Below are 72,089 nucleotides of genomic sequence, written 5' to 3' on the forward strand. Positions count from 1 at the left end.
GTGATCTCCGCCACAGTCTCAGTAGTCTGCGTCAAATCCTGAAACTCTCGTGCCAGCTGCTGCACCTCAATCATTGGCGAAAATTCTGCCCTGAACCTGGCCGAGAAATCGCTCCAAGTCATCGCGTCCAATGCGGCATCATCCCCCAAAGCATGACCAATCTCCTCCCACCAATCCCTCGCTCTGTCCTTTAGAAGACAGGAAGCGAGTCTGACCTTGTCCCCCTCGGAACACTTGCTCGAACGAAAAGCATTGGCTACATCTACTTCTAGCAATGGGGTCCCTAGCCCCATGATAATCTGGTGCCCCGCAGGCTCTGAACTCTCGGAATGTCAAGGTACGCGCTCCCATCAATGCAATCATCTCAGCACGGAAGGCTCCCAGCCTCTCATCCAAAATCTCCAGTATACCCTCCTTGACCGTGCCAAAGATCACAGGAGTCTGAGCTAGAATACTGCGCGTAACCTCGGCTGATATCAACTCTCTCATCCGCTCCTCGAGTTGCTCGGTCCCTGAACCCGAGCCTGATCCCTTTCCGGCGCCTGATCCGCCTGCTGGTCTCTCTCGTAATGTCATCATGCTGAAAATATACCACAACCACTATCAGAATACTCATCACTGATGCGAGACCAAACAGGCCCTACCAGGTTCCCGGTCTTGTCTCGGCCTTTCCCGAATCGAGTACGGATCCTCTGCTTTCAGTAGTACGGGCCCATACTACCTTCCACATCTATCCATACTTTCCTTAGGAATTGCTTTGAATCCACCAGGTTCCTTATCCACTAATACTGCTCCCAACACTATCTCATCCTAGGCTTACCCTAGGGAAACCTCTGACTCAACTCAAACCAGTCCTCAGCTGCTGAAGGTCTCCTTGTGATGCCAATTAGCCATCACCTGGATACCATCACATGCGACGAGGCTTAGATAATCCTTCAAGTAAAAGACTCGTCCCTACAACGGTTGGACTCAAACAAGAGCTGCGCAATTGGACCAAATCCAGCACTCTGAGATTATTCAACCCTGATCGCATGTGACGTGTCGTATCCACCTAATGGCTAACTCCCATCACGCAGAATCCCACAATGCACAAAGCAAGCAACATTCGAACAAGGGAAAAATCTAACCAAAACATACTCAAGCAATCATATCCACATAGCAAGAATCTGAACTAGCATGCAACACAAACCCACAACTCAGGCATAACCTAAACATGCTATCCTACTACTGTCTACTCAGCACTACTATACAGCTCAAAAGCATAAATAACAGGCACATAAGGCATCATCCCTAGATCCTTAGTCCTATTCTAGCATGCTGTTCTATCAACTGATAATCATAACATAAACTTGTATGGGTATTTTGGGGTACTTACTTGAGCTCGGTTGATTGCATGCACCACACCTCTTTTCTCTTTTCAAAGTTCTTTTCTTTCTGAATTCTTTTTGCTTTTCTAAAACTGTTTTCTTTCTCAAAACTCTCTTTTTACAAAACTATCTTTCCATTTTGAAAACTTTTATACCAATTCCTCAGTTTGAGTTCAGACACACCTGAGAGCATGTCTGAATCCCTCAAACCAAGGCTCTGATACCAACTTGTAACATCCCAAAATTTAAGACCAAAAATTTCTTTTTAATAAAACATTACTTTAAGCAAAGACATCATTCCAAAACATAATCTGAGTATAAGTTTTCAAACACATGTTTATTATCAGAGTAAACATTCCCAGGCTGACAAATCTAAGGTGTGTGCGATGCGATCACCCCGAGCTCCTCCCTCCGCTACCGGAAGTACCTGAAAACAAAACTGAAAACCGTAAGCACGAAGCTTAGTGAGTTCCCCACCTTACCACATACCATGCAAAACCACATACTACACATACTGGGCCACGCCCGCTATCCTAGGCCTCGCCCCCTACCTCGGGCCTCTCCCGATACAACGGCCCCGCCGCTCCAGGCCCCGCCTGGCTTCGAGCCCCGCTCGGATATAGATCTGTTTCACATAGGCCTCGCCTGTCATAGGGCCTTGCCCACTAACATATAATAGCACATAAACATATCACATAAGCTAAACATATACTAACAGCTCTTGCTCTAAGGCCTCGCCTATCTCTGGGCCCCGCCCGTGTCCTACTACTGATGAGTCATGGAACCTCGTCCATACTCCTGCTGATAATGAGATACGGGCCCAGCCTATCCTCACTCCTTTCCTAACTTGAGCCTCGCCCCTGGACTGCTGCTACTGAGATGTGGAACACCATCCACTCTCTACTATTGGTGAGATACGGGACCTCGCCCACCCTCACCTCCCTACCAGGCACATACAAGTATCACACAGACAACAAGTATAAACTATCGCATAAACCATTCCTTGGGCACCCGCCCTCTATCATTGGACCTCGTCCGAATATCATACTAGCATACTGTGCCTAGGGCTAACCCCCGGGTCTTCTACTCATAACTACATGGGCCGACATTGTGGCCGTAGACCCATTCATACAAAGGGAAACTCACCTGCACTGGCTGAACGTGCTGATGATTCCACTAGCTGTTGCCCGACCACTCACTGAACTCCTGCTCTACTGGCTCCCCGAGCTATCAATAACAATACAATACTTAGTCTAACTGACCCCCGACAGCTAACCAAGTCAACTCTGGTCCAAGTCAAAGTCCTGGTCAAAGTCAACCTTCCAGGTCAACCCTACTCGCCGAGTCCACCTACTGACTTGCCGAGTTCTTATGCTCAAAGTCCTTCTAATCGCGACTTGACTCGCCGAGTCAGCCCCTGACTCGCCGAGTCTACTGATTCCCGAATCCTGACCTGATCAACTCACTGAGTCCTGGCTCGACTCGCTGACTCGAGACTTAACTCGAAGGGTATGGGACCACGCGACCTGACTCGTCGAGTCCAATAACAGACTCGTCGAGCACAAGGCAATCTCCAACCAACTCGCCGATTTGTTCATCCAACTCGCCGAGTTCATGCCCGTCTTCATCCGACTCGACGAGCTGTTCATCCCACTCGTCGAGTTCCTCCTCATCTTCAAGCTACTCGCCGAGTCCACTCGAAGGACTCGCCGAGTCCATTCGGATCTACTTACATGCAGAGGAATTTCGAGTCATGCATGGACTCCAAACTGTAGATCTACCCTTCCCAAGCCTATTCCCCACGTAAAGTTGCAAACTTTACGTGTAAAGATGGAGATCTAAGCAAAATACACCATGAACTAGGTTTTAAGACCAAGAGGCTCCAAAATCCACCCAATGGCTGATACTTTACGGGATTCTAAACCAAAACAAGCATGGATCTGAGGTAGCAACCTCAGATCTGGACCTCAAGCTCGAAATTGATCTTAGACATGGCTTAAAAGCCCCAAAACTCATAACCAAAGAAGATCTAAAGGAGGGAAACGAATTAATACCTTCAAATGCTCTTAAATGTTCCCCAAACTTCAGATCCAAGGCCACTCCTTGATGCTTCAAAGATTCTCACTTCTTCTTCTTCTTCTTCTTCTTCTTCTAAATCACTCAAAAATGGCTAAGAGCTTGAATGAGCACAATGGAGGCTTAGGGTGCGGCGTTCTGGGTGTGAGAGACATCAAAGGAGCCCTAGGAAGAAGAATGAGGCGATTAAATAGGCTCCAAGCCCCGGATTTAGGGTTTTCCTCGCACAGACCAGACTCGCCGAGTCACCTTGGCCGACTCGCCGAGTCGGTCACTTACTCCTCGACTCGGATCCCGCTCGGACTCGCCGAGTTCCTCCTTGGACTCGTCGAGTCCCCCTTATATCTAGGGTTTCCTGTACTCTCTGGACTTTCAAGACTTTGGGTGTTACACTTCATCTTGAGCAGTTAGGCTTTTCTTTAGAGTTTGGCTTTGAACGCACGTCGGGTGAGGACGCTTGACGTACTGATTCTTGAAAGATAGCGCTTTCAACTTGAGAATCTTTAGAGAGAACATCAGAGAGAACAAATCTTCTGGATCACTTCAGCAGGTTTAAGATAGCAGCAGACTGATTGAGGAGGCTTCAATGCAATCCGTCACATAATCTTCAATTGCAGCTTCACCTTGCTTCTGGGGTTGAAAGATTAAATGTCGAAAGAATAATCTTCATTTCTTGCTCCTTCGAATGTGAATTCTTCGATGCTCACAGATGAAGTCTTGACTCAGAAATCTTCGATACAAACTTCATGAGTCTTATCTATACCTGAAATCACTTTTCAAGACAAAACAAAACTAAAAAAAACTTAGCACAGAAACAAAAATATTTTTGGATTTTTGATTTTCTTGAACAAGAAATAAAACATAAATAACACTATTTTTGGATTTTTTTTAATTTTCTGATTTTTTGTTTTTTTTTTAATTTTTAATTCTCCCCTAATATTTAAATTAGAAGAAACTATGACAAATTTAACAAAAATAAAAATGATATCTAACTTTAAGAGTGATTTGGGATCAAAGTTTTTAGATAGCCTTAATCCACTTGTCGGTACCTTCTATCTTTACGTCTTTTTCTGGTCGATCGCCGATATTGTTGTCCACTTAAACATGAAAAATTGTGAAAAAATTAGGACATACTATTAGTTATAAAACAAGGTGAACTTAAGTTCCTAGATATTATATCTGATCCTAAGTTCCTAGATACTATATCTTAAGGACCATTCAGCTGACGCCGACCAGGGATATTGTTGTCCACCTAAATTGAGCAGCGATATCTATAGACAATCTTTGAGTGTTCAATTTTAATTATACTGGAACATGTTTCCCGCTTCCTGATATGCCCCAACCATCAAGAACTTCCAGAGTACTCCTTATACTGGGTGAGGAGACAATCATTCAGAGAGAGAACGGATTCAGATTGCTATTACTTATTGTTTTAGAGGGGTTGAGAAGTAGAAGGTTGCATATGCTGTGTACCAGGTCGGATTGGAAGTCACGCAAAGGAGACAGCATATGGTTAACAGATAAGAGGAATTTCATATATATATATATATATATATATATATATATATATATATATATATATATATATATATATATATATATATATAACATGCAGAGAAATAGAGTTGCATATGTTGTGTACCAGGTCGGATTGGAAGTCACGCAAAGGAGACAACATATGACTAACAGACAGAAAGAAAGAAAACGATTTTCTACAGACCTAATTTATCGGAATTTACCAGTCGCCCCATCCAACCGGAATTAAGGATAGAATCCACATATCGAGGAAAAGTTAAACCACGGTTCCAAGTACGTGTTCATTTAATGTGACGAGTGGATTCCCATATATATCTCCCTGCTCAACCTATCCGAGCGTCGTATTGTCAGGCTGAACGAATCTAACTAGGTCAAGATTTGTTAAGACTAAGAATTTCTTAAGTTCAACTCTGCCTAGTCAAGTCCATTTAGAATCTTTCGTGCCTACCGACGCATCAAACCAAAGCATAGAACTTTCAACTTTGGGTACGTTACGCAGACTCAGGTTGCCTATTATCACTTGATAATATCACTTCCCAAAACATCTCCCTCAAGAACATTTCATAACCAATATACATATTTTTTTTTTAATTTTCTAATGTTTTTGGATTTTTTTAAAATTTTTTAATATTTTGTTTTGTTTTTATTTCTCCCCCTTAATTTGTGCATAGGAGAGAAACGAAAGTAAATGCGCAAATTTAAACTATCCTAAAACAAAAATTTGTCTTTAAAGCGAATCAGCTTAAGAAAAACTCAGGAGTATAGAGAAGAAAACTCAAACCGTAAGTCACCGATTGAATTTGCATCCAGAAGGACTGAGAACAACACGCGTAAACTCAGAACAGATCCGAAAATTCTTCATGTTATTAAGCACAAACCCCGTGAGCGATCACTTCTTTTCTTCCCTTCCCACAAAGGACACATTCTCCCAAACAATGTTCTGAGTGTTGTACAGTTGAGAGATGCCTCCTATCATGTGCCTGGAACAACCACTACCAACAAACTGAAGTTTGATGATATGCCTCCATAGCTGCTCCGACACAGAGCGGAATTAGTTGGTCTTTGGAACCCAGTCCATTTGAAAACTGGGTCGACCTTTGTCATCCTTGCATGGTACTCTCTCCCATGACATATCCTGTTTATCACAAACAGAAGATGTAGAAACGTTAGAAGCATTAGGAGATTTGGGAGAGTGAGCCTTTGGAACCCATTTGTAGTTGGGTTTAACCCATTTATTTTTTGATCTGATGGGTGGCTCGGTACTTGCTTTTGATCTTGATGTCGGTCGTTGAGATGACTTTGATTTTGGCTTAACAGGAGCATCTCTTGGATTTGGCTTCTTGGCCGACATTCCCTTCTTGCCCTTGTGATTTTGATTCTTGGCCTTGTGGGTTTGATTCTTGGCCGTCTGCGCGTTCCAGTCATCATGGTTTGAACGTGACCTTGAGGGGTTTCTTTTGGAGTATCTCCCTCTTGGCGCGTTTTGCCAGCCTTGTGCATAGTAAGGAACATATGCACGATTTGGACAATTTCGGGCAATATGACCAGGTGTTCCACAGTGAAAACAAGTCTTTTTCTTCACTGAGAAGTTATTTCTTCCTGCCCCTGGTGGCGTATCCTTGCCTTGTCTCTGATTTTTCCCACATGCACACTTGCAACAAGAACTCTGTTGCGTTGGAATTGGTGGCCTGTATTTCTCAACGGCAGGTTGATCAGAAGCAGTTGAGTTCGAAGCAACAGATTCAGATTTCAAGGATATGTTGGTTTGTTCAATGGTGTTCTCCTTGTTCTCATCCTCTGCTACTTTACCTGCACATAAAATAGAAGCATTAGTATTTTCAACTTGAATGCCTCCTGACATAAATCCAACTGGTTTGCCATATCGAAGATGTCCCTCCCTGTCAATTTCTTCCTGTGTCATAGGGATGGATGTGTAGTTATGATTGAAAGGTGGAGGAACACTATCATACCCTAGACCCTTGTTTTGATTATCTTTGAATTTTAATTGGGTTTCAAATAAGGACTCGACTGTTTGACTTGACGCAGTATAATTTTTGAAACTAACATATGCTTTTCCACACTTAATTTTTAAGGCGTCAAGTTCTTCAGTTATAGCAGCAAGTTGTCTCTTAATATAGTTATAATTTTCACACTTGTTGCTATACTCTTCCTGAAGTTTCCTAAAGTCCTTGGTTTTTGCTTCTAATTCAGCCTTCAGGGGTTTCTGTCCTTTCCTGAGTTGATATCCTTCATATCTCAGGTCCTCAACTTCTCTTTTAAATAAATCAATTTGTTCCTGAAGAAATTTAATCGTAGCTTCACAAGCTGGAGTACATGTAACTCCAGTGACCAGAATGTTTTCAGAACTCATTGTTTTCCTACACTTCAAAGCATCAAGTTCTACAATTACATCAGCAAGACTAAGATGATTGAGATATTTTGTCTTCTTGATGATAGCCATATTCATATCCCACGATTTCGGAAGTGAATTCAATAGCTTTTTGTTTATCTCAGATTTGGTCAAGAAGATCCCAGCTATATTCATCTCAGTAGTGAGTGTGGTAAATCGCTGCAACTGAGCTTCCAGGGTTTCTCCAGGGATATAATCAAACATGTTGAAATTTTGTCTTAACATCTCCTGACAACTCTCTTTCATGTTTTCAATTCCCTCGTAAACTTTAAAAACTATTAAAAGCACAACTAGAAGTCAAACTTAAATTTAAAAATGCCCTTTAACTATAAACCTCAAAAGTCAACCTTAAAAGTCAAATTTAAAAAGTCAAACTTGAAAAGTCAAACTTAAAAGTCAAATCAAAAATCTAAATTTGTAAATTTAAAAGTCAAAGTTTAAAGTCAAAGGTCAAATTTTAAAAGTTAAAATCAAAATTTTAAATAAAAGTCAAAAATAAAAATTTAAAATTTAAAAACTAAAATTTTGGTTGAAAATGGAGCTTAAAAATAAAAGAAATTGATTTTTGGGCAAAAAGTGTAAAATTTGCGAAACTGGTGCGACAGGGAGAGGTTAAGTTTAATATTTCGGGGGATTGAAACAAACGATCAGTTGGTCCAGTTGGCTAAGCGCGCTGTGTCAATTACCTAGAGGTCGCGGGTTCGATCCCTGCCACCCCCAACTTCGCGTCCCTTTTTTTTATTTGAAGCTGCTGAACGAACAAGAGATCCTGCTGAGCCGAGCCGTTCTTCAAGCCGATCACTGAGCTGTACCAAGCCGCAATCCGCCGACCACCAAGCCGAGGCCGCAAACTCCGGCGACACGTTTCCGGCCGTAAACTCGTTTATGGCTGTAAACTCCGGACCATAAACCCTTCAAAGACCTTAAACTCTCCAGAAATCGCTATTCTTGACGAAAAACAATATTTTTTCACCCTTTTTGCTCCAAAACTCGATCAAAAACTTGTTTTTAGGAAAAATGCGAAGAACAAACCCCCCTTATTTTTGCGAGATCTATCCAAAAACGCAAAAATCTCTTCAAAATAAGATCAAATCGGCTCCAGATCTGACAAAAATGAGTGATACAAACCAAGCTCTGATACCAATTGTAAGTCCCCAAAAATGCCTGTGTATCAATCAGATCCGTTTGATGGTGCGGAATCCCAATCAAACGGATGATGCCAGATCACAATAAGAAGGGAAGGAGAAGAAGAAGATGATGATGATGAATCTATGTATAATATGATTAGAATAAAGATCCGGATACAAAGATTCACACACACAAAACTTCTCTCTAGAACACCTTCAAGTGCACACACTTAAGCTCCTTTTTTGTTCATCATTCTTTTTCTCACACCCCTCACCCCTATATATACTGGACTGGGCCGCAAACTGAGTTTACGGCCGTAAACGTGTTTACGGCCGTAAACTTTGTTTACGGTCGTAAACTCACTTCCTGACCGTAAACACATATACAATATTAAATAACAAATCAATTTCCTAGAAAAGCAAAGTATAAACAAAAATATTGACCCAACAGATATTGAGATGAAAGAACATTACAAGAGGTCTTGATGATGATAACTTGGGATAAAGGAAAGAGGGATGAGAACTGGGTGAAGGGTAATTCTGGTTTATCAGAGTTTGTATGTGTGTATTTGTTGAGAGAGAGAGAGATAGATAGAGAGAGAGAGAGAGAGAGAGAAAGAAAGATGTCTGCTTGTATGTGTGTTGAATCTGCATCAGATTTTCCCAGTACTTCATTGATGAAGTTCATTTGTGTATGTATGTGAATTAAATCAGTAAGGGAGGTGGGTGTTATATGTGTATGTTGTGGTAAATATTTTCCTTTTGTTTTTATTTTTCAGTTTTTGGACTAACAGTGCAAGTTGAAAAGTTTTTGGACTCCATCCATATTTTTTTACAAACCACAGGGACCAATTTTGCAGTTTACTGTTTCAAAAAAAGCACACCATCTACATCTAAAACTGCACCACTGCTTGATCCGGTTTAAAACCAAAACCGAGCCATTGGAAAACTATACCTATCGGTTTTTTATTTTATTTTATTTATTTATTTTACCACAAACCGCACCGTACACACATCTATAATGAAAACCAATCCAATTGAAGAACACATTTTAATTTATTTCATACTATTTTGATCTAATTTTGAAAGCCAAAATCAAAATAGATTCACTTATTAGATTGAACTGATCCATTCAAACGAAGTCCTTAATTTTTTTTGATGTATTTCGATAGTTCTTATATTTATGTGTGAATATTCTTAGATATTGCATTAATTTTTTTATTACAACAAATGCCAATCCCTAAATATGGTTAGTTCAATAAAAGAAAAAAAAGTTAGTGTCATCCGCTTTCCATGAAAAAAGTTTATCCGATTTAAATATGTGAGCAAGGATTCATATTGTATGAATCAGTTACAAATCTGAAGACATTAATACCATAATAAGATATGTTATTGGATATGATAATTAAAGGGTAAACTTTATACCCATTAGACAAAGTTTATCAAACTTTAATGTACATGTTGATAGATAACCATTCTCTGAACGTATTATAATTTAATAATATAGTTAGTTAACCGAATAGGATATATCAACACATGGGCATTTTGATGTTAATGTGAAAGAATGAGAGAAGTTTTGTTTTGAATTGATTCAGAAACTTGTATTCAATAACAATGAAGAATACATATATATACAGAGGAGAAGAACAAACAGACTATCTAACTCATAAAATAAGAATACGAAAATACCCTTCTATCTAACTACCATCTAAAACTGTTTATAACAACTTTTCTAACTGTGAAAACTAACACCCCCCGTCAAGCTGGAGGGTAGGGAACTACATGCAGCTTGGAAATAGCTTCTCGATGTTGTGAAGATGATAGATTCTTGGTAAAAACATCAGCACATTGAGAGGTAGTTGGAACATGTGATAAAGAGATGAGTCCTTCTTGAAGTTTTTGTCTAACAAAATGCAATCAAGCTCGATGTGCTTAGTTCTTTCATGAAAAACAGGGTTTGTAGCAATGTATATGGCAGCCATATTATCACATTTCAGGGGTATTGGAGTTATATTAGGCACTTGAAATTCATGTAAAAGTCTAGACAACCAAGCCAACTCAGCACATATTCTCCTCATTGAACGATATTCAGCTTCGGCTGAAGAAAGAGATACTGTAACTTGCTTTTTAGACTTCCAAGAGATCGGACTTCCTCCAAATAGAATGAAATAACCACTGACTGATCTTCGTGTGATTGGGCATGCTGCCCAGTCTGAATCACAATAAGCCTCAATGTTAAAGTTGGAAAGTTTGTTAAAAAATAAACCTTGATTAACAGTGCCTTTAATGTATTTCAATACGTGTAAAGCAGCATCATAGTGTTGTTGACAAGGAGTTTTGTTAAACTGACTCAAGTGTTATACAGTAAAGGCGATGTCTGGTCTAGTGTGAACTAGAAAGTTCAATTTACCAATTAGTTGTCTGTACAATGTAGGATCATTGAGGGGATTTTCCATAAGTGGTAAAAGCTTAAGATTGTGAGGCAATGGAGTAGAAACTGGAATAGCATCTTCCATAGAATATAGATTAAGTAGTTCTTGAGCAAACTTGTGCTGATGAACAACTAATCCGTCAGCCACCTTGTCAAATTGAAGTCCAAGAAAGTAATTGACTTCCCCCAAGTCTTTTAATGCGAAATTGACTATCAAGAGTCATTTTTAAAGAAGAAATTTCATCTTGATCATCACCTGTTAGTAAAATATCATCCACATACACTGCTAATATAACAATTGAAGTAGCAGTCTTTTTAATGAAAAGAGAATAATCATTGAGAGAAGGAATATATCCTTTTTGATGCAAAAAATTGGATAATTTTGCATACCACTGCCTTGAAGCTTGTTTTAGACCATAGAGGGACTTTTTAAGTTTGCAAACAATATGATCTGAAGTAGTAGAATAGCCTGGTGGTAATTTCATATAAACATCTTCATGAAGATCACCATGAAGGAAGGCATTATTGATGTCAAGTTGTTGAATTTGCCAATCTTTTTTAACAACCAAAGAAACCAAACATCGAATAGTGTTGAATTTGACTACCGGAGAGAAAGTTTCATGATAGTCAATGCCCTCTTTTTGAGTGAATCCTTTGGCTACTAACCATGCCTTGTATCGATCAATGGACCTATCAGCCTTATATTTTAGTTTATATACCCATCGACATGAGATCGGATTTTTGCCCTTGGGTAAAGAAACAATATCCCAAGTGTGATTTGTTTGTAAGGCTTCAAGTTCCTGTTGCATAGCAAGTTCCCAATGAGGATTCCCTTTAGCTTGATGATAAAAATCAGGCTCGACTTCATGTTTAGAAACATTGAAAGCAAACGTAGAAATAGGATAAGAAACAGAAACTTGAGGGTCAAGATTGCACATGTTTGTAATAGTATGACAACAAATGTGTGAAGAATCAACAACATTGTTGCATATGTAATCTCGTAAGTGCACAGGTGGATTATGAGTTCTAGAAGATGTCCTTCTAGGAATATGAGGAGGTTGAGTCTGAGAAGAAGAAATATTTTTAGCAGGAACATAAAGTGAAGGTGATGAAGGTATAATGGGTGTATCATTGGAGTTTGTAGGGAGAAAAGAATGTGGGTTATGTGAGATAGTAGAAGATATGGCATGTAAGGGAAAGATGTTCTCAAAAAACTTGATATCTCTTGCAATGTGAATAGTTTTGGTAGTAAGATTGAGAACTTTAAAAGCTTTTTGTCCAATAGGATAGCCAATTAAGACACAAGGATGAGCCCTGGACATAAACTTGTCACAACCCACAGTAGAAGTAGTGATGAAGCATAAGCATCCGTAGGCTTTTAACTGTGTTAAATCTGGTTGCTTTTGATAAAGAAGTTCAAAAGGAGTTTTGAACTTAAGAGAAGCTGAAGGCATCCGATTAATGAGATGAACAGCTGTCCGGACACATTCAGACCAATAAGAAAAACCAAGACCAGCTTGATATAATAAGGCTCATGCAACTTCAAGTATATGCCGATGTTTTCGTTCAACTATTCCATTTTGTTGAGGGGTAAATGGAGTAGATTTTTGATGTAGAATCCCATATTTGCTATAGAATTCTATGCCTTCATGACTACATCCAAGCACATAAGCATTATCAGTGCGAACAACTTTAATAGTTTTGTTAAACTGAGTTTGAATAAAAACAACAAATTGTTTGCTAATTCCCATTGCATACCCTTTATGTGTAATCATATGCACCCAAGTGTGTTTACTATAGTCATCAACTATAGTAACAAAAAATTTGAATCCATCATGAGATATGTACTTGTATGGGCCCCAAACGTCCACATGTATAAGATCAAAAACAGCTTGAGATTGAGATAAGCTAGTTGGAAAGGGCAATTTATGATGTTTTTCTTTGAAACAAATCATACATGGATCAACATCATCATCATGAGATTTACAACCAGGAATAGAAAGATGATTCAATTTGCTAATAGAAATGTGTCCCAATCGTTTATGCCATAACAAAGTAGTAGAAGGTTTTGTAACTACAGTTACAGAATTACAAAGAAAATTGAATACATAAAAACTAAAAGACAAGGAATTACAAATAGTTCTGTGATCAAAAACATAAAGATCATTGACCTTATTACCAAAGAGACTAAGAGAGAGTTTATTCCTTGACGAAGGGTCCTGCAATAAGCAATGTTGATCAATGAAAATGACAAAGGTTTGAAGTTGTGAAGTCAATTTTGGAATTGAAACAAGATTGTATTTGAAATTGGAAACATACAAGACTCCTTGAATAATCAAAGAATCATGTAATTTTACATTTCCAGCAAAAGAAACACATCCATTAGTACCATTAGGTAATCCAATGAAATGAGGATGAGGCAATTTGAACAAGGAAAGAAACAAGGTTTTATTAGAACACATGTGATCTGTTGCCCCGGTATCAACAATCCATGAATAAAGTGGTTGTAAAAGAGATGATGATTTGTACACATTAGTAGCAAACTTCTTGAAAGAAAAAGTACCTTCAGATTCCATGGATCCATCCATAAGAGAAGTTTGAGCAGAAAAACTAGAAGAAGATGGATTAATATTGTTGTTTTGAAGAAGAATCATCAATTGCTGATATTATTCTTGTGAAATATTAGAATTGGAATCAACAAATGCATTCTGAACAGTGGATTTTGGTTCTTCACGTTTGGATTTGGTGAATTTGAAATTTGCAGGGAATCCATGGAGACGATAACACTGTGATTTGGTATGACCAGGCTTTTTGCAATGATTGCAAACTAACGATTTCTTGGACATAGCACTGTTTTCAACAGATGCATTCATGGCAATAATGTCGGTATTAATTGGAGTAGAAGTATTAATACCTCGTTGTCGTTCCTCTTGAAGAATTAAGGAGTATGCAGTGGAGACAGTAGGAAGAGGCTTAGTCATGAGAATTTGACCACGTACAACTTTATAAGAATCATCAAGGCCTATAAGAAGTTGAATGAGGCGTTGTTCTTCAAAAAAATTGTTAATCTTGGATGCAGCTGCACAGGAACATGGAGGAAATGCTTGAACAAGACGCAATTCTTCCCAAATTCGAGTTAATTTGGTGAAATAGGTGGTAAAATCATCTGAACCTTGAGAATTCGAATACAACTGTTGCTGAATTTGGTAAATCAAGGCGCCATCTGGTTGTTCGAACCTTTGATTCAATTGAAGCCATATTTCTCGAGCAGTAGTCAAGAATAACACGCTATCAGCAATGTTTTTGGATAAAGAATTCAAAATCCAACTTATCACCATAGAATTGGCTCGAAACTAGGCGGAATACGAAGAAGAGGTAATTGCTGGTTCAGAAATTGTTCCATCAATAAAACCTAATTTGTTCTTGGCAGCTAACGATATGATCATTGATCGTTTCCAAGAAGCAAAGCCAATTCCATTAAAAGGATTGGTAATGAGAATAGAACTCGGATTATCAGAAGGAGCAATGAAAAAAGGATTAGATGAATCGATAGTAGAAGAAATTGAATCAGCCATGGAGAATCGAGACCTAATCTGATACCATGTAAATGTGAAAGAATGAGAGAAGTTTTGTTTTGAATTGATTCAGAAACTTGTATTCAATAACAATGAAGAATACATATATATACAGAGGAGAAGAACAAACAGACTATCTAACTCATAAAATAAGAATGACGAAAATACCCTTCTATCTAACTACCATCTAAAACTATTTATAACAACTTTTCTAACTGTGAAAACTAACATTTGATGGGGCTCATTAATCAACATCCTTCTTAACAACGACCATTTAGAAGTGGTCATCATCTCCTTTCCATTTTTCTTGGTGTTATCTATGTATTTTTCTTTATTTGTGAATACTATCGGTATGCTCTTTTCTTCTTCTTTTGTACCTGTTTACCCGAGTTCCTTACTAGCCGGGGTTCATTTTAATGAAAATTTTCCGTTTCTAAAAAAATGGATATCATATTATCTTTTTCTTTTCTTTAATAACGTTACAAGTTATTCCCCTCATGTTGACATCATAATTAGCTTATTAGGGTGTTAAATGGTAATTCATTTAAATTTGATGTTTCATTACATATGAGATTTAGGGTTGCATATACCTTTATCAAACTTATCATTGTTGTATCTTTTTTATATACGTAAGTTTTAGGTTTAATTTTTATAGGGTTTGTTTTGTTATTATTAGATTCTTGTTTTATATAGTTTTGTGTAGGAGGGACGTAAGTTGACTGTTGACTAAAGGAATATAAAGGTGGTTACGGCTCACATTAGAAGTTTAGCAGAAGAAAACACGCGGATCTTAACCATGGTGGGTTTTATCCAAAATCTCCTCCATATTTGACCCGGTTGTGATCCGATATATATCTTTATCTTTACTATATTATTAAATATATTATTTCTTTCTTTAAATATTAAGAGGTACAAATATATAAACACAATGTACAACTAGCTAAAACATACTCTTTTTAAAACAACAATTCTATCAAATTAATGTCAGCCACTCTGCTAATTTTCCTCACGTTTAGGGTTCACATACTTATACATATATGTTCTTCACCAAAAAGCCTAAATCCCTCATCCACGACTATTTTTGTAAAATTCAAAACATCTAAATCCATTTAACACTTCTACCGCCATGCTCCACCATTTGTATTGCCTCATTATTGATATATTGTAACCACTCATATATTTCTTCGTCTATCTCTCTATTTCTAAACAGATTTCATCACAAGTGATGGCGATTAGATCTCGAGTTCAAACCTTCTCTCACCATAGATATCTCTCGGTATGTGTATCCTCCTATTTTTTTTTCTTTTCATTTTCCGTTATGATGTTTGTTGGTTGTCGCTTCTTTGTGTTTTGTTTCAAACAAAAGAGGGAAATAGGTAATCAACTATTTTAAGCGCATGATCGCTTTCTACAGTTTTTACGATCCCGTGACCAACTACGATTTCATCTCTCTGCTCTATGTTGGGGTAATTCCTGGTTAAAAGTATTTCACTTCTCTATTTGTGATATCTTAACCATATAATTTCCTTTTGAAAGTGCATCTACAACCCTCTATTGGTATTTTACTTCTCTGGCTAAAAGTATTTCACCACTAAAGCCACATGCTTCCAGTAAAAATTGCAAAATAAATGATATTAGGGCTTTTCAATGAACACGAACGATATTGGGGTTTCCTATTTTTAGGGCTTTTCAATCATTAATCTTGTCCCTAATTACCTAGATATGAAATCTAACAAAGACCTACTTTAAAGTAAGATTTGACATCGATTCTCTCCATTTTGATTTTATTTTTCGGGCATTTAATCCTTTTTATAAAACTCAATCTTTTACGTTTTGAATGTTGTTCAAGAAACAGGGATGGAGGTGAGTCAAAGGAAGGAGAAGGGGTTTCGTCATTTGGAGCTATTGTTGCTGGAAATCATCCCAACTATGTTCCAGAATAAAAAAAAACGATTCACCTTTTGGTGTTGGGATGAAAGATTTCGTGTTAATGGGAGTTTTGGTTGTTGTCTATTGACTATTGAGTATAGTACGGTCAAGAAACTTATTTACTAGCTTCTTTTTCATCTGTCTCTATCCTTTTTTTACCCCTTTAAGTTTTTCCCCAATGTAAATCCAAAACTTTCCAATTAAGGTTCATCGGCTACCGGTTTTTTTATAAGGTATCATCAAAATTTTCTTCCTTAATATCCTATTTCATAAACCTCTATCAATATATGTTCATATGGACATGTTCAGTTAAGCATATAAGAATTTTTATTCAAACTGCAGAAGCATTGATTTTGTTAACTTCCGTCAAATTGTAATATTGATGTTTTTGGGATTGCTTCATCCGTATTTGTTGATCTAATACATATCACATACATATACATGCATGCATCTCATAGTTCTTCTTACTTAATAGATTTTACCCTTTTCATGAAGCAGACACAACCTTTAAGTACTTAAAATGTCCCATTCTTGACTACCCATTCGTGTCTCATTTTGAGACTGATCAGGTATAAAATGAGCATATCTTGAGAATTTTCTTATGGATAGAGAAACCATTTGATCTATCTATAATGAGTGTAATGCCTTTTTTTAAATTAATTCTATATGTGTTTAACTTCATAAAGGTGACATGTATGAAACAATGACCAAAAGTTGATTTGAATTTTTGCAAATCTTATATATGTTTTCTTATTCTTCTCTATTTTTTAGACAAAGATGAGATTTTTTTTTTGGTTTTGCAGCCGGTGAGTGATGTTTGTACCTTAGTGATATAATATTAAAAAAAGAAATTAAAATTAGAGTTCCATGTAGGAGTGTTACAGGTAATAATGATGACAGGTAGTCTTCATTAAATTTATTATGACATCGTGGTTCATATGATAGTCTTGAATGACGATGCATAATATGGGAATCATAATATCAACTTCTTAAATTAGTTTTAAAATTTTAGTTAATAACTAGAGTTTTTAGCCCTTTTTTGGGATGACATGTATTTCTTCTTTTCTTTGCAATTTTGATTTGTCTCAAATACAATCTTATTGAATGTGTAGTTATGCATGTTTGTTGTTCAATTTCTAACACATCTAATTATTTGTTTTCTGATATTTTATGTGTTTTTATTTCATGTTTGCGATTTGGGGGTTTTTTTTCTTGAAAATGGCAATAATGGTGATATATTCCTATACTTATGGAGATGATATGGTGGAATGCAATGTCATATGACTTTGTGATTAAAAGGATGTACTAATATTTTTAATCTTCTTAGGCTAAAAAAGGAGTTGTTGTAGCAGTAACTCAATTTGCAGTAAAGTTGTTGCTACAAACTGCTAAATGGAAGGCTAAGGGGGGTTAGCGATGCGCTGCACTAAACTCATTTAAAGGGGGAGGGAGGATTCTGATAATTACCCTTGGTAGTCAATGTTTTGTAGTCATTTTTACCTTCATATGATGTAATAAGTTGTTGGTTAGTGTTTGTTGTAATTACAATATGTTTTTCACTTAGATATGGAAGTTTCTATAGTTTATACTTTCAAATTTTCTTTAAATCCTTATAATTTGTATTGTTATTGTAACCGAGGATCGTTGATAGAAGGAAAATTATGAAACTTGCGGGAAAGAATTGAGCTTCCTTTTATTTTATAGAGTAAAGAAGCGATCACTCTTCTTAACACCAAGAGTTGTGGGACGTACATCATCTTTATAGATGAGATAAATCATCAGCGTTATGTATATATTATGTATATCCAACAATGTGGGATGGCCATTATAAACAAATGAATTTTGTTAATCATTTGTAGGTATTTGTTATATATTTATAATATTGTTATATATTTATAATATGTCTTTTTATATATTTATATGTATAACCGATCACATATCTTTTAAACTAATTCTTTGCCTCAAATCAAATTTGCAATTACATGTCTCTAAATTGAAATAACTTTTATATATACAAACTGGTTTGGACGGGTACCCATCATGCAACGGTTCCAAAAAATATGAGAACCGATACTGGAACCACTAAAGGCGGTTCCAAAACTTTAGGAACCGAAACTGGCGTTCCAATGCTTAGGTTTGATCTAAAACAACTTTAAAATCTTTTTCCTAAATAAATAACACTAAATACTTTTATTTTTAATGGAAAACAATATATTTATAAAGGAAAACAACTTTAAAATCTTTTTCCTATTGCTTGTTCTTGTCTAATGAAGGCCATATGGTAGAGACATTTATTTGAAATGACTGAACAACACAAAGTGTGATAAATAGAAATGACTGAGATAGCCCAAAAATACACATAGAAAATAGGGATGAGATTTAAAATCGAAAACCAGACCATAACCGGAACTGTTAGAACCGGAATATATAGAACCGGTTCTAGTTTTAGAACCGGAATATATGTAGTTTAAAGTTTTTACAAGATTTTAGACTATAAATTGTCATTTATACTTTTATATTCAATGACTTACAATCCCCAAAAATCAAGATATCAAAGCTAGAAGTTTTAAGTTTTTAAGCTTTTTTGCATTATGTGAAAATTTTAAAACATGTGTATCTAATTCGTTTGAAGTCGGATTGACATGGGTTTTTTTCCAACTTGTAGTTTAGAGTTTGTACATGAATTTAGACTATAATTTTGTTATTTTTGGTTTAATATCCAATGAATTACAATCCCCCGAAGTCGAGATATCAAAGTTGGAAAATTTCAACGTTTCAGCTATTTGTTTGTATACTTTGTATTCTGTGAAAATGTTAACGCATGCATATCTCATTCGTTTAAAGTTGAATTGACATACGGTTTTTTCCGGAGTGTATTTTAGAGTTTTTACATGATTTTAGACTATAATTTTGTCAATTTTGATTTATAATCAATGACTTATAGTTCGCCAAAGTCGAGATATTAAAGTTGTAAGTCTTTAGGGTTTTTTTTTTTTTTTTTTTTTTTTTTTTTTTTTTGTATTCTTTAAAAATTTTAAAACATACATATCTAATTCGTTTGAAGTCGGATTGACTTGGAAACGAACCCATTTATTTTCAGCCTTTTTTTAGGTGTTTTAGGTTGACATAATGAACTAAGTATTAAATATTCAAAAGGAATTTTGATCCCAAATGAAAATATGAATATTCAAATAAAAACAATAAAATTTATTTTCATAATTTTTTTGATTGAGACAACATTGTATTTTTATTTTAAACCCAAAATAATCTATCCAAATGGGTTCGTTTCCAAGTCAAACGTTACCATCTTCCAAAGCAAATTAGATTTTATGCTTAGGGTTTATCTTGTCATTATATGTGTGTTAAAGTTGGGCACCGAATCATACATGTTTTTAATAGAAATAATTGTTAAAAAAAACTATTTGCACCCGGCGCTTGGCGCGGGTAAGCAACTAGTGTATATATATATATATATATATATATATATATATATATATATATATATATATATATATATATATATATATTCTATTAGGGATGAAAGTGAGTTTAAACTCAACCCCCGGATGGACCCGGACTTGGAAAACCCAAGACTGATTAACAAGATTTTATAGGACCAGAAACCAAACCAGTATGTAGGAACCGGTTTTGGGTACGGTATCGGGTAAAGGGGGTCTAGAACCGGAACACCCAGAAACATCAAAGTGGGTACGGTGGAAACGGGTAAATGTGGGTTTAGAACCAGAAAACCCAAAAAAACAAAATTTTTTTGGTAATTATTTGCTAGGGATGAGCAAAAGGACCGAACCGGCCGGAACCAGACCCGACCCGGGAACCGACTTCGGCCAAAATCAAGAACCAAACCGGCCCGACGGTTCTACCGGTTCTTGTCGTATCTTTAAATGTTGGAACCGGTCCTTGAAAAATAAAATCATACGGTTCCGGTTTTTACCGGTTCTGGTTCATACCGGTTCCCGGTTCCAAAAATCTACAAAAATAACGTCTCGGTCCCGGCCCGACCAGCTCCATCGGGTTCCGGTTCCGGTACCGGTTCCGGCCGGTTCCCCGGTCCGTATGCTTATCACTATTATTTGCTACTTAGTGGATTGAGCTTTGAAATTTTTCATATTGATATCCCGACTTCGAGGGACTATAAGTCATTGAATATGAACCAAAAGTTGACAAAATTATAGTTTAAAATCATGTAAAAACTCTAAACTACACGTTGAAAAAAACTTTATGTCAATCTGACTTTGAACGAATAAGATACGCATGTTTTAACATTTTCACAAAATACAAAGTACAAAAATAAATAGCAGAAAAGTTGAAAATTTTCAACTTTGATATCCTGACTTCGAAGGATTGTAATTCATTTTATATTAAACCAAAAATAACAAAAATATAGTCTAAACGCATGTACAAACTCTAAACTACAGGTTGGGAAAAATCGTATGTCAATCCGACTTCAAACGAATTAGATATGCATGTTTTAAAATTTTCACAGAATATAAAAAAAAACCTGGAAAACTAAAAACTTACAACTTTAATATCTCGACTTTGGCGGACTGTAAGTCATTGAATATAAATCAAAATTGACAAAATTATAGTCTAAAATCATGTAAAAACTCTAAAATACACTCCGGAAAAAACCGTATGTCAATTCAACTTTAAACGAATGAGATATGCATGTGTTAACATTTTCATAGAATACAAAGTACACAACCAAATAGCTAAAACGTTGAAAATTTCCAACTTTGATATCCCGACTTCGGGGGACTGTAATTCATTGGATATTAAACCAAAAATAACAAAATTATAGTTTAAATTCATGCACATGCTCTAAACTACAAGTTGGAAAAAAACTTCATGTCAATCCGACTTCAAACGAATTAGATACACATGTTTTAAAATTTTCACATAATGCAAAACGCTTAAAAACTAAAAACTTCTAGCTTTGATATCTTGATTTTTGGGGATTGTAAGTCATTGAATATAAAAGTATAAATGACAAATTTATAGTCTAAAATCATGTAAAAACTCTAAACTACAAATATTCCGGTTCTAAAACTAGAACCGGTTCTAACAGTTCCGGTTCTGGTCTGGTTTTTTGGTTTTAAATCGCATCCTTATTTTCTATGTGTATTTTTGGGCTATCTCAGTCATTTCTATCGATCACACTTTGTGTTGTTCTCGTCTTCGCTCTGTATAAATTAGGGTTTTATATCTTTGTTATTCTATACATTCATTGTTCTTCAGTTATTCATTTTGTAGACTAGTGTGAGTAGTTTAGATAAAGTGATTGAGTGAATCGTTGTATTAAAGTAAATGAGTGAACTATAGAGAGATTTCCTTGTAACTACTTGAAAAACCAACTAGTTCTTTATGAATAAAAACGATTGATATTGTGATAATTGTGTCTCTCTTTAGATTGAGTTTTTTAGAGCAATTTTATTAAATGATATCAGTTATTTAGAGACTACAAAACATGTAACGTCCCAAAATTTAAGACTAAAAATTTCTTTTAATAAAACATTACTTAAAGTAAAATCATCAATTCCAAACATAATCAAAGTATTAATTTCCAAAATACATATCCGTTATCAGAGTAAAACATTCCCAGGCTGTCTAGTCTATGGTGTGTGCCATGCGATCACCCCGAGCTCTTCCCTCCGCTACCGGAAGTACCTGAAACCAAAACTAAAAACCATAAGCACGAATCTTAGTGAGTTCCCCACCCTACCACATACCATGTATAACCACATACTACACATACTGGGCCACGCCTGCTATCCTGGGCCTCGCCCCTACCTCGGGCCTCGCCTGCTACAACGGCCCCGCCGCTCCAGGCCTCGCCTGTCACAGGGCCTCGCCCGCTAACATATAATAGCACATAAACATATCACAACACATAAGCTAAACACATACTAACGGATCATGTCCAAAGGCCTCGCCTATCTTGGGCCTCGCCCTTATCCTGCTACTGATGAGTCATGGAACCCCGTTCATGCTCCTACTGATAGTGAGATACGGGCCCAGCCCACACTCACTCTTTCCCTAACTTAGGCCTCGCCCCTGATCTGTTGCTAATGAGATGTGGAACACCATCCACACTCTGCTATTGGTGAGATACCGGACCTCGCCCACACTCACCTCCCCACCAGGCACATACAAGTATCACACAGACAACAAGTATAAACTATCAAATAGACCATTCCTTGGGCACCCGCCCGCTATCATTGGACCTTGTCCCGAATATCATACTAGCATACTGTGCCTAGGGCTAACCCCCGGGTCTTCTTACTCATAACTACATGGGCCGACATTATGGCCGTAGACCCATTCACACAAAAGGGAAACTCACCTGCACTGGCTGAACTCGCTGATGATCCCACTAGCTGCTGTCCGACAACTCTTTGAACTCCTGCTCCATTAGCTCCCTGAGCTACCAATATCAATGCAACACTTAGTCTAACTTACCCCCAAAAGACAACCAAGTCAACTCTGGTCAAAGTCAACCTCCCAGGTCAACCCTACTCACTGAGTCAACCTACTGACTCGCCGAGTTCATAAGTTCAGAGTCCTTCCATTCGCGACTCGACTCGTCGAGTTAGTCCATGACTCGCCGAGTCTACCGATTTCCGAGTCCTGACCTGTCCGACTCACCGAGTCTCCACTTGACTCACTGATTCGAGTCTCAACTCGAAGGGTTTGGGGTTTCGCGACCTGACTTGCCGATTCCAAGAACAGACTCGTCGAGTCCAAGACAACCTTCAACACACTCGCCGAGTTGTTCTTCAAACTCGCCGAGTTCCTGCCCAACTTCATCCGACTCGACGAGTTGTTCATCCCACTCGTCGAGTTCCTCCTAATCTTCATGCTACTCGCCGAGTCCACTCAAAGGACTCGCCGAGTCCATTCAGATCTTCATACATGCAGAGGACTTTTGAGTCATGCATGGACTCCAAACTGTAGATCTACCCTTCCCAAGCCTATTCCTCACGTAAAGTTGCAAACTTTACGTGTGGAGAAGGAGATCTAGGATAAATACACCATAAACTAGGGTTTAAGGCAAAGAGGCTCCATAATCAACTCAAGGGAAGATACTTTATGCTTCACAAGACCAAAATATGCTTAGATCCGAAGTAGCAACTTCAGATCTGGCTTCTAACTCAAATGGATACTAATCATGGCTAAAAAGCCCCAAAACTCACACATAGACTAGGTGCAAAGGAGTCCAAGAACTAGTTTATTACCTCCAAATGTTCAGAAATATCTTCCCAATCTCAGATCTATAGCCCCTTCTTGCACCTCCAAGATCCTTCTTCCTTCTCCAAGCTTTAATGCACTCTTCAAGGCATTAATTGGCTCAACAATGGATATGGCGGCTAGGGCTTGGTGTTTTGGGTTAGAGAGGCAGTAAAGGAACCCTAAGGAAGAGAATGAGGTGCTTAAATACGCTCCAAGTCCCGAATTTAGGGTTTTCCTTGTACAGACCAGACTAGCCAAGTCTCCTTGGCCGACTCGCCGAGTCGGTCACTTACTCCTCGACCCGGATCCCGCTCGGACTCGCCGAGTTCCTCCTTGGACTCGCCGATTCGTCCCTTAAGCTTAGGGTTTCCTTTCCTTTCTAGGCCTTTCTGACTCCGGGTGTTACAAAACATGTATATTCTCTTGACCCATATGGATGAAGCACATTATATGGACTTTACGTATAGGGCCGACCCAAGGGTTGGGCGAGGTAGGCCACAGCTCAAGGCAGCAACATATCATGAGGCATCATGTTTTATCCAACTCTTATATGTATACCTCTTATTTGGGCCAATAACGTGATCCACAAAAATAGGTCAGTTGGTAAGGAAAAGGATGAAGCACAAGGGCGCGATTAAAAGACTGAAAGTGAAAGAAGCGATAGATGCAATTTTCGATCCGCTAAAAAAACCGCATGCATTACTGATTATTGAAGAAGGCGAGGAGTGTTAGGTGCATTTTGTGCACCTTTTTGCACACCTTTTAGTCCTATTTCATGCATCTATTTAGCATAATTGTCCTTCATTTGTCTTGCATTTCATCATATTTCATGTTAGTCTCTAGAACAACCTTATTTGCACATTTTCATGTCTTTTTCAGGTAAACCGGAGGTTGGAATGTGCTTTGGGAAGTGTCGGGAAGCATTGGTGAAAATTTCGGGATGATTGGGCGAAGAACGAAAAAGTTGGAAAAATCAAATTTGGATTCGGAGTCAGAGGGGTACACGGGCCGTGTTGGATTTACACTGCAAAACCAACACGATCCGTGTTGACCAAAAAGAGGAGCTGTTGACCATGCTGAACACGGGCCGTGTCAGATTTACTCTATGTTCGACACGGGCCGTGTTCGACCCAAAAACCAACTTTTGGTTGTTTTTCCTATCTTTCATATTACGGGTTAAGGGCCATTTTTTCACACACACAAGATATCAGAGCACATTTTGAGAGGGGATTTTCGAAGGTTTTTGCAAGGATTTGATCATTTATCATTTGGAAACATTATCTCTGTTATTTGTAAGTTGTAATTGAATATTATTTCCATCTTTTATTCTTGTGATCTTGTTCTAGCCATGTGTGGCTAGAACCCTAGTTTCTCCAATTTCATGTTTTGACTTCTTGGTAGTGACTTCAATCATATGACATGATGTTTGTTCTTAATTTCTATCTAATAAGTTTGATTTTGCTTCAATCGAATGTTTGATTCTAATTGTGATTCTTATTGGCCATTTGAATTAGGGTTAGGTCATTCAAGTTATCTCTTTTACAAAATCCGTAATTGTTTTGTGAAATTGAACAAGTAACAAGCATTAAATTGATCTCTATTGAATGAATTTAGTGTAAATCTTATTCATACACCTTTACACTCCCGAGCTTATGAGGAGTATTGAGTGTTGTTGGAAACATTCACATAAAGCTTCATGCAATCTTATAATCTAATTCTAAGAGCTTGTTTAGATTAGGTTAATAAGGTTAGGGTTAATCAAAGAGCTTGTTTTGGTTAATTAATGTGGTGAATGAGAAGTGTTAGAGCTTATTAGCACTTTCAAGTACCAACTTAGATAGAATTGAACAAATATTGTGTCATCTTTGAGTCACATTGCTAAGTTGTCATACATGAAGTTGGAGTCCTTACAAAATCTAAATCTAATTCACTCTTTTAGTTGATTACTTGTGTTTTTAAGTGTTTGGTTTAATTATTTTATTCTAACCCCCCCCCCCCCCCCCCCCCCCCCTTTACTGTTGGTGACCATAGTACCTTGCGCAAAGAGGTATAGACTAATTATCTCGTGTCTCTGTGGATCGACCCTGCTTGCCTTGTACTACCTTTTTAGTGCAATATAATGGATTCATTTGGAGTATATTGTACCCATTTATTTGTTGGGTTTGACACGCCTAACAAGGAGACTGGGATTCGGGAGAACTACGAGACGACCTTTGAGATTTTTTGGATTTATATGGTCGTCTGATTCTTTCTTTCTACATCTTGATTTTTTTCTTAGTTTCTTTAATGCAAAGGGCAATTGGGTTCATTGAACTCATAGGAACTGGGAAGAAATTGTTTTCCAACCTACTATGAAGGATGTAAAAGGGATACTGGACGTAAACATCAAAATCGCCCTCCCAAACTTTCCATAAACCTGAAAAGCTGCTGATGGAAGCTTTCTAATATAGTGATATGCCCATATATAGGTAACTAGATTGGTTTGTAGAAATAAATCAGAAATCGCCCTAAATCTATGTTCTGAAACCTTGGGTAGTCTTTGATTGTTGAGGTAATTTTTTATTTGATATCTGATTGTTTATTTATGTACTTAATATTTTTATGACATTTCTTGAATTTGAATGTGATTAGTTCTTATTTATTAGTTTGTCAAGTTTATGATTTTTGCTATTTGATTTTTCATCGACAGTTCAATTTGTGAATTTGCATGTTGATTTTGATTCTTTTATGATCTTTATTTTTTAATTGTTTACATGTTATTAATATTATAAATTCAGATTGGTTTTGATTTTGAACATATAATTATTGATTTGAATTGCATTTAGTGTGTTTCATAAGTAATAAGTATTTGCCAAAGGAGTTAATAATGAAAATTAGTTTTCATTGTCTTGAGTTGGTACTACGTGCTACTTATGTTGTATTGAATTGGTCTTGCATACTGTGTATTTTTCAATAAAAATTTCTGATTGGTTTTAATTTTTTGGACATCATAATAATCATTAAAATTTTGTTTTGAATCGCTTGATTTGTTTAAAATATAAGAGCCACCAAAAAGTCAAAATTTATAAGTTCATATATTTGTTTGGATTATTATTTTGATAACTTTTTGTTATGTGTTTTGATAATTTGGGATTTTTGAAAATCACATCATCTCGATGATCCATGATTTGAAATATCTGCAGGAAATCACCACAATAAAGAGCGTAGTAGTTTTCTTATAAATGGGAAAAAAAATTAGTGTGCAATTAGTGATGTAATTTATTTTAAATATCTATCAATTTCCGTAGTAATTCTATCTACTTATGACATGTGAAACCTATTTAGTAACTTTGTTGTGATATTTTCAATTTTGAGTAATGAGGGCAATGTTGTTGAAATTTCAAGCATTAAAATTCTTGATGGTTTTGCTTTAGAAAATTGTATGGTACTTGAGTTTTTCTGGTTGTACTCGACTAAAATGACTTCTTTTATGCTACAATGATGGGGCATAAATTAGTCTTGCTGTTCAGGGTATAGAAAACCTTTAGACTGGCCTGCTTACTAATTAATCGAGCCAAAAAGATTCAAGATGACGAAATCCCCTGGAGCATAGTAAACTACGATGCATTTTTTTTTTGTAAGTAAATATAGCTTCTTTTAACTTGTTGACGAGTTTGGTCTATTGTTAGAACACAAAAACGTTCAAGGCAAATAAAATGATGCGGAATAAAATAAACACAAACCAGCTAACTTTTCAATGCATGGTTTATTCAATCAAGCTCAAATGTTCATGAAGAACATACCAAGGTTTACAATGCAAAGAAATGATTTTAGGTGCACACATAATCCTAAGGTCTTATCCACGTATATATACAGTTACAAAAGGTGATATGTGAGACAATCAACCAATTATGGAATGACACGTGGATCATACTACAACATCACCAAATCTCAACAAAAAAAATACTCCTGGAGATATGGCGTGATACGTGCATGCATGCTACAACACGTGTGAGTTTTGAAGGAGCATTCATAAAACAAAGTTCAGTTACTTCGAATCCATAATACAAAAGAATAAATGAAATCATATTTAGGTAGCTAGTACAAGAAACTCGAAGCAGCAAGACTTGAATTACAAGTTTCGAAACTAAGACAAATACAATTTTTGATCTTCAACATTGATACGAGTATGAGATTAAAGAAAGAGTTTTGAGTTTGACCGGAAGATTTATGATAATCATCATAATCGATAATCTCAAATGCAAATGCAAGTAGATATGCAAACTCTTTTCCGTTTTTATCCAAATTTGAGATCCAAAAATCTCAAGTTTAAACTTCTATGATTTAAGTTATAGTTATGAAAGTTACCAACATTATTCATACAAAGTCACAAATTAATAAGTTATAGTTATTAAAATCACTAACATTTTTTCATGCAAATTCTTACAAAAAATAATTTACATTATTCAACACAAGTAATCACCTACATCTCTAATATAACTAATTTTACAACACTAGCGACATCTCATCTACACTAAATGTGGGTGTTGATCTACCCTTAACGTGGGTGTTGGCAAAGTTCAAACGATCAAATAAGAGTTAGTCGCGTCCAATATCCAAAATCCTCCATCCCACCAACCATTCAAACGTCAATATTCCTCAATACCCACTTTGCGTTTAGACTTTAGCCTATTATATATATACATTATCCTTCTGAACTTAATTAAACCCATCGCACCATATAAGATGGACCTTCTAATTCTCTTCATCTCCGCATGCATTACTATCGTAGTAGTCCATGCATTGCTTAACATGTGCACCCGCCGTCGTAACCGCCTCCCGCCGGGCCCAACCCCCTGGCCTATAGTAGGAAACCTACCACACCTTGGTAAAACTCCACACCACTCGCTAGCGGCTTTAGTGACACAGTATGGACCGTTGATTCACCTTCGACTTGGCTTCGTTGATGTGGTGGTGGCGGGGTCAGCTTCGGTTGCCGCTCAATGTTTAAAGACTCATGACGTGAATTTCGCCAGTAGACCACCAAACTCCGGAGCTAAGCATATCGGGTATAATTATCAGGATATGGTCTTCGCTCCGTACGGTCCACGTTGGCGAAGGCTTCGGAAGCTTTGTTTGGTGCACCTGTTATCTACCAAGGCGCTTAATGATTTCCGTCACATTCGGCAGGTTTTGCACTTTCCTTTTTTGTAAAATTCCATAGATTTACATATTTTCATCATTTTATCGGTTTGACCGGTTTGTGTTTCCTATCCTAATTAAAATTTTGACTGTTAGAAAACTTTTTTCCTAAAAGAAAATCGGTATATGTATTATAAATTATAAAATGAAAAGAAAACTCTAACCAAAACTTGTTGTTTATATCCTACTTTCACCATACCCACCATATGATGGTTAAGGTTAATGTCTCGTTTATTTCCCCATATCATTTTCATCTTTGCATGTTCACTGTGGATTAGTGGATACATCAGTACAATTTTGCCTAAACATAAAATACCCATACCAACATATTTCTATCATGTAGCTTTGACAAATTAACAAATAACTAGGTCATGGCTGCTGTAATCACATTCATTGTTGGCTACGTTTCTTTTATTAAGAGCAACAATATCCTAAAATTTCATGAACCACACCCTGTATATGTGAATGAGAAGAGAATTTCAAAAATGAAAATTTTTTTTTCTTTAAGGAACACCATATCGTTACCATGGCAACTAACAAATATTAGGATGCTCTAATATCGTAGATTTTGCAGTTTCACTTATACGATATCCTCTTTTTTTTTTTTTTAATTTCCAAACCTAATTTCCGATGGAGAATCTGTTATGAACAGGAGGAGGTAGCTATACTCACACGCACTTTGGCGAGCGCCGGAGAATCAACAGTGCAATTAGATAAGCTACTTAACCTCTGCATCTCAAACGCATTATCACGAGTTATGTTAGGTAGGAGAGTATTCACCAATGGAGGTGGCGCCGGCGGCGATCCTAAGGCAGATGAATTCAAGGAAATGGCGACTGAATTGCAGGTCTTAGCCGGAGAATTCAACATCGGTGACTTCATCCCGGCGCTTGACTGGTTGGACCTCCAAGGCATCACCAAAAAGATGAAAAATCTCCATGATCGACTCGATGCCTTCCTTAACGTGATCCTTCAAGAACATAAAACAACTGCCGCCAACGGCGGCGCATCAGGTCATGATGTCGACTTCTTGTGCATGTTGCTTTCGCTCAGAGATGAGGCCGATGGAGATGAAGCGAAGCTTTCAGACGTTGAAATCAAGGCTTTACTTTTGGTATGTTTTCCTCATCATTTGTTCGTATTTAATTTGGCCAAGTAATAATACATAATAAAAACAGAAATCGTTCATAATTTTAAATTATAAAAGAACAGTTTATAACCATGTAACTATAGTTACAAAATCAATTAAATTTTCATAATAAAAATTCTTAATTTCTAATCATTTATTTTATATAAGTTATTGATCAAGAGATATAACAAAGTTAAAATCAATTAAATTTTCATAATAAAAATTCTTAATTTCTAATCATTTATTTTATATAAGTTATTGATCAAGAGATATAACAAAGTTTTAAAGTTATTTATCTTACACAAATTAAATGTTTCTATAAAAGTTCTAAACCTTTTATTTAAAATCATAAGGTCACTAATTGGTCAATAATTGTGATTGTAATTTTACTAATATGTAATATTAATAACGAGTTGTATTAGGGTAATACATAATAAAAAAAAATTAAAATTATTTTTTTATTAATATAGGGATTTAATATGAATAAAATCCGTCTCTTTATAATATTATAGGAAACTAACGTGACAAGTTTAAATCCTAAATCCACTATGTTTAGTAAATTGTTAGGATTGAATGATTGATCAACAATAGCGGCGGAAATCTGAAATTTTAATGAAGGCATGCCGTATGCACTACTAAAACTTTCTTTTTTCAAGATATATGTATTATAAACATAATTTTGGTAGCTTTTATATACTTATAAGACACTTTCGAGATATCACCTTCGGATGTTCTTAATAAATACGAAACATCTATGTTATAAAGGTTATATATTGGTCGATATTAACCGTCTAGCATGAACCAACAATACTTTTTATGCGATTGGGGAAAACATGTCTTCGTCATCTAAGTTCGAGTTTCATCTGGTCATCCAATGATTAGAAGAAATATAAAATGTTGTTAGGTTTATGTGAAATGTGTTCTTGTTAATTAAGATTATATATCGATGATCACTTGGAAATTAAACAGTTTGAAAGTAGCTGTCGAAGTGAGAACGGCTTCAACTTTTGGGTGATATACGATTTAAAAATATAAAGTGTGCTTTTTGATATTATTTTTGTTAAAAGAAAAGTTATAATAATTAAATTCACTATTTATTCTAACACTCTAACCAAATTAAAATTCTGAATAGGTAATATCAATTCGTGATAGAAGGAAAGTTATCTAATTCATAATGATGAATTGTTTTGCATGATTTATTAGAGGTCCCAAAATAAAGATGGCCTTGTACTTGTGCCAAAAATAGCAAAAGGACTCGTACTGGTATAGCTTTTGTACTGTGATTGTGTGTCTTCTTTTAACAACAAATTAAGATGTAAAAACAAAAGAAAAAATCGAAATTTGAAATTTTGATAAACAACTAATATATTATATACTATATTACACAAATTATATTAATGATGTAATAGCTTAATCCTTTTAGATAAAACTGGTGTTTGATAAAACCAAATCATTTGGTGTGTGAATCATTACAACTTCTTAGCTGTTTAGAAAATATGTGTTTTTTTTAACCGATACTTAAAGTTGTATTAAATGTATTGAATGATTTGACTAATTTAGAGGTGATATGAATAAATTTATTTATAGGTTATCAACAATTCTTACCTTACTATTTTTTACCGATTCAATCTAAATATGATATCTCATTGTATCAATATCGCCTAGACAATCTAATATAATTAAAACGTCTGATTAATCGTTATTAATTTTTCAGAACTTGTTCGTTGCTGGAACGGACACATCATTTAACACAGTGGAGTGGGCAATAGCTGAACTCATTCGCCATCCACAAATATTGAAACAAGCCCAAAAAGAAATGGACATTATAGTTGGTCGAGATCGGCTTGTAAATGAATTAGACATAAGTCAACTAACATTCCTTCAAGCGATTGTGAAAGAAACCTTTAGGCTCCATCCGGCAACCCCACTCTCATTGCCAAGGATTGCAACAGAGAATTGTGAGGTCAACGGGTATAACATTCCAAAGGGATCCACCCTCCTTGTTCATGTGTGGGCCATTGCCAGAGACCCAAAAATATGGATCGACCCACTTAAATTTAAGCCTGGTCGGTTCTTGCCTGGAGGTGAAAAGTTCAATGTTGATGTAAAGGGAAATGATTTTGACCTCATACCATTTGGAGCTGGACGAAGGATTTGTGCGGGCATGAGCCTAGGGGTAAGAACGGTCCAATTGCTCACTGCAACACTTGTTCAAGCCTTTGATTGGGAATTGACTAATGGGTTAGATCCAAAAAATCTGAACATGGAAGAAGCCTATGGGTTGGCCCTTCGAAGGGTTGCACCCTTAATGGTGCATCCAAGGCCGAGGTTAGCTCCTAATGTGTACATTAGTGGCTAAAGTCAAGCTTAGCTACGTTCTAATGATAATAAAAGATTAAAAGATTATCTATTTGATATTCTCTATAAAATATGCAAAAAGTAATGTTGAGATTAGATATATGTGACTTGACAAAAAAATTAGAAACTTTTAATTTTTATCTTGCTTTGTAATGCTTTTACATTTGAATATGGAAATATAATTTTATAATTTTAATCGTGTAGTTATGTGTTATGAAATACCTTTTGATTTTTATAATATTTAAAATGGTAGGTTTTAATGAAAACACATTGGCAATAAGCTAAAGTTTAAAGTGAGAAGTATTACAAGTCGATATCACAAGATAGGAGATATGACTACCATATTAGTCAATCCAAACTATGTTTTCTATATTTATTGGAAATTAAATGAATACAAAACTATATAATCAAATAAAAACGTCTATTCAACTTCTCAACTTTAGAAAGGGCAATATTTCTGGACCGCCAAAGAATCCATATGAGATAAGACTGTGGAAATGCCAATTGAACTAGATAAGAGGAATTTACTGGTATCAAACTAAATAATATTAAATATAAGGTAAAACATGATACCAAATAACACATATAACTATAAACCTTTAATATATGATGTTTACGCGTCATAAGATTACATATGCGATTCCACATGTTTGTATCTTTATGCATGACCCGTGTGTACCCCATTTTCTTAGCCCTCAAGTGCATCCTATAGTACGTTAAGGGTACCTAATTGCAAGGTCGTCATCTTTGCAGATTTTAACTTCTTGGTTTCATTCTCTAACTCTGATTGGGTTGGTTGTCATTCAACGCATCAGTCAACTAATGGGTTTTGTGTTTATCTTGGTGATAATCCCATCCCCTAATCCTCTATCACACCCCAAAACCGGAACGGCGGAAACGTTTGGGGGCGGAGGACGTCATGTACAGTATCACAACAAAGCATAATAGTAAACAAGCAACTACATCATCCATTGCATTAATAATATAGTTTAATACAAGTGTGTTCTGTGAAGTTTATAAGACACAAAAAATGTAAATCAAAATAAGAGATGAGTCTTGAACGAGCTCCATCTTCTCAAAACCTGGCATCGGTACCTGTCTACTGATGACCTGAGAATACAAGTTATTTTGAAAGAGATGATCAGCTTTAAAGCTGGCGAGTTCATAAGCATTTTAGTGTCATTGTTTGTAAGAAAATATTTGTAAGTGTTTGATGTATAAGTTTGTAAATGTTTGTAGTGAATGTTTGTATCTCCTAAAAAATCCTATATTTTCTACTAAACGTAGCCTTCTACCAAGACATCAAATGTTCTGTATGTTTGTTTCTTGTAAAAGTGTGTATTTTCCCAAGTGTGACTATCATTAACCAAAAATATAGTTTTTACATTACCGTTTATGTGAGAAGATCACCATATGAATTCAATGGGAAAATAATAAAGTATTGTAGTGTTGTATTATGGTAACTATTGTTGTACCAACTACCTTAAACCGGTTGTTAATTAAGGTATAATGTGATATGTGTGACAACCCGAAGTTCGTACCATTATTTGTAATCCTTTTCATAATCCTTTTCGTAAATCCATTTGTCGTTTCCAAATTTGTTTCCGTTTACGTTATTAAATTAAGTTATTAAATTGAGATTGCTATTATGACTTAATGGGTGTCCCAGAGTGTTTAGAACTCATATTAACACCCCATTCTATAATCGGAAGATTTTTAGAATTGACCATATCGGGTTACGGCAACTTGATCGGGTGTGACCAAAAGCCACGACTAACGTCGGTATCGGGTAGAATTCCAATGTGTCCAAATCTTAGACCATATTTAAAGAGGATTAAGCTTCCATTCGAAGCTTTTGCTCTCTCTCACTACTCTCTCTCTAACCTCTCTCCTCAAACCAAAGAATTAGGTCCAAAAACATCAATTTAAGGCTCAAATTCATCGAGGTAACTTCCCTAACTCATAGTATAGCACCATTAGCCTTCAAATTCGTGTTTAATTTTTGGAAAAGGACCATATCCATGAGTTTACGGCCCTGGAGCATGCTTGGGCCGTAAACACATATAAAGAGGGTTTTTTAGCCTTAGAACCCCTCCAAACCAACTTTGGGGCTTAGATATGACTTAATGGCTTATCAATTCGGACTTAGAACACCTTGAACATCATTTTTGAGGAGTAAACATGAGTTTACTGCCCAAGAACATGCTTGGGCCGTAAACTCATCTTCATGAGGAGTAAACTCAAATCCAAGTGTTTAAATGCCACTTAAACACACCAATAGCCTTGGATTAAATTCTAGAACCAACCACAATCGATTTAGGGGCCTTAAACATGATGAAAACCACTCCTTTGAGTGTTCACGGCCGTAAACCCCTCCAAGAATGGGTTCCTGGGCCGTGAACTCACATACATATGTCATATGATGCCTTAAACTCATTCTAAGGCTTGGATAATTCGTTTGAATCACTTGTGATTGAATTAGGACCACCAAAACACTTTGTGAATGGAAACACAAGAGCTTACGACCGTAAACACATAGTTTACTGCCGTAAACTCCTCTAATGGTCCTTAAAATGTTCAAAATACTTTCCAATGCCTTAAAGCCAAACCTAGATTTAACCCCCAAGTGTTTCAAGGCCATTTAGCATCCGAAAACACCACTCATGAGTTCACGGATGTGAACTCATGTGGGTGTTGTGTTTAGGGCCGAAAACTCTTCTAAGAGTTTACTTTTGAAGAGTAAACTCCATTCCTAAGCCATATATGTCCGTAGATGTCACCCCGGGTCACTCCAAACACTTGATTTGAAGTGTTTTTGCGTATTGGAGTGTATAATCATATCTAATTAGTGGTTTGAAGTCTAATTAGATACATTTGTATGTCATTTCATATTACATAGGAACCTCGCGTGTTATCAAGCCCCGAACCGACACTTAGCATTCAAACCATCGCGTTTTCTCGTCTGGTGAGTTCATACCCCTACCATTTTTCAATGTTTTTCACTGTTTTCAGGGGGGAATACAAGCAAAGTACAAGGAATACTTGTACTCAAAACTTGTTTTTACATGTGTTATGTTTCATAATACATATGCTTTTAACACTGATAATCATAACAGATAACCGTTTGAATCATGCAGAACATGTAAACATATTATTTGTGAAATAAGTTATAAACTGTTATGTTTTATATTTCACAAAGGTTTTTCCCACATTATATCAGTTAAAAGCATAAAATTTGAACTTTGAACATGAAACTTAGTACACTGTTTTGTCCTCGGTAACACTCCACAGAGATACGCGAGTGGAGAATCATTGTTGTAACAGTATCTTTCTGTATTATTACTAGTAAATTTGTTATTCCTATAAATTGGAGACACGTCCTCGGAGAACACTCCACAGAGATACGCGAGTGGAGGACCGCACCCGTAACCAGAATCTCTTAGATAGGGAGCGTGACTTGAGTGTATAGATCTATACGGGGCTGACTACCCCACACCTGGCTGCTAGCTACAGTCGAACCGAAAGGTTCAAGGGTGACGAAAGTCATAAGGTGACGTGGACTACTTATTGCCATATCTAGTCTATCGTATGGTTATGGAACTTAGAATTTGGATAACAGAGATTTACTTGTTAGTAATAATGGATTTAGTAACTAGTTTACTTTGTACATGTTAGTTTTATATACGTGTTAAAACTAATACATTTCACAAGGACAACCAGGTTTTCAGTATACATCTTTCACATTTCGGATTGGTAACCAACTTTCTAGAAAATATGGGATTTTCCTGGGGAACATTGTACATAACCAGATTTGTGTAACAAACCAGATAACTAAACTTTACAATTCACAAGAGTAACCATGTTTTCAGTGTACATCTTTTACATTACATTTCGGATTAGTAACCAACTTTTAAGAAAATATGGGATTTTCTTGGTGTGTAACTTTTCAGAAACAGAAAGGGAACAAATACATTTTCAGAAAACAAAAGCGCTTATGAACTCACCAGCTTTATGCTGATTTTCAAACTGCTTGTATTCTCAGGTCCGCAATAGACAGGTACCCGATGTTTCCTTTTGGCGAAGACGGAGTGCGTAGAAGACACGTCTTACTTTTGTTCATATATACTATGTATCACATTTTTACAACTTTACTTTTAAACAAATGTAAACTTTTATATGTAATGTAATGGTTGTTTACTTTACTTACTATGTGCATTGGATTTGATACTCAACGTGGAGTCTGCCCCGGAAACGTTTCCGCCTTCGGTTTCGGGGTGTGACAATATGATTGTACCATACTATAGACTAAAAACACGACGATGAAAGACGTCGGAAGAAATGACATTTGGTACCCCTAGACTTGCAAGTCCCACTATAGCGAACAACAAGGTGTAGGATAGTCAATCCAGTATAGATCTATACACAAATTCACGCTCTCCCTCTAGGAGACTCTGGATACAAAACGAACCATGGCAGGTAATGCCATGCCCCGAAACCGTGGCTCACATTTATGTTATAGTATTCTTGTATATGTATTGTATGTACTAGTGTAATGTATGTTCTCTTGTATAGTGTATAGTATGTATTGTTTCTCATAATAGTATGTTCTCTTAGTTTCTCATAATAGTATGTTCTCTTAGTTTCTCGTAATAGTATGTTTTCTTAGTTTCTCGTAATAGTATGTATTAACTCATGTATCAACTGACTCCTTGTATGTTTCATTGTACTAGAAATAGTGAATAGTGCCTTCCTAAACTATACCTATTATAATTTACTAGCAAAGTTGTTTGTATAACTGAGTGTATTGAACTGAGAAAAAAGCTTTTATGTCTTATACATATATAAATAATAGATAACTAAGGATCAAACGACACATGGACAAACAACAGGGTACTCTAAATCCACAACCAAACAAGGAACATGAAATAAAGTGAGTTATCAGTCCTAAGTCCTTCCAACCGTACTTGTATAACTATATATGCATTAGACATGGTTTTGACAATATATAAGTTTAAAAGAGTTTAAATAAAAGGTTTAGCATGTAAGAACAAGTTTGAATAAGATTTTAACATGTAAAAGAGTTTGATAAACATTTTGAAGTAGTTTGTTTGATAAAACAGCTAAAAGTATAGTAAATCCATTTGTTTCATAGTTATTAATCACATATGATTGATATAATAACTATAATGTTTAAACTTGTATTCCCCCCCCCCCCTATAGAAGCATTTAAAATCATTTAAAAGGTAGATTAAGGGGTATGAACTCACCTGTAGTGAGTGGTACGGAAGTATGTTTGGAAAAAGGATGTAGAGTGTCAGGTGAAACCTTGAGCACACAAAGATCCTAATAAATATATAATGACATGTATGCATATTTGATTAGTGTATAAACAACTAATTATAAGGGATAACACCCTAATAGACTAGGAAAACACTTTGATTCAAGTGCTAGAAGTACAAAGGGTTGCATTTAAGGGTTGTAGGGCCTCACATAGGAGTTTACGGCCCAAATGGTAATCCCCCATGAGTTTACAGCCCATGGGTTTACGCCCAATGAGTTTACGGCCGTAAACTCGTGGTAACTTGTACCATTTTGTGTGTTAAGGTCCTACGGTCTTCCTTGAAGTGTTCTAGACTTAGTTCCAAGGCTTAGGAAGGAGTTGTGGCAACATTGTACCACTAATTAGGGTTTACGGACCAAGGAGATTTCCTTAGCCATAAACACCTTTTGTTCTTGAGTTCTTGATGTTTTCAAGTCCTTGATTCAACATCCTAACTAACTAAAAAGTATATGAGGTAGGTACTTACAATTTGAAGGCAAAAGGAGGATGTTTTCGGCCCAAAACACCTAAGTGTTCTTGGTGTTCTTGAAGAATGAAGAACACTTGAAGATATATCCAAATGAAGAGATTTCATGGATGAAACCATGTACAGTCACTAGATATAGAAGGTTACTAATAAATCAAAGGAAGAAACACTTACAATCTTGAAGATCTAAGAGAAAAGTCGGATGGTACTTGAGAGAGAATGAGTTCTGTGACAACCCGAAATTTCCATTCGGTCAAACCCTAAAAGTCAACCACTTCGTATCATAAGTCAATGTCATTATTTCTTATTTTTAAGAAATATAAAGTTCATTTGATTATTTTAATATTATTTTTAAGCAAACGGGTGAAAGAAAGTGTCGTCTCGGGTTTTGAATTTTAAAAACCGCAAACACCTCGCGTCTTAGAAATTCCCGACCAAACTTTTAGGTTTGGGTTGAAAAATCACCCAAAAACCGTGAACTCATACCTATGTATGAGTTTACTCCCCAAGACTAGTCATTATTGAGTTTACTCCCCAAACACCAAAAGAGTAAACTCCAAAATATCCTCTCAAGTATCATCCAAGTTTTTATTCAAAATCTTCAATCTAGTAAGTGTTTCTAGCCCTTTCAAGTTAGTATATCACTTAATCTATTGATTGTACATCCTTTAATCCATTCATTTATGTGTTTTGACTAGTTTTTCCAAAACACCAAGAACACACACTAGTGTTCTTGGGCTTAAAGTTCATTTCAAGCTTCCACAATGTAAGTACTTCTATCCTAGAGTCATTTTAAGCTAGCTATACATGTTTATACCAAGGAAAAGTCCCAAGAACACCAAGAACAAGGTGTTCACGGTTTTGGGAGGCTCCCAAAACCGTAAACACCAAATATAGTGCCTTAGGGTGCTTTAGGGTGTCTAAATGGTTTTGGGAGGCTCCCAAAACCGTAAACACCTTAAAAGTTGTGTAAATGTCCCATAAATGGCCCATGGTTGTTCTTTATGGCTAGAATCTAACCTAGACTAGTGCCATGTTTGAGCTAAGGACTTGAAAACCGCCAAATACCAAACTTGTGAGTTTAAGGTAGTAAACTCACGAGTTTAAGGCAGTAAACTCATGAGTTTAAGGTAGTAAACTGATGGAGAAATGGTCCATAGACCGTAAACTCCATTTAGGAGTGTTTTGATGCCACACAACACTTCCTAAGGCTTAATCATGAAGTAGGAATGCTTGGAATAGCTTAGTAGTCTTCAAAACAACAAATGGTCATAAAGTGTAGAGTTTACGACCATAAACCCTTGAGTTTACTGCCGTAAACTCCTTGGGTAATGGTCATGAAAACCGTAAACTCCAAGGGAGTTTACTCTTGAACCCTAATCATACTAGCCTTTCCCTACAACACTTATATGCACTCCTTAGCACTTATAACACTTATACAAAGTGTTTGTTATGCCTTAGAGTGTCTTGAATTTGTTTATTAGTTGTTTAAAGACTAATTGTTTATATACATATATCCTTATATGTTATTAGGATCTTTGTGTGTGTCTAAGTCTTCACTTGACACCAAGCACTTATCCGACACTTCCTTCCGATCCACTTGCTACAGGTGAGTTCATACCCCTTAATCAATGTTTTAACTGTTTTTAAATGTTTTATGGGGGGATACAAGTAGAATTATGCTAATTATTATATCAATCACATGTGATTAATAAGCAGGATTCAAATGATTGGCTACTTATTAGCCGTTTTACCAAACAGTTTCCTTCAAATGTTTTTCATAAACACTTTATGTGTTTAAAACTCCTTATTACACTATACATTTTACTCTGTATGTTTCATTTCAAACTTATTTACAATTGTGTTTCAAACAAATGTTTCTTTATACTAAACTGTTTTATCAAATCCATGCTTTCAAACCGTTTTATAGATTAACATCAAGTCGATCTTTTCTTAGATAATAATTATGTTCAAAGGTTTTACAAAACTTATTTTATGCTTTTATATTATAAATTGCATTCCTATATATGTATAGTTATATAAGAAATGTTGAAAGGACTTAGGAAGGCTATCCACCCTGTTTCCTTTTCCTCGATTTGGATGTGGTCTGGTGGGATATCGGGTACCTGTCCGAAGGTCGTTTAAATATTAGTTATATATCATGTGTAAATATATAGTCATAAAGGTCCTTCCAGTTCATCCAATGCCCTTGGGTAGCAAGGGTATACATCCATGTCCATACGTACTAGTTAGATTACTAGTAAACTACCATATGGGTAGTTTAGGAAGATACTAGAACTATTACTAGAATGCGATATCATACAATGAGTCAGTTCATTCATGAGTAACTACTTTCTAGAACATTACAGTACATTACTATACTTTCTAGATAGAGAGAGCATACATTACAGCTAGAACATTACAGTACATTACTATACTTGCTAGATAGAGAGAGCATACATTACAGTACATTACTATAATATTACATAGATATGTTTACATGATCACACTTACATGAGTATGCTTACATATACATAGAACAGACGTCACTAGGTGCTATAGCATGGAACCAGTTCAGGATCTAACTATACCGATGAATCACAACGCAATTGTGATAGTTATATCGAGTATACATGATCATAGTAATGTGGATGCTCACGGCTTGCACACATGCGGGGGTCGTGGGTAGGTCCCAAAATCCCTTTGACAGGGGAGCGTATAGCCTGGGATCTAGCCATCACATTATACCTTATCCCTCAAATAAGGCAATTGAGTACCGATGTAGTTATTTATAACAAATGCTACAGTACTTAGAAGAATTACCCTAGACTTTAGGTAATTAGTACGGTTGTAGTTCGGCACTACACCATAGTACTATTTCATTTTCCCATTACATTCACTTCGTGAACATTCACACGACGCATGGTAATGTAGAAACTATATTTTTCGTTAATGATAGTCAGACTTGGGAAAATACACACTCTTACAAGAGACACACACAGACACTAGATGCCTTGGTAGAAGGCCACATATAGATCAGTTAAGTCTTGGTAGAAGACTCCCTGTTATAATAGTAGGAATCATAGGGATTTCTAGATTTTTTCAAACGTTTACAGTTGTTTTACATACATTTTCAATACTTACGATTCACATACATTTTCAATACTTACAGATTCTTACATACATATTAAGACACTAAAATACTTATGATCTCACCAGCTTCAAAGCTGATACTCGCTTTCAAAATTACTTGTATCCTCAGGTCATCAATAGACAGGTACCGATGCAAGGTTTAGAGAAGATAGAGCTCGTTCAAGACTCATCTTTCATTTTGATTTATGCTTTAGTGTTTATCAAAATTTGACAGAACACACTTGTATAATAATTATATTATTAATGCAATGGATGATGTTGTTGCTTGTTTACTACTTTTCATTGTTGTGATACTGTACATGACGTCCTCCGCCCCAGAACGTTTCTGCCGTTCTTGGTTTTGGGGTGTGACAAGTTCTTTGGCTTGAAATGGTAAAAGTGAATAAAAACGACTAAGTGTCATATATATACCATAGAGTTTACGGCCGTAAACTCTATTTTATGGCGCTAAACTCCAATTCTTGGGGTTTTGAGGCTTGAATGTTGCACATTGAACTCTAGGGTATATTTCCTATAATTACCTCTTGAAGGTACTAGGCTTTAGAACACTCAAACAGACTCTAAACAATGCTAAAAGTTAACAGAAACAAGTCTGAATTTGATTGAATTGAATGGTTGCACAAGATAGAAATTTCAGGTTGTCACATCCTCTAAATGGAAACATGTAGTTTATCTCTATAATATTGAAGTCGAGTATTGAGGGGTAACCAATTTGGTTGCTGAAATTGCATGGCTAAGGAATCTTTTTTTTCTTTCGCATGATATCGTCGTCTTTTGCGATAATGTTAGTGTCATGTATTTAGCACCAAACTCAGTCTAACACCAAGGAACCAAACATATGGAAATTAATTTACATTTTGTTATGTAGCATTGTCATATACGTGTTGATGTGCTAGACATATATGTTATATGGGTTATTGTCACTGTATCCCAACAAACTTACGTATAATGGTTTAAGTAGTCCCTCGTGACTATTTTTTGCATTTTAAGGGAATGCACTTATGTTTTATCGATTGGAAAATTCATTTTACCCCTTTTAACAGGTTATCCTACCTCGTCACTTGCCAAGAAGCAGTGAGTGAACCCATTGAGTCGATACCGAATTGAATCGATGACACACTCAATGACACATATGCATAGATTAATTAGTGCCTTTAATTTCTACCAACACCCCACCAACCCTTACATTGTCGATTGAGTTGTAGGTCTGCATACTAAACGGGGACACAACCATGTGGGGTTTGATGTAAAACAACCTTGAAACTTGTTTACCATATTCGGCCAAACACCCGTCGACAAGAACCCTTAAAAAGCAACAGTGTCGGCTCCACCACCTTCACCCGACTCTTTAAATTCTGGTGAAGACATCAACTACAATGTGCTCCAATCAATCTTTTGTGAATGTGGTCAAAAGATTGCAGAAAACCAATCTAAAATGTAACGATTGAAGGAGCAGCTCGGACATGACTATATCATGTGCAAGATCGACCACATTAGTCTCCAGCACAAGCTGGATGATCATGATCAGAAGTTTAAAGTTGTTGGTGTTGCGATGGGTGGCATGATGGTGGAGATGCTCTTGTTGTTGGTGGTTGAGCTCCATTTCGTTTTTAAGCTTGGGTAATGGGTGAATTTGAAGTAATGGTGGTTACGAAGCATATTAGTATGTAGATTTTCTGTTTTTTATTTTTATATTTGTTTTTTTTGCGATATATGTAAAATACCGGTCTATATGACAGACATTTTTGTAAGTGAACTCCATTGATGAATGAAAGACATATCTTCATGATAGGTGTTTTCGAAGTTACTTGTTCTTTCTCCATTGCTTATTATCCTATTCACTAATTTTTATCCAGAAAAAATTATGTTGAAAGTGCATTAGAAATGGGAATAAGGAAAAAGTGGGGATGTTAATGACCCTACGTGCCTTGCATAGTGGGGGTAATTTAGTCTTTTACATGTAGTAGCAATCAGTTAAAAGTTTATTCTATACCTACTTGTTTCATTCTAGCACATTATTTTCTTTTACAAATACTCTCCACTGTGAAGCTACATAATGAAGAACATGGAATGTGGATGTGGAGCTGAGGCTATAATACAAACATTACGTACTACCAATAACCCAGGAAGGTCCTTTTATGCATGTCCCAAAAAGTTAATTTACCATTTGTTCATTTTCTGATGTTAACCCTATTTTTCTTAAGATGTACTAATTCAGGCAAATAATTGGAATCAGGATGCTCGTTCAGGTTTTATAGCTTGGGTTGATGAAATGCATTGCAACAATGATGGTGAGATCATAACTAGGTTGGTTAGGTTGAACAAAAAGCTTCAATATGAGGTCTTTAAGTTTAATGTGTACCTACTATGTACTTAGGTACTTTTTGTGTTTAATTATGTACAAGTTGTAATCAAGGTCATTTAAGTTAAGTTATGAACAACCTGTAATGTACATTGTTTTGGTTTGTATGTTTAACATGAATGGTTGTTGTTTTAATTTGGTTATTGTATTACATTAAACTTAATGTCTTAATCACTTTGTTTTGGTTTGTATGTTTAACTTGTAATGTACTTTGTTTTGGTTTGTATGAACTGATGGGTTTTGGCCATACGAACATTCCTATGTGCACATGCAAACCCTAATGCTTGGATCTAGGTTTCTCTAATTAAACATGCTTTGAATCCAAGACTTCTAATGACTAATTAGGTATAAGAACAATACAAAACCAAATCTAGAAGTTTACCTTTGAATCTCTTGTTTTGATCTTGTTGTCTTGGAGCTCTAGAGTCACAATTGTTACTCCTCTAATGGCTTACAAACACCAACTAGCAAGGAGGATGATTTGAGAGAGAGGAGAGGGATTAGAAATTGGCCAGGGTTTCTTTGCTTTAGCAGAGGTGCCGATTTCCCTTGCCCTAGGGGTCTATTTATATTTGTAAGGCTCCTAGGGTTTCACCCTTAAACCCTAGTTGGATAATCTTTCCTTAAAGCAATCCAAATCCTTTCCAAAGATAAGCCTTGGACGAATTTGAGGCTATCCTAAGCCCTAGAATTCGTCCATCCTCTATCCAAGAAGGATTTACAGCCCAAAGTGTAACTATCAAACAATTGACAGTTTATACCCTCTTATTTAATTAATCTCTTTAAGTTACCAAATTAATACTAATTAATTCATGACTTATATTAATCAAATAACAATATTATTATTCATTATATTATTCTCATAATATATCAATAATATTTATTCTCTCATAATAAATCATCCTGTCAAGTTGCTATGGTGAAGGCAACCCAAAAGGACCATGCACAATCGGGTCAAATACTTGCCTAATATAGTTACAGCCTTAGACACTATTCCAACAGTCTCCCACTTGGATAAGTCTAGTAACTATATGCACAAGTACAATCCGATTTGCAATCGTAGCTCTAAAAGACGCTGTCAAACTCTGATCTAATCAATCTTGTCCTTTAGATAAGGGATCGTACAGTCCTCTGTTAGATATCATGCTGACAATTCTATGGAATGATTAGTCAAGCATTTTGGTTTCTCGATCTCCGATTTATTCGACATAGAACTTAATCGAACACATCAATTCAGTTCTGACCGGGCCCGGCACATAAGTCAAATCAAATCATCGAGCGGCCGAGATATCGCTTTTACCTTCTTAGGATAAAAGTTACAGATAAACTTCGACTTCTATGCATTTACTTATTCATTAATCAACTATACACAACAATTCGGTTTATAACATCGAGTTACCAATGCATTTTCGCATTATCAATGTACAATCAATTAACAAATAACAAACCATATATCTAGGTTTTAAGACTATATGATATTATCGTCTTGCGATCACCCTTTTTGTCGTATTCCATAAGATGATTCCAGCAAGCACGGGTTTGTTCCAATGCTCAAAACCAGTTCATAAGCACTCATGAACGTCGCATCAATCTTTTGCCATGTCTAATACCATTTAGACAATCTACGCACCAATTCACGACAATCTTCATTCATATCTACCTCCAACATATGAACGATTGTGGACAATTTGAATAATTCGATTATTCTTAATAAACTCAATTATTCTGGAAGTCAAAACATGCAAAATGAAACAATAGTTAAACAATTAACATAAGACAGTAACATTACTCATAAATAAAACTCCTTTATTTAATCATCAAATGTTAATTACATTTATCTATTACACGTTTCTAATACTATCTAATCTATGCTAATATCATCCTTCAGCCCAATGCTCCTAGCATACTGCAAGTTCTTAACCCTACTCAGTCCCTTCGTAAGCGGATCTGCTGGGTTATCTTCTGATGATATCCTCTTCACTACGAGTTGTCCTTCGAAATACGATGTCTAATAAAGTGGTATTTTCTATCGATGTGTTGTGATCTACCATGATCTCTCAGTTCCTTGGTCAAGGCAACCGCTCCTTCATTATCACAGAAAATCTCCATGGGCTCCTTTATGGCGGGTACAACTCCAAGATCACCGATGAAGTTCTTCAACCATATTGCCTCCTTCGACGCTTCGCTCGCTGCAATGTACTCTGATTCGCACGTTGAATCAGCTACGGTTTCCTATTTGGAACTTTTCCAAGTCACTTCTCCTCCATTCAGGGTAAAGACCCAGCCCGAATACGAACGGTAGTTGTCCCTGTCGGTCTGAAAGTTGGCGTCACTATACCCTCGCACCTTCAAGTCATCACTCCCTCCGAGTACTAAGAACCACTTCTTTGTCCTCCGAAGGTACTTAAGGATATTCTTCACCACAATCTAATGGGCTCTACCAAGGTTCCCTTGATATCTACTAACCATGCTTAAAGCAAAAGGCTACATCAGGGCGAGTACAAGTCATAGCGTACATGATTGAGCCAACTGCGGAAGCGTATGGTACTTGGCTCATTTCTTCTATTTCTGCTTCGGTACTCGGACTTTGAGTCTTACTCAACTTGGCATTACTTTGTATCAGTAATTCTCCCTTCTTTGAGTTTTCCATACTAAAACGTTTCAGTACCTTCTCTAAGTAAGTGTTCTGACTAAGTCCTATTAGTCTCTTACTTCTCTCTCTTACTATCCTTATTCCCAAAATATAGGAAGCCTCTCCGAGGTCCTTCATAGCGAAGCACTTCCCGAGCCAGGACTTAACCTCCTGCAGATTCGGGATGTCGTTTCTTATGAGTAATATGTCATCGACATATAGAACGAGGAAGCTTACTATACTCCCACTGGCTTTGACATATACACAAGATTCATCTTCGCTTCGTACAAATCCAAACTCTTTGACTTTCTCATCGAAGCAAAGATTCCATTTGCGAGACGCTTGCTTAAGTCCATAAATGGACTTCTCAAGCTTACACACTCTAATAGATTTTATCTTTGCAACTGGTGAGAAGGTCTCGCCATAGTCAACTCCGGGAGTTTGAGTAAAGCCCTTCGCGACCAATCGCGCTTTATATGTGTGTACGTTTCCATCCACGTCGGTCTTCTTCTTGAAGATCCATTTGCACCCAACGGTCTTACGTCCAGCCACATTATCAACCAAATTCCAAACTTGGTTATCATACATGGATTGGATCTTGCTATCCATTGCCTCTTTCCATTTTGCAGACTCCGGGCCTGCCATGGCTTCCTTATAGCTATTAGGTTCATCAAGGTTTATTAGTGTACCATCACTAATATACGTGTCCCCTTCGGTAGTAATATGAAAACCATAAAACTGGGGTTGAACTCTAACTCTTTCGGAACGTCTAAGAGGTAAGGACTCGTCAATCGGTTCAACCGGAGTTTCCTCCTCGGGTTGAGTACCAGTGGTAGAGGTTCCTTCATCTATCGATTCTTGAATCTCTTCAAGCTCAATCTGCCTCCCACTGTCTCCTTGGCCTATGAGTTCTCGCTCTCGGAAAACTCCTCTCCTCGCAACGAAGACAACATTGTCCTTCGGTCTATAGAAGAGATATCCAAAGGATTTCTGCGGGTAGCCGATGAAAATACATCGCTCACTACGAGGTTCAAGCTTGTCGTGAGTATCTCGTCTTATGAAAGCCTCGCAACCCCAAACCTTGATATGTGCCAACGAGGGAGCTTTCCCTGTCCACCTCTCGTGAGGTGTTTTGGCAACCTTCTTAGTAGGGACTTGGTTAAGGATATGGGCGGCAGTCTCTATGGCATACCCCCAAAAAAGAGATAGGTAGTGAAGCACGACTCATCATAGAGCGAACCATGTCCAACAAGGTTCGATTACGCCTTTCTGCCACACCATTTAATTGTGGTGTCCTAGGTGGCGTCAATTGTGAAACTATTCCACACTCCTTGAGATAATCGTGGAATTCAAGACTTAGGTACTCTCCTCCTCGATCAGATCGAAGCATCTTGATTTTCCTGCCCAATTGATTCTCCACTTCATTCTTGAACTCTTTGAACTTTTCAAAAGTTTCTGAATTTTGCTTGATTAAATAGATATACCCATATCTACTATAGTCATCGGTAAAAGTCACGTAGAAGCGGTTCCCATCCTTCGTGGTTGATCTAAACGGTCCACATACATCGGTATGTATTAGGTCCAATAGACCCTCGCCCCTTTCACATGTACTTGTGAAGGGTGACTTGGTCATCTTTCCAAGTAAACAAGATTCGCATGTGTCATCTTCCCTAAGGTCGAATGACTCCAACACTCCATCCTTTTGGAGTTGGGCTATGCGTTTCTTGTTGACATGTCCAAGACGACAACGCCACAAGGATGCTCTATCCATACTATTGGAAGAATCTATGTTCAAAACATCATTTCCTAAGTTATCAACAATCATAACAGTTTCATAAATTCCATTACACGGTATTGCTTCAAAATAAAAGACACCATTTAGATAAGCCAAAATAGAACCATTCTCATTATTAAAAGAAAATCTAAAACCTTGTCTAAACAAACCATGAAATGAAATGATGTTTCTAGCCATTTCTGGCGAATAGCAACAATTGTTCAAATCTAAACTTAAACCATTCCTAAGCTCTAAAGAATACACTCCAATCTTGGTCATAGGCGACGATCTTCTGTTCCCCATGATTAGATTAATTCTTCCAGCCTCCACATCCATATTTCTTCTTAGTCCCTGCACATTAGAACAAATGTGGTAACCACAACCAGTATCAAGAACCCAAGAAATAGCATGAGACGAATCGTTAGATTTAATTGTGTATATACCTGCGAAAGACGGCTTGATCTTTCCTTCCTTGATGGTTTGCAGGTACTCTGGGCAGCTTCTCTTCCAATGTCCTATCGTGTGGCAGTGGTGACACTCTACCTCCTTTGGGTTAGGGCAGGGCTTAGCAGGATCAACTTTGGTCCCACTAGAAGAGGCACCATCTCGGGCTTTAACCTTGCGATAGTTCTTAGATGAAGCCTTCCTCTTCTTTCCCTTTCCTTGTCCAATAGTCAAGACAGGAGTAGCGGGTGGATTGGGAGTTCATGCAACAGACTTGTCCTTGAAGTTGCTCTCAGCGACCCTCAAGAGACCCTGGAGTTTTCTTAGGGTGACCTCCTCTTTGTTCATGTGGTAGGTCATCCTAAATTGATTGTATCTTGGAGGCAAAGAGTGAAGCACCATGTCGATCGCCAAGTCTTCCCCAAAGTCAACATTCAACTTCCGAAGATGGTCCACAATGGGACTCGCCGAGTCCAAGACTCAGAAACACAAATTTCGAATTTTGCAGGTAAGATTCAAACAAACAAGCAACAATTTAATAGAAACCAATCTAGGCTCTGATACCACTGATGGGTTTTGGCCATATGAACATTCCTATGTGCACATGCAAACCCTAATGCTTGGATCTAGGTTTCTCTAATGAAACATGCTTTGAATCCAATACTTCTAATGACTAATTAGGTATAAGAACAATACAAAATCAGATCTAGAAGTTTACCTTTGAATCTCTTGTTTTGATCTTGTTGTCTTGGAGCTCTAGAGTCACAATTGTCACTCCTCTAATGGCTTACAAACACCAACTAGCAAGGAGGATGATTTGAGAGAGAGGAGAGGGATTAGAAATTGGCCAGGGTTTCTTTTCTTTAGCAGAGGTGCCGATTTCCCTTGCCCTAGGGGTCTATTTATACTTGTAACGCTCCTAGGGTTTCACCCTTAAACCCTACTTGGATAATCTTTCCTTAAAGCAATCCAAATCCTTTCCAAAGATAAGCCTTGGACGAATTTGAGGCTATCCCAAGCCCTAGAATTCTTCCATCCTCTATCCAAGAAGGATTTACAGCCCAAAGTGTAACTATCAAACAATTGACAGTTTATACCCTCTTATTTAATTAATCTCTTTAAGTTACCAAATTAATACTAATTAATTCATGACTTATATTAATCAAATAACAATATTATTATTCATTATATTATTCTCATAATATATCAATAATATTTATTCTCTCATAATAAATCATCCTGTCAAGTTGCTATGGTGAAGGCAACCCAAAAGGACCATGCACAATCGGGTCGAATACTTGCCTAATATAGTTACAGCCTTAAACACTATTCCAACATGAACAACTTGTAATGTACTTTGTTTTAATTTGGTTATTGTATTACATTAAACTTAATGACTTAATCATTACAAGGACCCTACATCTTATTCAAGGACCACAAGAAAATTATTGGACCACATGTGTTAACTGATGTTACAAGGACCACATGTTCCCTTGTAACCTAACCAAATTAACATTGATTCATGGAACTATTTACCCAATGTTCCCTTGGGTAACATGCACCATGCACAATCAAGAAAACAAGTACTTATCTTTCTTAAACAAACTAAGTTTCTCAAACAACATAAGTAGTACAAATAAGTCACAAACAAATAAACAAGTACATATGTTTCTCAAAGAAACAAAGTTAGTACAAATCTAAACTTATCAACCTAGTACAACCCAATTCCAAACATAACAACTAATTCCAACCAAACAAAACCAAGTTCAAACATAACAAGTTCAAGGAAAACAACTCCTAATCATTAAGGTCCAATTGGTTGGCACTAGTATCTCATTTCCCATCTTTTTCCTTAACCCTCATAGCAATTTTCATCTTGATGATTCTCTCCGATTTATTTCTTTTACACTTACCCACTATTTTGTCCTTCATGCAATAATTTTGATCCATTGCTTCCTGCACAAACACCTTATGCTCCTTCACCATTTTCATTGACAATTGTTTTCCTTTTTTCACATTTAGTTTTGGCCTCCCTCCAACTTGAGGTCTTTCAGCTTGAGGACATGTGACCTTGTTATGCCCCACTTGTTTACACACATTGCATGATATTATTTTTCCTTGCCTTAGACACAGTGTGTCTTGGGATCTTTTCTGGTACATCTCTTCTTCTTTTAACCTTTGGTCTACCTGGCATTCTTCTCTTCATTGGTGGAAGAGGTGGAATGTAACACTTGAATCCTGGTATAGTTCTTATTTTGCCCTTATTATTGAAAAGTTTGCATTTTAGTCCTTCGGTAGTGCGCGGGGTGTACCACTCAGTACACTTAGAGTACAATATGTAAAGCGAGTACGCAGGGCGTACCACTTGGTACGCTTAGTGTACTAATACGAGTTTAGGATGGGGCTCCGAAAATGTATGCGGGGCGTACATCCATGTACACGGGGCGTACGTGTGAGTTAATAAACCCTAATTTAGTTTGATGCACCCTATATAAACACCTTAAGTCATTAGGGATGGCCTCTTTACCAGCCCCTAAGACTTCAAAACACTAGAAATCATTCCTTAGCCTCCATGGTTGTATTTTGAGCTCATTGTGTCCATTTTGGTGTGTTTTGGTTCATACCCAAGAAGTAGAAGCTTGTTGCAAGGTTGTTGATCAAGGAAGAGGTTGTGGATCCTGATTCTCTACACCATATCCAACTTGTTTGAGGTAAAAAGCTATGAACTTGATCATTAATGGCTTAGATCTTATATATATATATATATATATATATATATATATATATATATATATATATATATATATGAGTTTTGGTCCTTTTTTGGCCCCATGAATGAGATCTAGTGGTTTGATACCACTCTAGGAGCTTTGAGTTGCCACTTTTGGTGTTTTTGAGGTTCAAGGTCCATAAATTTGGCACCTTTAGAGTTTCAAATCACCCATGCATGAGATTATGTCCATTAAGTGGAAGTAAGGTGCTATATCTTGAAGTTGGATTCTTTTGGGGCATGCAAAGTCACCAAGTCAGTGACTTTATGGTTCTAGACACTTATTAGGATTCAGATGTATGGTTTGGACTTCTGGACTTAAGCATTAAGTGTAACATCCAAAAATATGGTCCCAAAATTTTTCAATTTAAAATATGATAAAATAGTAATTTTCCATATCATCCAAACATTTGAAATAAACCAGTATATCAATTGTCATAAATCAGAGTATAACATCATAACAAAATCCCAATGGTGTGTGCGATGCAGTCATCCCGAGCTCTTCCCTTTGGAACTAGAAGTACCTGAAACATAAATTGAAAACTGCAAGCACGAAGCTTAGTGAGTTTCCCTAAAATACCACACACCAATCAGACAATAAGAAAATAGTAGGCCCCGCCCGTCATCGGGACCCCGCCCCGCTTTGGACCCCGTCCGACATCGGGCCCCGTCCGAAATTAGGCCACACCCGACATTGAGTTGAGCTCGGTAAAACGGGCCCCATCCAACATACAATAGCATATATCAAATAAACACATACACATGCAATAATCACAAAGATACATAGCATACAGATATCCATGGGGCCCCACCCAACATCGGGCCTTGACCCAGAAAAACATATAAGCACAACACACACAAGAGTCACGGAGACAACTAGCATAATAACAACATAATGTAACCATAGGTCGGCCTTGGTGCCTTTGACCCACTAAATACGGTAAGGAAAATCACCTCGAATGTTGAAAGATAACTGGATAAATCTGTTGGATTAGTGTCTAAGTCCATAACTATATTTGGTATGTACTTGACCCGACTCGGCATGATCCATTTGGGTTGCATGGCATCATGCATTTGGATAGACTAAAATGAGAGAAATAACACTTAAGGTTGGTAATATATTATAAGTTCAAATATATTAATAAGATTATTTAATTAGTATTGATCAAGAATTAATTTGGAATTAACTAAGTGATCAAAAGGAGACTAATTAATTATATGGGTTGATTGTGTAAATCATCCATACTTGTATAGTGGGCTAATGCTCAATGGATGATCAAGTTGGGCTAAAACCCATAGGATGCCCCATGGTGTTTTTGTACCCATGGATCATGGAAAAGAAAGGCCATGACAATTAGGGTTTACATGGTGTAACCCTAATTGTGACACACTATATAAGCATCTTATTCTTGTCAAAATCGGCAACCATGAGTGACTATGAAGGAATGGTGAGGGCTAGCCGATTTCATGAAGTGTATCATTTCTCTCTAAGTAATTCCAAGTGCATTTGATGTTGTGTGAACCATTTGAGGTGTCACACTTGGGGCACTAGGTTCTCGAGCTTCATGGAGTTAAGCTACATCAACAAGGTATGTATTTCTATCTAGTTTATTATTCAAGTATCAAAAGATTGTATGCTAGTTAGGGTAATACCTAGGAATACTCATATTTGCATGTATAATAGAGAAAAAAATAAATCCAAGTTATTTAGGATTGCATGTACACTTAGGAGTGTTAAAATGCTCATAACCCAACAGTGGTATCAGAGCCTATGCTTGTTTTCTTGTTATTCTTGCAAAATTGGCTGAAAATCGAAGTATTTATGTTGTCTAGACAGCAGACTCGCCGAGTCCATAAAGGGACTCGATGAGTCCAAGGCAAAACTCATCCAACTCGCCTAGTTGGTTCATGCACTCGACGAGTTGGACCCCAGACAGCATATCTTTGATTGTTTTGGCTGGAAATGGACTAGGAACATTACCCTAAGCTGGTTTTCAACTTATAAACATGTTTTAGGTGTGGTAATGTTCATTTTAATCCAATTTAAAAGATAATTGTCAATAGATTCATGTTTTGTATTAGTTTAATGGCTAGGCTAATTACATGAAAAATTTTGATTGAATTATCTTGTTCTTATGAGTTGCTTAGACTAATAGAAAAGTTATGTGAAATTGTAGTTTTCAATCCAAATTAATCTAAGAACTGGTTCTAAAATGTGTTTTTGTAACTTGTCCTCAAGTTATATGAAAAGTCACATTTAAGATTCATAAAACTCATAAATATTTCCATAGGTTATGAATAAAGAAAAGTCATATTCTTTTAGTACTTTAAAGTCTTCCATAACTTGTCCTCAGGTTATGGAACTTGAAGAGTTTTTGGATTAAAACTACTTTAAACACATAAGTTATGGAATTGGATAGTTTTGAATTGTTTCAAAACTTACCTTCAAGTTTTGCAATTTGAAAAGTTTTCCCTTATGAATACTTTAATTCCAAGTTAAGCCCTTAGAATTTTAAAAGTTAAAATTCAACCCTTATACTATATAATATTATAAGTTAATAATATATATATATATATATATATATATATATATATATATATATATATATATATGTATAAGAGCAAGTCGTTTTACCATTAGTAGACCTCATTCACGAAGCCGGTCTATAAGGATACTGCCTATAAAAGGGCAGTTTAATGGGTGTCCACTCTCACCCACCGCTTCCTTGACTGGTGGAGGGTCGTTAGCCGAACGGGTAGGATAAGGACTAGCATTCTCCCTTAATTAAAAGTATTAATGATAAATATAAAGTAACTAAAATGTTTTTATAATTCCCAATCTTAGTTACTTTAGGAAAATGTGAATAAGGTGCTAATCCATGAAATTACAATTTGCACTTTTCTTAAGTCGGTTAGTGGAGCGCGTGTGGTTAACCAGCACACTAGCTGGATTTAACAAGGTAGGCAAAGGGTAACTTAATATTTATCATAGTATCGGTCGAGCGCGTGTGGTTAATCGGCACATCGATTAAAGGGTAAATATTAAGGGTACCAAGTAATTTGCATGGTTACCTCACACCTAGTTTTGTGATCCTCGGCATCCCAGTCACAAAACCTGAAGGGCACACTCGAGATTGAAACATGTCATTGAACAGTTCAATGAATCTCAAAAGATCTAGGAGTTTCAAATCCAATTAAAACCTATTAAATTATTACATTTTCATGGTGGAAATTGATGAATCGTCATTCGCCTACCTTCAAATATTCTATAGCTTGGATTACGACATCCCTCTTCCAAGTTATAAAATATTGTGTTGGGTCCTAGCCTTAATATTTCATATTGGGTGTTATATTAAGGACTTTAAATCAACTATCTTGAATATCTCCCAAAAAGATGGTTGTTTCAGACATCTATGATCTTCCCAAATCTCTTGGAACTTCACTTCCTCCAATTATTCTCCCTTACCCACAAGTTCAAGGTCACTCAAGCCCTAATGGCAAGCAAGGTCTATGTGTGCTCACATCTTGGAGATGAAGTCACATATTGATAAGCCGGGAGAGTTGGGTGTCAAAGTCTTTAGAAAGTTGGTTGTTCAATCACTTTCTAAGTCACATAGTGAGTTACCTCTGGGACTACTATGAAACAGACTATGACATGACCCTTAATGGTCTTATCTATTTGCTTGGTGTTGCTGAATCAACAATGATTTGAGGACTAGTAAGCAAATTTGATTAGGAGATCAACTTCCCAACGGACATTGACAATGGTAACATTAGATATTTAGAAAAGCCTTCTCTTCCCAAGGAAAGGGATTGACCATAGTCAACTCGGTTCACCAAATGGTAAAGAGAAAGGCAAGTCTGAGATAGTCCAGTGCACCATTCCTAAAGACTCCATATGTTTTGCCAAAGGAAGGGGCATTGATAGCGAAACTGCCTATTTACCTGAAACATCATAAGGTTGATCGAGTCAAAAAGTTTGACTCTACTTCAGGTAAAGACCAGTATCTAACTCTGTTAAGTTTCTATTATGAGATACATGATGTGACTGGGTCACATGTAGATGTTTTAAAAATCAAAGAAAATTGAAAAAACTTAAAGGAAGTATATGTTGATTCTGATCGCAAAAATGGATTTTGATCGCATGGTTCGGTGATCAGAATTTGGAGCTATTACTTAGGAGTTATGATATATTTCTTAGGAATAGATAACAACAAAGTTTTTCATATACATTTGCACTGTAAGGGTAAGTTTTTCCGCAAAGTTTTAAAATAAAAAGAAATTTTTTATTTCAGTTATTCTAAGTATCCTTACAATGGCGTTTGTGGAAAATTGTTGCTTATATGATTCCACTGATAGAAATATTGGAAAATGGATTTGTTCCTTTCATTTGTGGTAGTGTCTAAATTTACCAAATAAGGAAATATTCTCATCACCCAAGGTTTCAGTTGGATAGAAACTTGAGAATTATGCAAGTTATATAGTATGATGAATGGGAATTTTCATCTTTGGAAAATTAAGACTAATTCCTTATTCACATGTATATGTGAGTCAAGTGAAGGGCTAAGGGATCAAATACACATTCTTGTGCACTGATCAAGTCCACCACAAAAGATCAATAAGACTATTTGTCATGATTTACTAAAGTTTAATATGGTTATACTTACAAGTTTAAGTATAACTCTGAACCATTGGAAAAGTTTTGATGTATGGCAGAACGAATGAGAAGAATCAAATTAGGCAGAAGGATAAAAGTTTCTCAAATCTGAAAAGATGGGAGAGTACTTTAGTATCAGGTTTTGTGATCATCTTACTGATTTAGAAATCATATCACAATTAGTCCTCAAAGGAAATCTTAGTGCATTCTTATGACTAAGAATAGGAATCTTGAATTTTTGGAATGGTTAAATCTAGAAGATGAGTCATACTTCGTTCCAAAACAAGTCTTAGAGTCATACTCCAAGACTGTAAGTTAAGTGACATATCTTAAAGAAAGGTTTATAACACTTGTCAAATGTAAGAGTAAAAGTGTCCTACTCTTGTACATTTGAAATTGGTAAGTTGTGATGTTTTGGATAAAACAAAGACCAACTAAGGCCAATTGTATGAAGTGTTTGTCTTGATAAAGAATCTGCACTATCTCTTGAATATTTGGCAAGAGTGTCTTATATGTCAAGAGGACAGTGGGAGTCTTAAAGATCAAGAAGAAAAACCTATAGTTTATAACTAGCACATGACTTGAGGTTTATAACCTATCGTGTTGACATATTCCTACTTATGTGCCCATTCCAGTGAAAATTGTCTTTGCATATAAGTTCTGAGAGTTCTCAATTGGTTTCATAACAACATGGAAGCAATGGCAGGCCCTTGTGCTGCCAGGTGGCAAGAAGTTAAGACAGCACAAGTTCAATCCATATGAGTTTGGATTTTTCATTAATCGTGTCTTGTGATTATGGTTTTGACAAATTCACAGGGATAGGAACACATACACCATAAAATCTAAATGTCATAAGGGTTCTCTTTGATTCATGAAAATAATGGTGAGGAAACGCTTTCACTAAGTAGATTTTAGGTAGATGGCAAGTATGATATTTTTATTCTCAAAGTCGGTAGTGGAGCGTGTGTCGTTAACCGGCACACTAACATGGACTTGTGAGGAATGGCAAAAGGTCTAAACAATTGAGACTATGATTACTACATCCCTTTTCATAGTTCTAAAATTGTTTAGACACACGTGTGTGCTATCTAAGGAAAGGTGTATGATTTTGATAAAGTTTTATCAAAGCATCTCGTATCAGAAATATGAACTTTGGTAAGAAGGTCAATAAAGTATTGATTTCTAGATGTTCAACAGATTTCTAAGTATATGTCAAAGCTAGTGTGAGCATAAGCTTCATGCTAATAATCATCATGCAAGTGGGAGCATGATAATTATAATAAGTGTTGCAAGTTAGCAATGTTAATTATAGAAAAACAAAAGGTTTCAATTGGGAAAAAGTTGTTTTGCTATAATTAAGGGAGAGGAAAATATACTTCACTTCAATTCTAAAAGCTTAGATTGAGGTTTTAATCATATTTAGTCAAGGATATATATATATATATATATATATATATATATATATATATATATATATATATATATATATATATATATATATATATATATATATATGAATTTCATGTTGGAATGGCTCAACATAAGGAAATTCTATATATGGGTCCATTATTTGCGTTCTAAAATTTGATTATGATTACGACATCCCTTTTCGTAATATGAATTATGAGAACTTGGCAAATAGAAATAGAAATATTATAGCAAAAGGATAGTCTAGTATCATGTCTTTATGAATCGTGTCCCATATGCTTCGGATATAGGATCGATTGCATGTGCTATACTATTCATCTGTTCTAAATTTTTCAAAATGCCCATAGCATTAACAAGGAAAAAGTACTAGAAGTAGATATGACTAAAATGATTAAGCAATTGTCAAGGACAATCTAAGGATTACCAAAGATTGGTTGCTCAAGGACAGTTGGAAGTATAGTGTTAATTTTGGAAGGACCATATTGACATATTCTGAAAAGAGGCAACTTTTGTTCAAGAGTAATAGTCAAAAGGGAAATATGGAAATGTTCCTATAGGTGGAAGTTATTCATTAAATATGTGTAAGATTAGGAAACTTAATGCAAGAAGAATGTTCAATGGCAATGAACTTTCAATATGAGACTTCGGTTCCATGGAGTTAGTCTCCATTGGAATACTCTGTAATGTATGTTGACAAGTCTTTGTGACTTTGTGCATAATCATTACAAGAGGACCAATGCATATAAGTTTAGAATCTAACAGATTTAGGTAAATGGCAGGAATTTGGAATTCTTGCATTTGCAGTAAGGAATTGGGAATGTGAAATGAGAATCATTGAAATTATGTTCAATCGATCTATTTCACAAAGTAAAGATCATAGACAAACTTAGTATGCATACTTGGTGTATGGCATGACTAGTGTTTAGAAAACATAGTGTACATGCTTGGAGCATGGGACAACTATTGCTTTAATTCAAGTATAAAGTTGATAGTTTGAAACAGTATGCAATTAATGATGGGTAATCAATATCATGATAAATAAAAGATGTGTTATTTATATTCATAAGTTCTGAGACCATACTAGATTCGATTATTCTTGTGTTTCAGTTTTGATGTTTTGACTTCCAGAATAACTAGGTCGTTTTTCCTGAATGACTAAGTTATTCAAACCATCCACATTCGGTCATATGTTGGAAGTAGATATGAATCAAGACTATCATGGGTTGGCTTGTACAGGTCTAAGATGTTGGACAAAGTGGTGCTACAACACTCATGAGTGCTCATAAGTTCTTAGTATTGGGTTCAACCCACGCTCATTGGAATCAATTCATGGATTTTATCACGAGTGATCATGAGACGATAATATCTTATTCTTCAAACCTAGAGATATGAGTTGTTACTATGAATTGGTTATACATTGATCGCACGAAAACTCATTGGTAACTCGATGTTATAAAACGTGCCTTTGTGTATGATTCAAAAAGTAGTAGAATAAGCCATATGATTCGAAGTTTATCCATTCCTTTTACCTTCTGGATAAAAGTGATATATGTGGGCCCCTCGATGATTTAGTGATGACACCCCGAAGTGCTTGGCCAAGCCAGGACTAATTTGATTTGTTCAATTAGTCGGTCGTCATAAATAGGAAATCGGGAAACAAAAAATGGACAGAGAGAATGATTTTAATCCATGTCTCAGTCCATATGATATCTAGAATGGAGGAATATATGATCCCTTATCTAATGGAAAAATCATTGACAAAGGTCAGAGTTCATCGACAAGGTCAGAGTTCGACAACGGATTTTGAGAGCTACGATTACCAGTTGGTTTTTGAAGTAATTCGCAATAAATGTTTTAGACTTATCCAAGTAGGAGACTGTTGGATTAGTATCTAAGTGCATAACTATATTTGGTATGTACTTGACCCGACTCGGCATGGTCCATTTGGGTTGCATGGCATCATGCATTTGGATACACTAAAATGAGAGAAATAACACTTAAGGTTGGTAATATATTATAAGTTCTAATATATTAATAAGATTATTTAATTAGTATTTATCAAGAATTAATTTGGATTTAATTAAGTGATCAAAAGGAGACTAATTAATTATATGGGTTGATTGTGTAAATCATCCATACTTGTATAGTGGGCTAATGCTCAATGGATGATCAAGTTGGGCTAAAACCCATAGGATGCCCCATGGTGTTTTTGTACCCATGGATCATGGAAATGAAAGTCCATGACAATTAGGGTTTACACGGTGTAACCTTAATTGTGACACACTATATAACCATCTTATTCTTGTCAAAATCGGCAACCATGAGTGACTATGAAGGAATGGTGAGGGCTAGCCGATTTCATGAAGTGTATCATTTCTCTCTAAGTTATTCCAAGTGCATTTGATGTTGTGTGAACCATTTGAGGTGTCATACTTGGGGCACTAGGCTCTCGAGCTTCATGGAGTTAAGCTACATCAACAAGGTATGTATTTCTATCTAGTTTATTATTCAAGTATAAAAAGGTTGTATGCTAGTTAGGTTAATACATTGGAATATTAATATTTGCATGTATAATAGAGAAAAAACAGATTCAAGGTATTTAGGGTTGCATGTACACTTAGGAGTGTTAGAATGCTCATAACCCAACGGTGGTATCAGAGCCTAGGCTTGTTTTCTTGTTATTCTTGCAAAATTGGCTGAAAATCGAAGTTTTTATGTTGTCTGGACAGCAGACTCACCGAGTCCATAAAGGGACTCAATTAGTCCAAGGCAAAACTCATCCAACTCGCCGATTTGGTTCATGCACTCGACGAGTTGGACCCCCAGACAGCATATCTTCGACTGTTTTGGCTGGAAATGGACTAGGAACATTACCGTAAGCTGTTTTTTAACTTATAAACCTATTTTTGGTATGGTAATGTTCATTTTAATCCAATTTAAAAGATAATTGTCAATAGATTCATGTTTTGTATAAGTTTAATGGCTAGGCTAATTACATGAAAAAGTTTCATTGAATTATCTTGTTCTTATGAGTTGCTTAGATTAATAGAAAAGTTATGTGAAATTATAGTTTTCAATCCAAATTAATCTAAGAGTTGGTTGTAAAATGTGTTTTTGTTACTTGTCCTCAAGTTATATGAAAAGTCACATTTAAGATTCATAAAACTCATAAATATTTCCATAGGTTATGAATAAAGAAAAGTCATATTCTTTTAGTAGTTTAAAGACCTCCATAACTTGTCCTCAGGTTATGGAACTTCAAGAGTTTTTTGGATTAAAACTACTTTAAACACATAAGTTAAGGAATTGAATAGTTTTGAATTGTTTCAAAACTTACCCTCAAGTTTTGGAATTTGAAAAGTTTTCCCTTATGAATACTTTAATTCCAAGTTAAGCCCTTAGAATTTTAAAAGTTAAAATTCAACCCTTATACTTTATTAAATTATAAGTTAATTATATATATATATATATATATATATATATATATATATATATATATATATATATATATATATATATATATATGTGTGTGTGTGTGTGTGTGTGTGTATGTATAAGAGCAAGTCATATTGCCATTAGTAGGCCTCATTCACGAAGTCGTTCTATAAGGGGGGTATAAGGATACTGCCTATAAAATGGCAGTTTAATGGGTGTCCACTCTCACCCACCGCTTCCTTGACTGGTGGAGGGTCGTTAGCCGAACGGGTAGGACAAGGACTAGAATTCTCCCTTAATTAAAAGTATTAATGATAAATATAAAGTAACTAAAATGTTTTTATAATTCCCAATCTTAGTTACTTCAGGAAAATGTGAATAAGGTGTTAATCCATGAAATTACACTTTGCATTTTGCTTAAGTCGGTTAGTGGAGCGCGTGTGGTTAACTGGCACACTAGCCGGATTTAACAAGGTAGGCAAAGGGTAACTTAATATTTATCATAGTATCGGTGGAGCGCGTGTGGTTAACCAGCACATCGATTAAGAGGTAAATGCTAAGGGTACCAAGTAATTTGCATGGTTACTTTACACCTTGTTTTGTGATCCTCGGCATCCTAATCACAAAACCTGAAGGGCACACTCAAGATTGAAACATGCCATTGAACAGTTCAATGAATCTCAAAAGATCTAGGAGTTTCAAATCCAATTAAAACCTATTAAATTATTTTGTTTTCATGGTGGAAATTGGTGAATCGCCATTCGCCTACCTTCAAATATTCTATCGCTTGGATTATGGCATCCCTCTTCCAAGTTATAAAATATTGTGTTGGGTCCTAGCCTTAATATTTCATATTGGGTGTTATATTAAGGACTTTAAATCAACTATCTTGAATATCTCCCAAAAAGATGTCTGTTTCAGACATCTATGATCTTCCCAAATCTCTTGGAACTTCACCTCCTCCACCTCCTCCAATTATTCTCCCTTACCCACAAGTTCAAGGTCACTCAAGCCCTAATGGCAAGCAAGGTCTATGTGTGCTCACATCTTGGAGATGAAGTCACATATTGATAAGCCGGGAGAGTTGGGTGTCAAAGTCTTAAGAAAGTTGGTTGTTCAATCACTTTCTAAGTCACATAGTGAGTTACCTCTGGGACTACTATGAAACAGACTATGACATGACCCTTAATGATCTTATCTATTTGCTTGGTGCTGTTGAATCAACAATGATTTTAGGACTACTAAAGCAAATTTGATTAGGAGATCAACTTCCCAATGGACATTGACAATGGTAACATTAGATATCTAGAAAAGCCTTCTCTTCCCAAGGAAAGGGATTGACCATAGTCAACTCGGTTGATCAAATGGTAAAGAGAAAGGCAAGTCTAAGATAGTACAGTTCACCATTCCCAAAGAGTCCATATGTTTTGCCAAAGGAAGGGGCAATGATAGCAAAACTGCCTATTTACCTGAAACATCATAAGGTTGATCAAGTCAAAAAAGTTTGACTCTACTTCAGGTAAAGACCACTATCTAACTCTGTTAAGTTTCTATTATGAGATTCTTTTTACATGATGTGACTGGGTCACATGTTGATGTTTTAAAAATCAAAGAAAATCAAAGAAACTTAAAGGAAGTATATACTGATTCTGATCGTGAAAATGGATTTCGATCGCATGGTTCGGTGATCATAATTTTGAGCTGTTACTTAGGAGTTATGATATATTGCTTAGGAATAGATAACAACAAAGTTTTTCATATACTTTTGCACTGTAAGGGTAAGTTTTTCCGCAAAGTTTAAAATAAAAGGAAATTTTTTATTTCATTTATTCTAAGTATCTTTACAATGGCGTTTGTGGAAAATTGTTGCTTATATGATTCCAAGGCTTGGACTCCAACTTCATCCTCCTTAATGCTCCTTCTTCACTTCAAGGATACCATAAGAACACTTAGAAGCTCACAAATGGACACCCAAGCTAGAGAAACAGATATTAGGGTTTTGAGAGGGTTGAAGGCTTGAAATGGTGGCCAAAATGAGGCCATCATGTTCTTTAAATAGGGTCACACCCCTCACTTAGGGTTTTCTCTCTAAGCCTAGTATGCCTAGCATACCCACTGGTACGCCCAACGTACTAGGTGGCTCCGCTTCCAAATTTAGCACATGAGTACATTGAGCGTACACACACATACGACCTGAGTACTCAGTTGCCACCTTTTCTCAAATAAGGGACCAAACCTGCCAATGCTTCGAACTATCATAGCTTCCTCACTATAAGCCTGTTTCCAACAATCCCCACATCCACAGAAAAATGGCGAGAAGCCCAACGCTTCTAGTAGGTCGTCACAGTCTCAAGGCTTCCTCATGCTCGGGTTGCATCCCACGAACCCTAAATCATAGACGATCTAAAACAGGATGTTACACAAAACCTAATCCTAAAAGGCTTATGTCTTAAACCAAAGACCACCATATCTTCAAAATAGAGCTCATCAACATAGATTTGGACCTGAAAGGCTAAAAGGTCACGTAAAGTCTTCGAATTTACTCACATGCATGGCCAAATGAAGCTTAAGAGGCCAAAACAATGTCTTAGAAGGTACATGGAGCTCTTAGGGCGATAAAGTTGGCACCTTTATGCCATGAAAGTTCCTTAAGATCCTGGATTTGAAAGGGTTTATCCATATGGGACGTCCAACTCCAAATGACCACTTCACTTGGACAAAAACAAGCAAAAGAACACTAAGATGAAGTTCTAAACAACCAAAAAGCAAGGTTGAGACTTTTTACCAGAAAGATGTCGAAAATGAAGCAAGGATCCTGGATCTAGCAGTTCCTTCTTGTATCTCCAAGCTCCCTATTCTTCTAATGGCTTCAAACACACACAACACACTAAAAATGGCTCACAAACACTCAAAGATGCCTTAGGGTTTCGAGGTTAGGGTTTAAGACAGTGGAGGTTGGAAATGAGGCCAACTTATGGGGCTTAAGTTGTTTAAATAGGGTGCAAAACCCCAAAATTAGGGTTTCATTTCGTCACACCCCCAAACCGGAACGGCGGAAACATTCGAGGGCAGAGGACATCATGCTTAGTATCACAACACATGCATCATAGTAATCAAATTAACAAACAATCATTGCATTAATATTAAAGTGTTTACAAAGTATGATTCACAAAAGGTTGACTCTAAAAGTAAATAATAAAACAAGACATGAAGCTTCTATACTCCATCTTTTGAATCCCATTGTGCATACTTGTCTACTAGTTTCCTGAGAATACAAGTTATTTTGAAAGAGTAGATCAACATTTAAGCTGGTGAGTTAATAAGTATTTTAGTTATGAAGAGTAAACTATAAGTTCTTTTGAAAAGTTCACCTGTTCCTCCAGAAAATCCTATATTTTCTGATATGATGAATGATAAGTAAAAATGACTCTACAATTCCTTATATGAGTACTAAATGGATACAAGTTATATACAATTTAGAGTAAACAGACAATCTATTGTGTGAATCTGCCCTAAGACCACAACCAAACAAGGAACAGGAAATTAGGCGGAATTCACACATCCCATTGTTTCTTAGATCTTCATTGTATATAACCCTGGCGTATTCATTTGGTACTTACAGAGTTAACTATAATAGTTCTTTTATATTTGAAGAAAACATTCTTTAAGAAAATCATATATTTCCTTTAGTAATATGGTAACCACAATAGTTCCTTCTATAATCACTAAGTTAATACTAGTTATATATAACTTAATGTCGAACGGACAGTTAAATGTGTGAATCTTCCCTAAGCCCACAACCAAACAAGGAACAGGAAGTAAGGCGAAAAAACACATTGTAATGCCCGTAGATCCGAGCTAGTCAATTTAGAGATAATAGGGGTCGAAAACAACTTTTCGACAAAAGATTATTTAGAATAAATAATCTTAACCAAGTTGTAGAATATGTCTCAAGGGTTTCGTACATATAAAGAACGCCGAAATCCGAGTTATAACGAAGAAGTTATGGCCTGTCGAAGATTTACTGCAAAACCGGCACGACACTGGGAGACGTAAATAGTGAATTTAAGATAGAGGACTTTTGAGCCTTAGTGATCTAAACAAAAGTTGTAGTATACATTAAACCGAGAACATACAAAAAAAACGCCTAAATCTGACTTCGTATGAGGAAGTTATGATTTTTCTAAAATTTGGCATAGCAGTGCACGACCTGAAACTCGAATTTTAGTTTGAGCGGTTTTTGGCTTACGCAACCTTAATGAGAGTTAAATATCACATTAATAGGAACTCAATGGTAAAAAGATAGACGAAAACGGAGTCCGTATGAAGGAGTTACGAATTCTTCGCGGTCATTTAACAGTCTAATCTCCTCGTACTGTCAACTTTAAGATCGGTCAAGAATTAGCTGACAGAGTCTAAATGAAAGTTGTAGATCTTGTTTTTACCTACGCATGGATATAAAGAACGTCGAAAAAGAAGCTCATATGCGAAAGTTATGAATTTTTGAAAATCGGCTGATTTCCCCCGTGTGTGCGATGCCACGTGTCAGCACTAGGCTTTGCCTTGGAGCCTAAGGAAGCTCACGAGGTGAGTGACCCTAATTCATCCTATAAATAGGTTGCGAAGGCAGCCAAGATTTTCACACCAAAACTCATTCCTTCTCTCATTACTTTCTCTCTCTAGGGTTTCTAACCCCCCCTAAACCCTAGGTAAACCCCCTAGAACCCGAAGGAAGCCCCGAGGCTCCCGGAGTCCCGAGAAAAAGAGTCTTTCGGTTTCGAAACGCTGCTCCAAGCGAAGTCCGGTTTTCTTTAAAAACTGCTGTAAGTGAGCTACGCCTACACAATTTTTAATATAGCTTTCAAATAATTATAGTAATTTTATTAGGTCCTTCAAATAATTATTTGGGATATTATTATGAGTTATATAGAGTATTGTTTAACTCTTATATAATAATAATAATAGCTAGACTATTAATTAGTCATGGTTAACGTTAGACTAAACCCTAGTGGTATTGATACTAGGTTTTGTCGATGGAAATTGTTTTGAGATAACGAAGTGTTGTCCGAGTGCCGAGTCACCACCTTATCAAGTGAGTGCATAGTTACTTTCATCTTACACATAGATATGAAGTATTTTATATAAACTACGTGCTATGTGTGCATATTATCTGAATACTTGTTGTCTATGTTGGATAAACGTTTTTATACATCTTTTAAATGATTTAAACTATACACGTATTTTATATATACAAATATGTTGGGTATGACATGGGTATATGAATGATGAGAGATAAAAGATGATGTGAGTAAACATAGGCAACTATAGACTTAGTGCCTAATAAATAACATCAGCAGCTATGGACTTAGTGCCTATTGGACAAACATTGGTAGCTATGGACTTAGTACCTATTAGGAATTGGTAGCTATGGACTTTGTACCTACGAGATAAACACTGGTAGCTGTGGATTTAGTACTTGTTAGGAATTGGTAGCTATGGACTTAGTACCTACTAGATAAACACTGGTAGCTATGGACTTAGTACCTGTTAGGAATTGGTAGCTATGCACTTAGTACCTATTAGATAAACATTGGTAGCTATGGATTTAGTACCCGATGAATAAACTATAGCAACTATGGAATTAGTGCTTTACGAACGAGCATTGGCAGTTATGGATTTAGTGCTAGTCCTATAACCCTGGAAACAAGGGACTTCGGAATAAACGAATGCAGGATAGATGACTCTTAGGATAGATCCTTAAGAGTAAAGAAGATAATGGGGATGGGTAATTGGGTTAATTGTTTTATTGTTTAAACATAATAATTATATTATTGTGAGTTGAAAACCCTATGTACTCACCAGGTTTCCCAACTTGACCCACTCAGCTTATTTATATCACAGGTGTTGATATGAAGTCACATTACACTGAGAGATTAAGGAGATTTAAATCACTAGTGATAATGAATGTAAGTTCTGTTTATGCTTATGTTTCTGTATTGACGATGACATCCCAAATGTTTTAAAATGAATAAAAATACTTTTCTTTAGAAATGCTTTGATAACTTAATTATCATGTTTTACTGGGAACAAATTCCGCAACATTTTTATTAAAAGAGGTACTCTGATTATTATAAAGCATAAACAAAATCGGTCTTTTCTGGCCATGAAAATGGGGATGTCACACACACATCCAACTGCCTGTCGGATATTAATTATATATAACCTTGATGTATAAACTAAGGTATTATAGAATTACCACTAAAGATCCTTTAAGTTATATTGGTTTAATAATGTGAATCAAACTTATTATTGATAAGTTTCTAGTTTCACTTACTTATTTATCTATCCGATAAGAATGTTTTTTTACTAGAAAAAGGTATAGTGAATTTATATGTTATGACCTGACCCATACTTGTTACTCCCTATGATTATTTTGTAACAACATGATTTTTCAAATAAAATTTTCATTTTTAATTTCACAAAACACATGTCATTTTATATAAAACACCATAATAGTCAACAAAGTTTTCTAAACATCATATCAAATCCAGGATCCACAATCATAGCTCAATGTCCAGAGTGTGTGTACAATCACGCTGGTTCCTTCCCGCGATCCTCTGAGGTACCTGAAACACATAACACATAACACGGTAAGCACGAATGCTTAGTGAGTTCCCCAAAATACCACATGCATATAAATTAGCCACTTGAGGCTAAAGCTCTATGATGCCATCCAGCCAATGTGTCTCAGTGACCCTTTCATCTCCACAAATCTGGTAGACCTTCCGTCCCTACCATGATGACCTTCCAGTCCTGCTCTATTGACCTTCCGGTCCTACTCTATTGACCTTCGAGCCCAACTCGGTTGACCTTCCGGCACAGCCATGATGACCTTCCGGTCCAAGCCCTGTCGACCTTCTGGTCCAAACCAGGCAAATCATAACATAGCATATTGCATATATCACATATCTCATATAAGCACCTACGACCTTCCGGTCACACATAATTACCACTCTAGGTAAGGTATAGTGAGAAGACTCACCTCGAACTATCTCAGAATAATCTCGGACTCTAATCTCTGGTCTAGCCTCTGTCTAATACACATAAAAAAATTCTTATTAAATAACAGCACTCATTAAGCTAGACCACCCTCCTAGGCTCTCACGGAAGGGTAAAAGACAATTTTACCCCTTCTTGAATCCAAAAGTCTATTTGTTGACTGAACCCTAAAAGTCAACAAAAGTCAACGCCTGCGAGTACGCTGCGTGTACCAGATTCCTATGTTGGGCGTAATCGTCCACCTGGCTAGTAACCTCACCCCACCAATCTCGGGCCCTGTCCCTCAACATACAGGAAGCAAATCCAACCTTTGCCTCCTCTGGGCCAGAACTCGTGTGTTGGGCATTCTCAATCTCCACTATCCAACGTCTGCTCACAATGGGGTTCCTGACCCTAGAGAACTTTGGAGCTCCACATGCCTTGAACTCCCTAAACGTGGGAGTTCGGGCTCTGCCCTGACCCGCAGCAACATCGAACCAGAATGCCTTAATTCTCTCCTCCATGATCTCCATCATACCTTCCTTGACCGTCCCAAAGATGACTGGGGTAGCGTCAAAGATGGCCTTCGTAACCTCGGCTGCAATCAACTCATGCAGCCTCTAATCAATACCATCAGTAGTGCCGCCTGACCCAACCCCGGATCCAGATTCCAATCCTGATCCCCCTGCACCCAACCGTGTCATCACCATGCTGAACTGAAATATCATAAATTAAAATGTTCAGGATTTCCATATAGGGGATCTTCCCACTCTGGTCCTCCTCAAGGTTATCAGATCTAGCAATGCTTCGGGTACAGGTCCTATGCTTTCAGTAGTACGGGCCCAATACTACCTTCCACACCTACATTTACCTTTCCCCACTGCTCTACCTGATAACTTCAATTAATCCCACCATCCAACCATACCCCACAATTACCGGGTACATCAGCCTCAGGCTGACCTAAGATTCTCTCTGCTCATATCAACCAAACCAATCATGACAGGTTGCTTCTATGCATGCAAATTATACATAGAAATGATCAAATAGACTTCGAATAATAGATTCTACCATAAGACTATATCCAAACAAGGAAAATATAATAAGGCCAAATCAATCATTTTGAGGCTATAAGCTCCTAACCGTATACAGTTTTAAAAACATACACTTAGCAAGTTCCATATAATCAACGAAGCTCAATATCAGTATAACACGGTTATTCAAATTAGGAAACTACTTACTTGGCTTGGTTGATCACGTGCGTCGCACTCTCATCCTTCGGGTTTCTTTTAAATTCCTTTTAGGTTACTTTCGAAAACATTTTATCACCTCCTTAGTTTGAGTCCTGACACACCCGAGGATGTGCCCGGATCCCTCAAACCAAGGCTCTGATACCAACTTGTAACGACCCAATTTTACAAAGAAAAATTTTCACTTTTGAGTTAATCAAAACAAATCTCATAAACCATAGATTCCCAAACATATGTTTTCAAATTAACATTCATTACATCTTTGTTTTCCTTTTTAAAACATCCGAGGGTCCCAAATACATTAAAAAGAGAGATAGAGTGCACGCCATGTCATCATGCCAGGCCCTTGCCCTTGGGCTCAGAAGTACCTGAAACAAATCAACAACCTATAAGCGAAATGCTTAGTGAGTTTCCCAGAGCATACCACACAATTTACATGCATATATCCTGTTAGCTAATTAAAGCTATAAACATGCCACATAAACCATGCAATACAATCCAGCAAGAATGCCATGGGCTACCCCACATGGTCTTTACCTAGGACTGCGATGGGCTACCCCACATGGCCTTACATCCAACGTCATGGGCTACCCTACATGGTCTTTACCTAGGCCTGCCATCGGCTACCCCACATGGTCTTATATCCAATGCCACGGGCTCCCCCCGGGATCTTCCATACGAACATAATATCCCATAACATATCAATTCATAAATGAATAACACACACATAAGTTGATCACGTAATGGGCCGACCTTGGTGTCGTAGACCCATAGGTATGGTGAGAAGACTCACCTCCATCCGATGAATACAAATATTGCCCTCCTAATAATTCGCAACCTCCCAAGCTGAATAATAACAATAATAATATAATCAATGATAAGACCTTAAATTACCCAAGGAAAGGCCCAACCTTCAAACCCTACTCCCAAGGCCTAAATACCCTTTTCTTGCAAATGGGCCCCAAAATCCAAGTCCAATATCCTTAATGGGGCCCTTGGCCCAATAAGGCCCAACCGATAAGTCCTCGGCCCAAACCTGATGAAAAGGCCTCTCACTCACAGAATCCATTCAAGCTCAACAGCCAAATGAGGCCCAAAGGCCCAAAACAGCTTAGGGCCCAACTAAGTTGCGTACGCCCATCGTACCTCCATGGTACGTGTAGCGTACCGAAGGTCTAGGGACTACGCGTTGCGTACAGACAGTTACGCCCAACGTACAACCGTATTAAGCACTTGTCCCATTAAGTGCTTAATGCTCGAATCCCTCGCGTCCAAAAGTTAGATCTAAGTCTGAAAAGATGTCCTAAGGCATAAAGTGATGGGTTTTATGCATAAGAAACAACCCTATGTGCTCATACAAACCCTAATGCTTGGATCTAGGTTTCTCTATTGTACATGCTATAAATCCAAAGCCATAAACCCTAGATCTAACACATAATAAACTGAATAAGGGTTTAGAGAATTACCTTTGATTGTTATATTGCAATAACAATCAATTCCTTGCTTTGATTGGCTTTAGAAAGCTTAGTGCCTCAAGTGCTACACCTCTAATGGAGTCACAAACACCTTATGAAACTTGGATGAAGAGGAGAAGAAAGGAGGCTGCCCAAAACGACTAGAAACCCTATAGAATCAGTTGTCCACGTTTTTGGGGCATAGGGGCCCTTTATATACATGTAGGCTATTAGGGTTTTCAACTAGGAAACCCTAATCTGACTGCTTAAGCCCTAAGCAGCCCATGGACTCCTTTAACATATCCCTTGGATGATTTCTAATGGGCTTTCCATAGAATTCGTCCAACCTATATATTATTAGGTGATCCATAGCCCAATTATAATTATCTTATAATTACAGCTTCAGTCCCCTAAGTTTAATTAATCTCTTTTAGCCACAAAATTAATTATCAATTAATTCTTGACTAATATTAATTAAACAATATGATTTCTCCTTTAATATATTATTCTCATAATATATTAATAAATCATATTTAAACATTTCTCTCCTTAATTCATCCTACATATTGTTATGGTGAAGGCAACCCAAAAGGACCATGCTCATAATCGGGTCAAGTACATACCAAAATAGTTATGGAATTAGACACTAATCTAACAGTCTCCCACTTGGATAAGTCTAATAACTATTTTCCGTATGATTTCAGAACCTGATCAGCAATCGTAGCTTTTAAAAGCCGCTGTCAACTCCGATCTTATCAGATAGCATGTCCTTTAGATAAGGGATTATATATTCCTCCATTCTCAAGATATCGTATAGACATAAGAAATGAATTTTAATCATTATCTCTATACTATTTCCTGAATTCCGATTTATGATGACTGACAACAGACTACAATTGAACACATCAACTTTGTCCTAGCTTGGCCAAGCGCTTAGGTGTCATCACTAAATCATCAAGAGGCCCACAGATATCGCTTTTATCCCACTTTGGGTAAAAGGAATGGATAAACTTTGACTCATATGCTTGCTTGCATTTACTGATCAAATCACACACAACAAGAAGTTTTATAACACCAAGTTACTTGTGCGTTTACTTATTATCAATGCGCAACCGGCCAGCAAATAGCAACTCACACGTCTCGGTTTCAAGAATATACAATATTATCGTCTCACTAATCACTCATAATATAACCATGAAGTGATCCAAGTGAGCGTGGGTTTAGTCCAATACTCTAATCTTATCAAAGCACTCATGAACTCTGCAGCAAACTTGTGCTATGTCTAAACCTTTCAGACAATCTACAGACTCTTCATGACAGTCTTCCTTCATACTTACTTCCAACGTATGACCGACTGTGGATGTTTGAATAACCTAGTTACTCTAGAAGTCAAAACATGCAAACTGAAACATAACAATAATACTTAATCCTATATGGCCCCAAACTTGTGAGAGTAAATAAAACACTTCTATTTATCCACCATATTGATTACTCATTATTTATCATTTAATGTTTCGGATA

General features: G+C 36.5%; 2 protein-coding genes across 2 annotated transcripts; one reads left to right on the forward strand and one right to left on the reverse strand.

Annotated features, from left to right (window-relative positions):
• Positions 1–13,613: 13,613 nt before the first annotated feature.
• Positions 13,614–14,285, reverse strand: LOC111908259 (uncharacterized). Its single transcript, XM_023904087.1, has one exon. It carries the CDS (start codon positions 14,283–14,285, stop codon positions 13,614–13,616), a length of 672 nt encoding a protein of 223 aa, XP_023759855.1.
• Positions 14,286–28,424: 14,139 nt separating this feature from the next.
• On the forward strand, positions 28,425–32,473 carry LOC111908262 (flavonoid 3'-monooxygenase). The gene is made up of 3 exons (XM_023904089.3): positions 28,425–28,868; positions 29,533–29,994; positions 31,724–32,473. Exons 1-3 carry the CDS (start codon positions 28,425–28,427, stop codon positions 32,366–32,368), a joined length of 1,551 nt encoding a protein of 516 aa, XP_023759857.1. The 3' UTR covers positions 32,369–32,473.
• Positions 32,474–72,089: the final 39,616 nt, after the last annotated feature.

The sequence above is a fragment of the Lactuca sativa genome, chromosome 5, assembly GCF_002870075.4.
Source record: "Lactuca sativa cultivar Salinas chromosome 5, Lsat_Salinas_v11, whole genome shotgun sequence".
NCBI lineage: Eukaryota > Viridiplantae > Streptophyta > Magnoliopsida > Asterales > Asteraceae > Lactuca > Lactuca sativa.

What these genes read in the sequence shown, in the direction of transcription:
- LOC111908259 (XM_023904087.1), bottom strand. Translation starts at nt 14,285, where the DNA reads ATGGTGATAAGTTGGATTTTGAATTCTTTATCCAAAAACATTGCTGAT.
- LOC111908262 (XM_023904089.3), top strand. Translation starts at nt 28,425, where the DNA reads ATGGACCTTCTAATTCTCTTCATCTCCGCATGCATTACTATCGTAGTA. An exon ending in ATTTCCGTCACATTCGGCAG is followed by an intron (nt 28,869 to 29,532) that starts GTTTTGCACTTT and finishes TGTTATGAACAG; the next exon opens with GAGGAGGTAGCTATACTCAC. An exon ending in AAATCAAGGCTTTACTTTTG is followed by an intron (nt 29,995 to 31,723) that starts GTATGTTTTCCT and finishes TTAATTTTTCAG; the next exon opens with AACTTGTTCGTTGCTGGAAC.